Here is a 72,089-nt window from a genome sequence, read left to right on the forward strand (position 1 = left end):
CTTTGCCAGTTTAAGTGTTCATCTCGGGATGGGCAATAAATGCTGGCCTTGCCAGCGACGCCCAGATCCCATAAGCAAATGAAAAAAAATCTGTCCCCTAATTGCAGTTCACAAATGAATGAGGATTATTGCACCCCCCTTTCTAGTGGTTGGCCCTGCCACATTTCAGCCAACAGACTGAAAACAGCAAAACTGTGAGTAAAGCAGCAGGTTTTATTCCTCCCAATTACTAAGCCATAATTAACCACTGAATAGCACATCAACAGCAATTTCTAGATTGATATGGTCCCATTATAAACTCAGAACCACTGAATCTTACCTTCCCATTTCTTCCCCTCTGCACAGACCTGCCAACAGCAGAAAGGTGTTATTCTGAATAATCACAGATATATCGGCAGCACGGTGGCATAGTGGTTAGCACTGTTGCCTCACAGCGCCAGGGACCCGGGTTCGAATCCGGCCTCGGGTGACTGTCTGTGTGGAGTTTGCACATTCTCCCCGTGTTTGCGTTGGTTTCCTCCGGGTGCTCCGGTTTCCTCCCACAGTCCAAAGATGTGCGGGTTAGGTTGATTGGCTATGATAAATTGACCCTTAGTGTTCGGGAGATTAAATACGTGGGGTTACGGGGTCGGGGTTACGGGGATCGGGTGGGATATGTGTCGGTGCAGGCTCGATGGGCCGAAATGGCCTCTATCTGCACTGTGGGGTTTCTGTGATTCTGTGAAAGTTGAAGCAGATTTAATAGGCCTGAGATATATAGGCACACAAATTGTATATAATCTTTGGACTTGTATAATTCCCGACTTTGTAACTGATCTGAGTGTACATTGTGACTGAATTATTGGGTGGGTTGCAGTGTTTGTATACTCCTGTAATTTTGATCGACATTGGCTTTTCCAAGTGAGCATTGCATCTTGTGCTCCCATTGAAATTGCTTATGGTACTATCATGTACACCTGTTAGCTGTTAATATCCATTATTATACCGGTTGTTACTCCATTAATAGAATGTTGAGAAGAAAATCTGTAATATTTATAATATATCATGAAATAAAAATATGGAATTATCTCAAATGACCAATAATTAAAATGTAATCTGAAGGGCCAATATAGGTTCTGAAAGTTATTTTGAATACTTTGGTGACAAATGTCTGTGAGGATGTACATTATTTCTAAGGTAGAAAATTAGTCCACCTACAGCCATACTCTGCAACCTCATCTTTTATTCCGATGAGGTTCCTGTATTCATGATTTATCTGTCACAATTCTTTGTTGTATTTTGCAACCTCCTGTTCTATGTCATCGTCCACATTCTCTGTGTCACAATACTTCCACAGTTGTGGCACTTCACAGAACAAGTGCAAAGCTGACTATGTGCAAATGCAAAGTCAACAAAGAACACACCTCATGTCTTTACCACACTATCTTGAAATATTTGAATTAGCTGTTTTGTTATTCTGGAACTAAGCATTTATTTTGTGTACTAAGAATGAACTAATTGAACCTAATGTGCAGCTTGGTCGTGTTTTATAGAGCTGTGGGGCTTCAGCGTAAAAACAAGATAGAATGAAAGAACAGCCTTCCTGATGCCAAAGTTTCAGAAATTAGCAAATATTGTACAGCTGCCAATCTCAACACATGATGAGGAAGAATATTTTGGAAAAGGCTATTAACTACAAATTAATTTAATAGCTTGAGTGCTGCCTTTGAAAGATACAGTGAAGCAAGTGCTGTCAGCTGGGAAAGGAAGTTCAGTGAAACAGCTGTGCATTTTGGTTGCACTTCAGTCCCACGCTCTTGATCTACAGTCACCCGGTGCGGAGGGGAGCAGGCAGGTTGGAGGACCTCCTCGTGGGTCTGCTCCTGGGCCTGGCTAAGAAAGCCATCAATTGGTCCAGGCAGCGGGTGGTCGAGGGGGTCGTCCAGCCAGATTGCCTCCCTCTCTTCCGCGGCCATGTTCGCGCCCGGGTGGCCCTGGAGATGGAGCACGCGGTGTCCGCCGGTGCGCTCGAGCACTTCCGTGACCGGTGGGCGCCGCGGGGACTGGAGTGCATAATTGGATTGGACAACCAAATTTTAATTTGATTTGCTAAGTTTTATTTAAAGTTTTAGAGGTTTAATTATAGTTTATTTGTTTAATTTACTTGGTTCTTTTAAAAGAGAGAAACAGCTGTGCATTTTGGTTGCACTTCAGTCCCACGCTCTTGATCTACGGTCACCCGGTGCGGAGGGGAGCGGGCAGGTTGGAGGACCTCCTTGTGGGTCTGCTCCTGGGCCTGGCTAAGAAAGCCATCAATTGGTCCAGGCAGCGGGCGGTCGAGGGGGTCATCCAGCCAGATTGCCTCCCTCTCTTCCGCGGCCATGTTCGCACCCGGGTGGCCCTGGAGATGGAGCACGCGGTGTCCGCCGGCGCGCTCGAGCATTTCCGTGACCGGTGGGCGCCGCGGGGACTGGAGTGCATAATTGGATTGGACAACCAAATTTTAATTTGATTTGCTAAGGTTTATTTAAAGTTTTAGAGGTTTAATTACAGTTTATTTGTTTAATTTACTTGGTCCATTTAAAAGAGAGAAACAGCTGTGCATTATCTCCATTATGATGTCATTTTCACAGCATAATGATGTCTCTCACTGAAGTTTGTGTTATCTCTTTAAAAATATTCTCTTCAAAATTTTGAATCCTAAAAAAACTATTCTTCAAACACTGGCAGGTGGATAAAATATAATTGGTAGTTTTGAAGTTCTGTTAATATCTTAACTTCTACTTTGTGACATTTAGTAATAAAATGTAGATTTTTTAAAGCTATTTAGTAGGAAACATCTGGTTTTTTTTTGCCAAAGTTCTCTCTAACTCTCCCAAAAGTGTTAACTCAGGATATGGTTGGCCCAATGGTTCCCCTTGTTGCCATGCCTGAGTGAGCCTGGACAGCAAGTGTTTAATTCTGGGGAGAGGGCAGATAGAGCCTCATACAATGCCCTCTCCCTTGGCTCTTTGCAGCACTCTAGGTCCTGAGGTCAAATTCATCAGTACAGATCTTAGGAAACACCCCTCCCTATTTTAGTTACACACACACCACCATCTTGCCGTCCGGCAGAGGTGGAGGTCCCCAATGGAGGGCTCTCGACACAGGAGTCCTCCCTTTATCTATTGGGGACTTGGCCTGGAGGGTGTTGCATGGAGCAGTCCGTGCAATAAAGTTTTAAGTAGGTTCACGGACTCCCAGGCCGCCTGCCTTTTCTGTGGCCTGGAGGAGTCCGTATTTCATGTTTATATAGAGTGTGAGAGATTGCAGCCCCTCTTCCATTATTTGAAGGGCCAGCTCCTCGATTTCTGGCTGCACTTCAGTCCCACGCATCTGATCTTTGGTCACCCGGTGCTGAGGGGAGCGGGCAGGTTGGGGGACCTCCTCGTAGGACTGCTCCTGGGCCTTGCCAAAGTGGCCATCAACTGGTCCAGGCAGCGGGCAGTCGAGGGTGTCATTCAGCCCGACTGCCTCCTTCTCTTCCGCGGCAATGTTCACACCCGGGTGGCCCTGAAGATGGAGCACACGGTGTCCACCGGCACGCTCAAGGCCTTTCGCGACCGGTGGGCACCGCAGGGACTGGAGTGCATCATCATCCCCAGCCAACCAAATTTTTATTTAATTTGTTAAGTTTTATTAGTTACAGATTATTTGTTTTTGCACCCAAAACCAAAAGACCACACACACACGTATCTTCTCAGCTCAGGGTCGGACTATCCGACGGAACTGTGGAGCCGGCCCGCTGTTCCCCGTACGCTGTGTGGAGGCGGACGCGGGGTCAGAAGGCCCTGCGCAGTGCTCTCCGCGCTTGGGCCCAGGTGAGTTCCTCTCAGCCGCCGTTTCCTCCTTTCGGTTCGTGCCGGAAAAATCGGGCGGCCTGAGGGTCCTCGTGTGAAGGGCAGAGTCGGGTTAGTTGGAGGAGCGGCCGGTCAGACGGACGCCGTTGGCAGCGAGAAGGTCACTCTCGGCGGTCGAGTTTCGGGACATTTCTCCCGCCGCGCTCGCTACGTCGCCTCGGGCGGCGGATAGAAGGAGCCCGGGCCCTGCCTTCAAATCCACCCACCCATCCGGTCGGCGGGCCTGGCCTCTGGCCTGTCCAGTCAGGGTAATTGAGCTGGAAGGAGTCACATCGGTAGGAGTTTAACCTTGAAGAATGTGGAACATGGCCGTGAAGTTTGAATTTGATTTAAATTGTTCTTAATGTTACTGTGTTCAACCAGGGGTGTGTGGGTGGGGGAAGCACCTACGCAAAAAGTGAGGACCAACTGGCCAAAAACCGAGGAGGGTATTTAGAGGCAGCGGGTTTTTTTAAACCGGGAAACGACCCTGAGGAGGTTAGATCTTCGCAATTTAAACTTTTGTGGAAATACACACCGAGGATTCAAGTCTCCTCGAAACCAGCCACTTCAAAATTACAAGTAACCTTATGCAATGATCAAGTGAAACCGAAAGTTCAGTGTATAGAGATGTGCTTCATGTTTCCTCAAACGTCAGATTTATAATGAAAAATACAAATTACAATCATTTCACCATGACGCAGTATGTTCAGAATGTCTAAAAGTTCTTTTTGATTTGACCCTCTGTTTCACACAACCCATTCCTAATGATACTGGGCATTCATTGCACTGCAAGTGTGTTGACGTATTCGGGCTATAACTGAAAATGTGATGACTAATTTAATACTTTGTAGGCTACTCCTATTGCTACTAGGAATTGACTAACTCGGTGTTCAGCACAGCAGCAGGAAATGCATTTAACATAGAAACATAGAAGATAGGAGCAGGAGCATTCGGCCCCTCGAGCCTGCTCCGCCATTCAATGTGATCATGGCTGATCATCCAAATTCAGTAGCCTGTCCCTGCTTTCTCCCCATATCCCTTGATCCCCTTAGCCTTAACAAATATATCTAACTCCTTCTTGAATATATTTAATGAATTGGCCTCAACTGTCTTCTGTGGTAGAGAATTCCACAGGTTCACCACTCTCTGGGTGAAGAAATTCCTCCTCATGTCAGTCCTAAATGGCTTACCCCTTATCCTTAGACTGTGACCCCTGGTTCTGAACTCCTCCGCCATCGGGAACAGCCTTCCTGCATCTAGTTTGTCTAGTCCTGTTAGAATTTTATAAGTTTCAATCTCATTCTTCTAAACTCTAGCGAATATAAGCCTAATCGACCCAATTTATTTTCATTAAATAATTGTTTTTGTACTGATTGTTAATAGCATTTATGTAACACAATACAAAAAGGTAATTTCTTAATTTTGAGGAGACAGTCAGTTAAGTGAAGTCTATACGAGAACATACTTTGCACCTTTCTTTGCAAAAGGTAGCCTGTGTAATAGAGTCATAACGGCACAGGAGGAGGCCATTCGGCCCATCGAGTCCATGCTGGCTCTCTGCAGAGCAATCCAGTCAGTCCCATTCCCCCACTCTATCCCCGTAGCCCTACAAGTTTATTTCCCTCAAGTGCCTATCCAGTCTCCCCTTGAAAACATTGAGTGTCTCCGCTTCCACCACTTCCGTTGGCAGCGAATTCCAGGTCATCACCACTCACTGCGTTAAAAAAAAGTTTTTCCTCACATTCCCCCCTGTATCTCTTGCCCAAAACCTTAAATCTGTGTCCCCTAGTCCTTGGACCATCAACCAGTGGGAACAGCCTTTCCCCGTCTAGCCTATCCAAACCCGTCATAATCTTGTACACCTCTATCAAATCACCCCTCAACCTCCTTTGCTCTAATGAAAACAAATCCAGCTTCTCCAACCTGTCCTTGTAGCTAAGATCCCCCATCCCCGGGACCATTCTGGTAAACCTCCTCTGCACCTTCTCAAGGGCCTTCACATCCTTCCTAAAGTGTGGTGACCAGAACTGGACGCAATACTCCAGTTGTGGCCTAACCAGCACTTTATAAAGGTTCAGCATAACTTCTCTACTTTTGTATTCAATACCTCTATTTATGAAGCCCAAGATCCCATATGCTTTGTTAACCATTCTCTCAATATATCCTGCCACCTTCAGGGACTTATGCACATTAACTCCCAGGCACCTCTGTCCCTGCACACTCTTTAAAACTGTGCCATTAAGTGTATATTGCCTCTCCCTGTTCCTTCTGCCAAAATGCATCACCTCACACTTCTCTGTATTAAATTCCATCTGCCACTACTCTGCCCATTCTACTAGCCTTTCTATGTTCTTTTGCAGTTGATTGGTATCATTCTCACTGTTTGCCACACCCCCAAGTTTGGTGTTATCGGCAAATTTAGAAATTCTATTTTGCATTCCAATATCCAGGTCAAAAATACTGGCACCTGACCAAACAGGACAGGGAAATAGAGTAGAAGCAATCACGCCGCGCAAGCATGTCACATCTAATGTCTTGGAACGAGTTCTTTTCAGAAGCTGGTCCCCTTTTGTTACAAAATCAAAACATAATAGCACTGCTGATTCTTTTATGGGTTTTTAAAATGAAATTTGAGCAGCATTGTTTAAAGTGTAGTTACTGGTTGCGATCAATTTGTAATGAATTGATTCAGGTATTTTTAAGTTAATTCATTGTCTAGTTTCAAAGGTTTGTACCCATGAGATTGCACGATGTATTGTCATAGTGATGTGGAAGAGGAAAATAGAAACATTTTCTATTAAACTATCTAAATATAGAAACTTTTCTCTTACAATACTTATAATAGGAACTAGTCGAATAGATTATTGCACCCAATTGTATATTTAGCTGATGTGACAGTACTGTACTATGTTGTGCTCAAATTTAAAATTAAAATTTTTAATATACAATAAGCTTTAGAATCACTGGAAAAATGACGTCACCATGTACTGTACATGAAAGTTCAACAATTTTAATTTACCATTAAAAAGGAAGTAAAGCACATTTTTGTGTGAAGTTCTACTAAGAGTTAAGACAAAGATACTCTGGTTCCTTTGTGAGGCATAAAAAGTTTATGCCAGCAGCAAAATAGAGCCAGTGAAGTTAGTATTGTGTCAACTAACATTCCATAAACTTTAATCCTTTACACAAGTGAAATTGAGCTCAATCTGCAAAAGGGTATCTCCGTAACCTCTGGGTACTGCAGCCAGGAAACAATATGGGAGTCAACAAATGAAAAACTTTTTTTTTTTTTGCCTTTAGGTCTAGCAGTAAAGATGGTTTTAAAAGAAATCCCAACGGAATCTTTGGCTCGCCCTCTGTCACGCAATGAAATAGTTGGGTTAATTTTTCGTCTGACAATATTTGGTGCAGTAACATACTACACTATCAAATGGATGGTAGATGCCATTGATCCTACAAGAAAACAAAAAATGGAAGCACAGAAGCAGGTCGGTTTCTTGTTTTATAATTTATAATACATACATCAATATAATGGCATTTTGGAATATTTTAAGCCTTTCCTCTGCTCATTCTTTGAGTTGTTTAGAGACTGGAGCATGAGTCACGGTCAGCTGAGAGATATACTTAAAATATCTTCATAAATGAGATGAACTGGATACTCATCAGTTAGAAATCTTGTATCATTTGTAAATTGCCTATGGTGTTGCCTATGGCCAGTTGATATATAATGGCAACATAGGAGAGGTTTCAGATCCATCTAATGACCAGAAACTGCCACAATAAATTGGATGAGAAGTTGTTGACGTAGCAATTTAAAATGGTTAACATTGACGCAGAGTGATCAAAAGCACAATGACCGGAAGTATGTGCCCTGTGCAAGATTTTTAATAACCATATATAGTTTTTCCTATTCACCACGGGTCATGATTTATTTTGTTCATGCCATACTTCATCATTTTAATATTTTAACTAATGTAATTTTTTTTCTTATTCATTTTAGTGGTGACTATCGTAGGTAGAGTGCCCGTGAATAATCTCCATTAAGTTTATCTCTCCTATCTCTCTTGAGGCGACTAATAGTCATATTGAAAATTCCCCTAGTGTGGCCATTAAGTAGCTGGAATGATCTCTATTCTAAAACTAGATTGGCCAGCAAGGGAGAAACTTATTCGCTGTTAATTAGTTTCTGGCCTAGTGGCAACTGTTGGAGATGGCCCCACCCCATTCATGGCATTCGTCATCTTGGATGCAAGTATAATTGAAAGGCACGATGCAGTGTGTGGGTGCATGCTTACCGGTTCATTTAGCAGTTATGCAGCCAATTGATGTCACTGAATAAAACTCTGGCAAATATGAAGCAAAATTACAGATCCCTTATCTGAAAGTAAAACATGTTCCTCGGTATCAACTTACCAAGCGTGCAAGCGAGGAAATTGCTCTTAATGTCTTGAGTTATAAATGCAAGTTGTTGTTGAAGAAATGCTTATTCTACAAGTCAAAAAGAATGTTTAAGTGTCTGGATATTGTAGAAGTTACAGTCATAGCTATACGGAACTACATTTCCACGGTGTTCCAACCACAATTCCTTAGTGTGGTTGCAGTCAACTCATGAATGCATGGAGTATTGCTCTGCAACAATACAATATGGTAATCCAATATCATTGTGGTTTCCAAATGGGAATGCCAATGCAGTGTCACATCAGGAATATATATATCTATATGTTTGATCCATAACTGCTGCATTGGCCCCACTCAAGTATCAACCTCAAGAGGAAATGGTTGGGGTGGTGGATGTTTATGTGACAAATATGAAGCAATTCTGTCTTTCTTTCATCTGGTGGCTGCCCCTCTAAATTGGGCACCGTGTGTGAGATTTTAAAAAGAATCGTCTGGAATCACGGGCTGAGCGGCTGTATAAAGGCTCCAGAGACCCAGGTAAGGCCTCAGTGCGAGAATCGGCGGGAATTGCGGGCTGAGCGGCTGTATAAAGGCTCCGGAGACCTAGGTAAGGCCTCAGTGCGAGAATCGGCGGGCTGAGCGGCTGTATAAAGGCTCCGGAGACCCAGGTAAGGCCTCAGTGCGAGAATCGGCAGGAATTGCGGGCTGAGCGGCTGTATAAAGGCTCCCGAGACCCAGGTAAGGCCTCAGTGCGAGAATCGGCGGGAATTGCGGGCTGAGCAGCTGTATAAAGGCTCCCGAGACCCAGGTAAGGCCTCAGTGCGGGAATCGGTGGGAATCGCGGGCTGAGCGGCTGTATAAAGGCTCCAGAGACCCAGGTAAGGCGTACCAATCGCCAGTCTCGGACCTCAGAGGGAAGGAGAGAGGTAAAAAGTAATCCAAGTGTGACGCCACCAGAAAGCGGGTAAGTGATTGGTTGGTGAGTATTTCTCTCTTTTTTAAGCTTAAACTCTGTGGTTTATAGTTTCTAAGGTGCGATATTCATCATCTAGAATCGGGGCAGAGGGTATTTAAGAATAATATTAATAAATTTAATTAATTACATAGAATGGGAGATCAGATGATGTGTTGCTGCTGCAATATGTGGGAGCTGGTGGACACCATTGATGCTCACGGTGATCACATTTGCAGTAAGTGTTGGCTGCTCAAGGAATTCCGGCTCAGTGTTGAAGAGCTGGAGTCCGAGCTTCAAACACTGAGACACATCAGGGAGGGGGAGAGTTACCTGGACTCTGTGTATCAGGAGGTAGTCACACCAATTAGATTAATTAATTCAGATGTAGTCCGTGGCCAGGGTCAGGATGGTGTGACTAGAAGTGAGGCAGGTACGGGGATCCAGGAGGTAGTGTTGGAGGAGCCGCAGCCCTTGCTCTTGTCCAACAGGTTTGAGGCTCTTACTCCCTGTGAGGATGGGAATGGGGACTGCGGGGAGGATGAGCAACCCGGCCACAGCACCGTGGAGCGGGGGGCCATTCAAGTGGGGGGAGATAAAAGAAATGTTGTAGTGGTAGGGGATAGTATCGTTAGGGGGATAGATATAGTTCTTTGCAGCCGAGAGCGAGAGTCCCGAAGGCGGTGTTGCCTGACCGGTGCCAGGGTTAAGGACATCTCCTCTGGGCTGGAGAGAAACTTGGAGGGGGAGGATCCAGTTGTCGTGGTCCATGTTGGTACCAACGACATAGATAGGACAAGGAAGGAGGTTCTGCTGAGGGAGTTTGAGCAGCTAGGGGCCAAATTAAAAAGCAGAACCACAAGGGTAATAATCTCTGGATTACTACCTGAGCCACGTGCAAATTTGGCTAGGGTAAATAAAATTAGAGAGTTAAATGCGTGGCTCAAAGACTGGTGTGGGAGAAATGGGTTTTGCTTCCTGGGACACTGGCATCAGTACTGGGACAGGAGAGAGCTGTTCCGTTGGGACGGACTTCACTTGGCCAGTGCTGGGACTAGAGTCCTGGCGAATCGAATAACTCGGGCTGCAGAGAGGGCTTTAAACTAATTAGTGGGGGGGAGGTTTTAAGAGAGCAAAAAATAAAAATGACAGCGGAGAAGGCAATAGAGCAAGGTAGCAGTGGGGGAATTTAAAAACCAGAGCTTGTCAGGAAGGGACAGAATGTATAATGATAAAGGTAAAGTAGTAAAAGGGGTAAAAGCAGGAATAAATTGTCAGAAAACATATTTGAAATTTCTTTATCTGAATGCACGCAGCATTCGTAACAAAATTGATGAGTTGACGGTACAAATAACTACACATGGGTATGATCTGGTGGTCATTACGGAAACATGGCTGCAAGATAATCATGACTGGGAACTAAACATACAAGGGTATTTGACAATTAGGAAGGACAGACAGGAAGGAAAGGGAGGTGGGGTTGCTATGTTAATCAAGGATGGAATCACTGCAATAGTCAGAAATGATATTGGGTCAAAGGATCAGGATAGTGAAATAGTTTGGGTGGAGATAAGGAATAATAAGGGGAAAAAGTCACTAGTGGGCGTAGCCTATAGGCCTCCTAACAGTTGCAACTCTGTTGGTCGGAGTATAAATCAGGAAATAGTTGGGGCTTGTAATAAGGGAACAGCTATAATCATGGGGGATTTTAACTTTCATATTGATTGGACTAATCAAATTGGGCATGGCAGCCTTGAGGAAGAGTTCATAGAGTGTATTAGGGACGGGTTCCTTGAGCAGTATGTAACTGAACCAACCAGGGGGCAGGCAATCTTAGACCTGGTCCTGTGTAATGAGACAGGATTAATAAAAAATGTCCTAGTAAAGGATCCCCTTGGAATGAGTGACCATAATATGGTTGAATTCCAAATTCAGTTTGAGGATGAGAGAGTTGGATCTCAAGCCAGCGTACTGAGCTTAAATAAAGGAGACTATGAAGGTATGAGAGTAGAATTGACTAAAGTGGACTGGGAAAACAGATTAAAGTGTAAGACAGTACAAGAGCAGTGGTCTACATTCAAGGAGATATTTCACATCTTTCAAGATAAATATATTCCACTGAGGAAAAAGGGGAATAAAAGAAAGCTATCCGTGGCTTAGTAAAGTAATAAAGGATAGTATCTGACTGAAAACAAGGGCATATAAAGTAGCCAAATCTAGTGGGAGGATAGAAGATTGGGAAGCATTTAAAAGCCAGCAAACAATAACTAAAAGATTAATTAAGAAAGGGAAGATAGATTATGAAAGTAAACTAGCAAAAAATATAAAAACAGATAGCAAGAGTTTCTACAGCTATATAAAAAGAAAAAGGGTGGCTAAAGTGAACGTTGGTCCCTTAGAGGATGGGACCGGGGAACTAGTGGTGGGGAACATGGAGATGGCAAAGACGCTGAACAAATATTTTGTATCAGTCTTTACAGTAGAGGACACTAAAAATATCCCAACACTGGACAAACAGGGGGCAATGGGGGGGGGGGGGGAAGGTGCTAAACATGATTAAAATCACTAAGGAGATGGTACTCAGTAAAATAATGGGACTTAAGGCGGATAAATCCCCCGGACCTGATGGCTTACATCCTAGGGTCTTGAGAGAAGTGGCGGTAGGGATTGTGGATGCATTGGTGATTATTTTCCAGAACTCCCTGGACTCGGGAAAGGTCCCGGCAGATTGGAAAACAGCTAATGTAACACCCTTATTTAAGAAGGGAAGTAGACAAAAAGCTGGAAACTATAGACCAGTTAGCCTAACATCTGTGGTTGGCAAAATGTTGGAGTCCATTATTAAGGAAACAGTAACAGAGCATTTGGATAAACATAATTTAATAGGACAGAGTCAGCATGGTTTTATGAAGGGGAAGTCATGTTTGACAAATTTGCTCGAATTCTTTGAGGATGTAACATACAGGGTGGATAAAGGGGAACCAGTGGATGTAGTGTATTTGGACTTCCAAAAGGCATTTGACAAGGTTCCACACAAAAGATTACTGATCAAGATAAGAAATCACGGGATTGGGGGTAATATACTGGCATGGGTGGAAGATTGGCTATTTAACAGAAAACAAAGAGTTGGGATAAATGGTTCATTCTCGGGCTGGCAATCAGTAACTAGTGGTGTTCCGCAGGGGTCAGTGCTGGGACCCCAACTCTTTACAATCGATATTAATGATTTGGAGGAAGGGACCGAGTGCAACATATCCAAGTTTGCAGACGATACAAAGATGGGAGGGAAAGCAGTGAGTGAGGAGGACATAAAAAACCTGCAAAAGGACATAGACAGGCTAAGTGAGTGGGCAGAGATTTGGCAGATGCAATATAATGTTGGAAACTGTGAGGTTATGCACTTTGGCAGAAAAAATCAAAGAGCAAGTTATTATCTAAATGGAGAGAAACTGCAAAGTGCTACAGTACAGAGGGATCTGGGGGTCCTGGTGCATGAAACACAAAAAGTTAGTATGCAGGTGCAGCAGGTGATCAGGAAGGCCAATGGAATCTTGACTTTTATTGCGAGGGGGATGGAGTATAAAAACAGGGAAGTCTTGCTGCAGTTATACAGGGTATTGGTGAGGCCACACCTGGAATACTGCGTGCAGTTTTGGTTTCCATATTTAAGAAAATATATACTTGCTCTCGAGGCGGTTCAGAGAAGGTTCACTCGGTTGATTCCGGAGATGAGGGGGTTGACGTATGAGGAAAGGTTGAGTAGGTTGGGACTCTACTCATTGGAGTTCAGAAGAATGAGAGGCGATCTTATCGAAACATATAAGAATGTGAGGGGGCTTGATCGGGTGGATGCGGTAAGGATGTTTCCACTGATGGGTGAGACTAGAACTAGGGGGCATAATCTTAGAATAAGGGGCTGCCATTTCAAAACTGAGATGAGGAGAAACTTCTTCACTCAGAGGGTAGTAAATCTATGGAATTTGCTACCCCAGAGAACTGCGGAAGCTGCAACATTAATAAATTTAAAATGGCGATAGACAGTTTCTTAGCAGATAAGGGAATTAGGGGTTACGGGGAGAGGGCAGGGAAGTGGACGTGAGTCTAGATTCGGATCAGCCATGATCCTATTGAATGGCGGAGCAGGCCCGAGGGGCCGTATGGCCTACTCCTGCTCCTACTTCTTATGTTCTTATGTACACAGCTTCAACCTGTTTCGTAGCTTATGCAGTGAAGTTTGTTGTTATAGTCTCCCTGGGAACAGACATGCGATGATGTCTAACTCAATATTTTCAAATGTGCAGACTTTTTGATTGGTTCAGTTATGTATATGACTGGCTGTTTTTTTAAATTTTACAAGCAGTTATGAATTTCTAACAACCCTTAGCAACAGGTCAAGAGCTATTAAAAGAAATGAACAGACAACAGTCCTGAGGGTTGAATAGAACAAACTGAGATTTTCATAGAGAAGCAGGTAGATATTCGCTAGCTCTAGTAGTTTATCAGTAGATGAGAAGCAGGGGCAACTGTGTATATTACAGTTTGTTTATAGAGATTCAAGTTAGGATTTAGATTTGCGACCTTTTGTTATTTTGCTCATCAAGCCGATAGAGTTCCTACTGTATATAAAATGTTATTACATATGTATTTTTAATAAGTGTGCTTAATAGTTTAAAATTAGATTGAGAGCTGATATTTTCTATTACTTAGCAAGGACTGGAGATATATCTTATGGAGGCGTAACAATAATCCCAGTAGTTTAAAATAAATTGACAGAGCAAGATTTTCTGTTCATTGTTCTGGGCACATTACTGAACATTTATCATGAGAGTAAGGTCAGTGAATGTATGGAGTATTGCTCTGCAACAATACAATATGGTAATCCAATATCATTGTGGTTCCCAAATGGAAGACATAAGGAGTTGAGACTCATCTATGAAGGTGATCTAAGATTCAAGAGCCAAAACATCTGGAGTAAAGAATGGTAGAAAGAAAATGTAACCGTAATCTTCCACACTGCAAAACCTTCAAAGAGTTAATTAATCGTACTGGCCTGATAGTTCAGTGAGTGAATGCAGTCTCCCATATTGCACCTCGTGGCCCATCTCCATTAGCTGCCAGGATCCCAGTGCTATATCGCATTTACAGTGAACAGTAAGCTGCCGCTCCTTTCTGATGAGATTATTTGGCATCTTCATAATTTGCTCAACAAGATAACAAAATGAAGCTTGTTCTTTTCGGATTAATCTCTGCTTTGTAGTTTAGTCTGGAGACCATACTCATAGACTGTGGATAGATTAATAATAGAGATAAAAGTGGTCTTGCTGTTTGTACTTAAATATGAGTGATTAATTATAGTGATATATATTAATGATCTGGACGAGGGAATTGGATGTAATATCTCCAAATTTGCAGATGACACAAAGCTGGGTGGGAGGGTAAGCTGTGAGGAGGATGTCGAGAAACTCCAGTACGATTTGGACAGATTGGGTGATTGGGCAGAAACATGGCAAATGCACTATAATGTGGATAAATGTGAGGTTATCCACTTTGGTGGCAAAAACAGGAAGGCAGATTATTATTTGAATGGCAATAGATTGGGAGAAGGGGCAGTGCAAAGAGACCTGGGTGTTCTTGTGCACCAGTCGCTGAAGGTAAGCATGCAGGTGCAGCAGGCGGTTAAGAAGGCAAATGGTATGTTGGCCTTCGTAGCAAGAGGGTTCGAGTACAGGAACAAGGATGTCTTGCTACAGTTGTACAGGGCCTTGGTGAGACCGCACCTTGAGTATTGTGTGCAGTTTTGGTCGCCTTACCTGAGGAAGGACGTTCTTGCCATGGAAGGAGTGCAGCGAAGATTCACCAGGCTGATACCTGGGATGGCAGGAATGACGTATGAGGAGAGATTGGGTCGATTGGGCTTATACTCACTGGAGTTTTGAAGATTGAGAGGGGTTCTCATCGAAACCTATAAAATTCTGTCAGGTCTGGACAGACTAGATGCAGGAAGGATGTTTATGATGGCCGGGGAGTCTAGAACCAGGGGTCATAGTCTTAAGGATAAGGGGTAAGCCATTTAGGACAGAAATGAGGAGGAATTTCTTCACCCAGAGAGTGGTGAACCTGTGGAATTCTCTGCCACAGAGGGCGGTGGAGGCCAATTCATTAAATATATTCAAAAAGGAGTTGGATATATTTCTTAAGGCTAATGGGATCAAGGGATATGGGGAGAAGGCAGGGACAGGGTACTGAATTTGGATGATCAGCCATGATCTCATTGAATGGCGGAGCAGGCTCGAAGGGCCGAATGGCCTACTCCCACTCCTATCTTCTATGTTTCTATTATTCAAAGCATTTTGAATGCTGCTATAGGTGTATTACAATCTATAGTTGTTGACCCTGTTAAGTTGTTGTGTTTTGCGTTTCACGTACAGCACTTGGGCATCGTCTAATTGTTGAGCCCCTTAAATTCAGAATTCATCCTCATCCTTCTCCAGAGATGCAAATTTCAGCTCTCGCTTACTATATTGTGCAATCTGTCCCTATCATTTGGTACAGAGTGCAGGATATAGTAAACTAACAAGGTACATGTATATGGGGGGCAATTAGACTATCGTCAGTAATGAAGGAGTGCTGCACTGTCACCGGGATCTTTCAGATGAGATGTTAAACACCTGCTCGGATGGATGTAAACCATACCGTGGCACTGTTTGAAGAAAGGAAAAAAAGACTTGCATTTATATAGTGCCTTTCACGACCACCGGACGTCTCAAAGCGCATTACAGCCAATGAAGTACTTTTGAAGTGGAGTCACTGTTGTAATGTGGGAAGCACAGAGGAGCAGGGGACTTCTTCTGGTGTCCTGGCCAGCATTTATCCATCAGCCAACACCAAAACCAGATTAAATTGGTCATTTGTCTCATTGTTTGTTGTGGGACCTTGCTGTGTGCACATTGATTGCACATTTGTGTACATTCCAACGGTGACCAGACTTCAAAGAGTACTCCATTGTTTCTAAAGTGCTCTGGGATGTCCCAAGGATATAAAAGGCCCTGTGTAAATGCAATTTCTTTTATCTTTGCTGTGAACACATGCACAGCTATTTGTTAATATATAGTTTCTATTTTGCTCTTAACTCTTGAAGGATTGATACAGTTTAAAAGGAAGACCAGCTCCCTTCTCTGAGAGTGTGTCAAAAATACAATTAAATCGCTTTGAAATGCAGTAACTGGTGCAATGTTGGCAAATATTTTGCTGAGCACATTATTCCCAAAACAGCAATGAAATGAATGACAGTTAATTTTTATTTTTTTATGATGTTGGCTGAGGAATGTATGATAGACGGGATACTGGGAGAACTCGCTGCTCTTATACCATGGTATCGCTCATAACCACCTAAAGCATTGAAACAGTTAGACAGGGCATTGGTTTCACATCTAGGCCTAGAAATTGGGTTGGGGCGCAAAAGTCGCCTGAGCGCAGGAGTTAGCGCAGCGATCGGAGTAATACCGATCGCCAGAAATTCAGTTTCAGTGCCGCTCGAGGGACACGGGGCGAGGCTCGAGGCGCTCCGCGTCCCTCTTAGGGTGCTGAAACTGATTATCGCAGCGCAACGTGCCGCAGCGCCACACGCTGCGGCACGGCACGCTGCGGTACTGCAGGCCTTCCTCCCACTGTTAAGGGGGAGGTGCCTGCAACAGCGCGATCCCCGCTCGCGAGTGCCGGCAAATGAGCCCGGCACCAAGGAGAAGTGCCGGGCTCTCGGGAAACAGCCGGCAATGCCGCGGGGGGGGGGGGGGGGGGGGCGCGGTTAGGAGGCCGGGGCCGGAGGTGCTGGCAGGCGGCCGCTGAAAAAGCGGCCGCCCCGCACCTCCACCTTAACTTGCGCCGCTGCCAGCACAATAAGGCCCCGTGAACCGGGCGCGGGTAGCGAACGGCGCAACTGCGCCTATCGCGAACGGGGCGCTGCGCACACCGATGACGTCATCGGTGGCGGCGCAGCGCAAATGCCTAACGCCACCATTAGCGCCCCTACTGAATATCGCGGGAGACGCAGCCAGTGGTGCTACAGCCACTGACTGCCTCTTTAGGTGCTAACAGGAGGCGCTACTCACCCAATTTCTCCCCCCTTATCTGTAGAATGGGTTGAATAGCAATCCCTCAGTACTGCATTGGAGTGTTAAAGAAGAAAGAGCTTGCATTTAATGTAGCACCATTCATGACCAGAGGAAGTCTTGGCACTTCACACTCCAAAAAGTACTTCAGTGGCTGTAATCACTATTGTAATGCAAAGATATGTGGCAGGCAATTTGTGCATAGCAACGACCCACAAACAGCAATGAGATAAATGATCAGATAATCTGTTATAGTGATCTTGATTGAGGGATAAATTTTGCCTAGGATACTGGGGAGAACTCTCCTGCTCTTCTTCGAATAGTGCTATGGGATCTTTTACATCCACCTGAGAGGGCAGACGGGGCCTCGGTTTACTGTCTCACCCAGCAGACGGCACTTCCAACAGTGCAGCACTCCCTCAGTACTACACTGGAGTGTCAGCCTAGATTATGTGCCCAAGTCCTGTAGTGGGGCTTGAACCTGCACAATACTGACACAGAACTGAGAGTGCTGCCAACTGAGCTAAGCTAACTCAAAGTGAATATATTCAAATTCAAATTCAAATAGCTTTAGTGGCATGACAAGGTACATCTTATGTTGCCAAAGCATCGAAAAACATTCATGGTTGAACACATAAACACAGATCTATCCATACAGTGTATAAACAGATATATCCCTGAGTGTATAAATATACATTCATATAATTTGTATATACTCTTTTCTTGTATTTAGTGGTTGTCCCTCTGTTTATGGCAAGCTGTAACATAGTGTGCCACTAAGGTTACACAATTTCTCTCTTCCCCTAGTAGGTATGGGAGTTTTTGGTCGTCATTCAAATTTCTGAATTCCGGGCATATTTTTGTGAATTTTGGGTAGAAATTCTCCCTTATGCCCTGATATTTTCTACAAGCTGTGAGGAAGTGCATCTCTGTCTCCACCACTCCCTGACTGCAGTGAGAGCATATCCTGTCCTCTCTTGGTAGCCGGGTCTGCCTGTGTCTACCTTTTTCGATCGCCAGGCTATGTTCACTAAGTCTGTACATTGTCAAGGTTTTTCTCAGTTTGCTATCCTTTACCATGGTCAGGTAATCAGCCATGTTGTATTGTCTGTTTAGGGCCAAGTAGCAATATAACCCACCTGTTTTATATTTCCTTATTATCACACAGCTAGTTTACACCTCTGACAGTGAACTACTTTGAATAAGTGGATTATCCGTAGCCTTATCAGTACTGCTTTGACCTCTTGCACTGCTTTATCCCAGCAGTTTTATTAATGTTTGACAGCTAGTTCTGATTTGTAGTTCTGTGACTCCCTTAGCACTCACACTATTTAAAAAAAAATGCAGGATTGCAGAATAGTGCTTTTAATTATGCAGTGGCTTTTGCTTCCATATCAGTGCTGTTCGGTACATTTCAAATGTTTAACTGCGAAGGGCAGCCCTTCCTGTTTTGCTAAAATCTAACTGGAGTGGGAGTAATAATTCATTATTTTACCCCCTTTTGTCAACGGGTCTGCATGCACCACACACCACATTTCTGTCCATGGTTCAACGAGCTCACCACCTTTCTGGGACTTTCAAGGCTGATGAGCACAACCGTATCAAGTCATTCCTCCTCATAGTCTCCACTAATATTGTCCTGGAGCTGGCTGCTAGAAGCTGGCCAATGCAACGAATGCCATAGGCTATCGATTTGTTTATTTTAATTTGAAGGAGTAGGAGTCTCAAAGGTGGAAATTTAAACTAGTTCTGTTGGAGCTGTAAATTATGAAGAGAATTGCAGAACTGAACTATTGAACATAAGATTGATTGGGGACATGATCCAGGTTTTTAAAATACGGAGAAGGGATGGATAATCTAGATGCAGTCGAGTTATTTAATTTGGATTGTGAGTGCAAACTAGAGGTCATGAATACTAATTTTTTACTCGACTTCACATAAAAAGGAATATTTCCCACGGATAGTGAACATAGAAAATAGATACCCAGCTTAGTATATTTTTCCCCAGAAAATCACAAAATAGATTTATGATGAAGACGGATCCTCAGCTCATCAGATCTTACTAACACTACTATATTTCCATTATTACAATGTCCAGCTATTTCTGGTGTCCTGGCTCCAGCCACCCTCCCTGGCAAATTGTTCCATCTGTTGACCAGTCTCTGTTTTTAAAAGAAAAAACATTTTCTATGACTTGTCCTAAACTTGTACTTCACAACCCTGAACCCTCTTACTTCGCTGCCTTGGTATATCTGAAAGTATTATTTTCTGTGTCCTAAGTTTTTATATATTGTACTTATTTATACAAGGTTTCCTCTGAGGTATCTCGCTTCAAGTTGCTCTCATAGTTCACTCCTCTAATACTGGAGATCAGTCTCATTGTTCTCCTTAGCACTGTAATTCGGGCTTGGGTAGCTTCATATCTTATCAAATAGAAAAGTACACAGACTGCGGCCGAGGTCTAACTGGAGCACTGTATAGCTTCAGCGTGACTTTTGGAAGTTTGAATTCAATTAATTTGTCAATACAACTCAGCATTGTGTTTGCTTTGTTTATTGCTATTGTGACAGCTCGGAGATGTTCCAAGATATAAAGATTCAGTGTTTTAATATTTCTTTATGGGATTTTGTAGGTAGCTAGCATTGCAGGAACGTAAAAATGTGCTTACTCTGAGCGTAGGCTGGCTAATTGGAACACACGATTCCCTCGCTCATAGCAATGTAAAAATCCAATTTTGATTAACAGCTCTTTAACTAGAAGCTGCCTGATCTGGGTACAAGTTTAGCATGCTTTTCCCAGCTCACTAGTTCTTTTTTTTATGCTGCTCTGCTGGGGAGTGGGGGGAGGCAAACTGAGGACTCTGTTTGTCTTTCTCCCTTTAAAAGCATGTAATTTTAATGTTTTGAAAGAAACACTGGGCGATTAGGTGAGGTATTATCTCGTGAAATCTGTGTGTTTTGTATTTGCTCCTGTTTTAATGTTACTTAAGGGGGTATGCCCTCTTGTTCTGGATGCATTGTCTGTATTGAACTTCAGTAGCCACTGATCGATCCAGGTGCAAGCCTTGTCAAACTCTTTGCAAAATCTTAGCGTATTTACTGCCACCTCTTAAGTCCATGGTAACTCCTGGCTTGGTGTCATCGGCGAATTGAACTGCTTTGCACTGAGATTGCAATTCCAGGTCATTTGTCATTTGTTTATACTAGGAAGAGAAGTTCCAGCACAAATCCCACTACCCAGCACCACCCCCCCCCTCTTCCTGGGACAGGTTCAGAGGGCAAAAAATGCCTCTTGTTCGTAACCCAGTAAAATACACTGTTAGGAGGAGTTAAATGCTGGTAGTTTCTTGGACTGAGATAAAGTAATCTGCTGATGATGTCACATCTGTGGATAAAGGGAAATATTTCCCAAGTTTATTTCTCCATGCTTATGGCATTCAGTGGATTACTTATACATTTTAATTGGAAAAAAAATACATATATTTCTTTGTATTTTATTTTCCTGCTATTTTCTTTCAGCTGAACCTGCCTCTTCTAGGCTTTACCCTTCAGGGGAACAGAAGTCTCGGAAATGTAGGCTGTGGTCATCCATAGCCTCTGTCAAAGCCATTTCACGATTCGTCAATGAGAAGTGTATTTCTGTCAGGCAGGACTGGTCTTGCCAGTGTTTCCTTGTCATTTTATCTCACAAATGGAGCTGTGCAGGCACAATGAACCCTATCTGCGGCCCTGCCGACAACCTGCAGGACTTGCTTGATAAAGACAGGGGTGTTTGAGAATCAGTCAAAGCAGGCATTAAAAACTGCAGCTATTTAGTTGGGACTAGCGTTGAGCAATGTTCGGCCGCGCACCAATCGGGAGGTCCCGCGCAGGCTGCTCACCAGCTGCTGCTGCTAGAAGAAATACCGCACATAACGCCGCTGTAGCAAATTTAAAGGGCCCTCACAGGAAGAAAAATTAGAGGGAACATTGGTTACAAGGCTGCTGTGTATCCCCACCTTCCTTCATTCACTGCAGTATTTTACAGGCACCAGTTTCTCTCCCATACCATGCCCAAGTAGCCATTATTCATGTGTAAGCTTTGACGATGAGTGTCAGCAAGCTGTTTGACTACAGAGGGCATCACAGCTCAGCCCAGTTCTGCCCTCACCAAGTGTCTACACACATTAATTCCACAAAGGATTGCTGTAGCAGGGTTCAGCAAGAGGGAGGGGGGGAAATCTGGCTGATTTTCCCCCTCCCTAACTTGGCCCACTGAGGCCAATTTTAGTGTCCCTAACACTATTCTAGCTGAGGTCAGCGACCTCTGCACAGCTTGGTGACTGAACTTGTAACCTTGCTGGTCTGTATGATTCAGATACTCACTGAGCCACAGGGGGAGCTTGTAATACTTATTTTGAATGAAGTGGACTTGATGACACAGCGTTCCTGTATTTTATTTCTCTTTCAGCACCGATGGTAGTTTTGTATGACCCTTTTATACTTTCAGATGAATTAAAACCAGAGTTTAAACAACACAGTGCTCTTCACGAGAAGCTCATTTTATCGAAGTTTTGGAGAAAGCAAGATTACTTTAAAGGGCCTATTCATAGAGTCTAAATATTACTACTTTTTAAAATTTTTGTCAAACCTAATCCTAATGTGCAAACTTTCGAACAGTGCCATCATGTCTTGTAGTGATTTGCATATTAGGGTTGTACATTCTTCACCGACTTGTCATTCAGTGGCAAGTACATGGTAGAGAGCATTTCACATATTCCCCTGTATGCTCGAGCCACATTTGGCAATATCGGGATGAGAATATGACCCTCCAGTCTCTTGTGTTACATCTGTTCTCCTGTGGTGTTTGTGTTTTCGGTGTAAGTCACACTCTATAACTTCTTAGTGGGTTTAAAGGAAAATGTAAACATTTAGAAAAACATGGAGACCTAGTTTGACATTTTACTAGTAGTAGAATCATTTTAGCAATTAAAACTGTTAAGAGTTGTGCTACCAAGATCATGTTTGGAATTCCTATAACTGTAAGAGATGCTATGGAAGTTGAGTCACTTTGTACTTTTGCTCTAAGCACTGTGGACATTTTACGACATTAAAGGTGCTATATGAATGCATGTTGTTGTTGAACTGACTAATGTATATTCCGTGAGACTGGTTCAGGTAAGTGGCTTTCTGTTCAATTACATTTTTTAACCTTTCATCAAATTTATTTGTTATATTTTGATGTTAACTTGTGTTCAGTGAGAAGTATATAATATGCATTTTGAAGTAAAATGTAATGAATACATTTTTCTACAGAACTGAACATTCAGTGAACAGTTCCTGATACTGAATGCAGTTGGAATGTAAGAGAGTAAATTAGGATTGAAGTGCAGCTATGGGACTGTCCTTGCTTTCTGTTTATATTTTAGATTCATTATTAATTAACTTGCAGGCAGAAAGACTAATGAAACAGATTGGCGTAAAAAATGTCAAGCTTTCAGAATATGAGATGAGCATTGCAGCCCATTTAGTGGACCCCCTGAGTATGCAGGTAAGGCATGTTTTAATTGTATTTGGTGGTTCTTGCTGTCTTGGAAAGTAAAATGTGAATAGAGTTGAACTACTAATCCTTACATTAGCCATAGAAACATAGAAGATAGGAGCAGCAGTAGGCCATTCAATGCGATCATGGCTGATCATCCAAATTCAGTACCCAGTCCCTGCTTTCTCCCCATACCCCTTGATCCCTTTAGCCTTAAGAAATATATCCAACTCCTTCTTGAATATATTTAATGAATTGGCCTCTACTGCCTTCTGTGGTAGAGAATTCCACAGGTTCACCACTCTCTGGGTGAAGAAATTCCTCCTCATTTCTGTCCTAAATGCCCTACCCCTTATCCTTAGACTGTGACCCCTGGTTCTGGACTTGCCAACCATCGGGAACATCCTTCCTGCATCTAGTCTGTCCAGTCCTGTCAGAATTTTATAAGTTTCAATGAGACCCCCTCTCATTCTTCTAAACTCCAGCGAGTACAAGCCCAATCGACCCAATCTCTCCTCATACGTCATTCCTGCCATCCCAGGTATCAGCCTGGTGAATCATCGCTGAACTCCTTCCATGGCAAGAACATCCTTCCTCAGATAAGGCGACCAAAACTGCACACAATACTCAAGATGTGGTCTCACCAAGGCCCTGTACAACTGCAGCAAGACATCCTTGTTCCTGTACTCAAACCCTCTCGCTACGAAGGCCAACATACCATTTGCCTTCTTAACCGCCAGCTGCACCTGCATGCTTACCTTCAGCGACTGGTGCACAAGGACACCCAGGTCTCGTTGCACTTCCCCTTCTCCCAATCTATTGCCATTCAGATAATCTGCCTTCCTGTTTTTGCCACCAAAGTGGATAACCTCACATTTATCCACGTTATATTGCATCTGCCATGCTTTTGCCCAATCACCCAACCTGCCCAAATCATCCTAGAGTTTCTCGGCATCCTCCTCACAGCACACATGCCCACCCAACTTTGTGTCGTCTGCAAATTTGGAGATATTACATCTAGTTCCCTTGTCTAGATCATTTATATATATAAAAGAGCTCTTCTGTCTGTCCCGATGTCTGTCCGTGTTCTATACGTTTGAAAGTTACAGAACGTACCGACGCGCGCGTCGCCTCAAAAGAAAGCTTGCGATTCCGGACCGGTCATAGGCGTATTTACGTTTCGGCCGGACAAAAACCGCGCCCGCGGTATCCGAAAAACGTTCAGCGTTCCGCTCATTAGCATCTCATTAGCGACCGTGTGACGTCGAGGTCGACCAATCGGACGGGCGCGTGCCATCCTACAGTTGAGTGTCGAGTGACTCGACGATTGACCAATCCTACGCTTCGGTGACCTGACCGGTCGACCAATCGGTGCGTGTGTGGGCGGGCCTTATCCTTCTGAACCGAGGTGAGTGGCCGCCATCTTCATTTTTCACAATTTTTTCCCCCCACACTTTCTGTGTGTTAGGGAACTAAGGTAAATATTTTAATGATGTGTTAGGGAATTAAATAACAATTTAATAGTGGGGGGGGGGAGAGCCTCGGGAAATCGCCGGGGGGGGGTGGGGGGAGAGCCTCGGGAAATCGCGGGGGGGGGGGGGGGAGAGCCTCGGGAAATCGCGGGGGGGGGGGAGAGCCTCGGGAAATCGCGGGGGGGGGGGGAGAGCCTCGGGAAATCGGGGGGGGGGGGGGAGAGCCTCGGGAAATCGCGGGGGGGGGGGGAGAGCCTCGGGAAATCGCGGGGGGGGGGGGGAGAGCCTCGGGAAATCGCGGGGGGGGGGGAGAGCCTCGGGAAATCGCGGGGGGGGGGGAGAGCCTCGGGAAATCGCGGGGGGGGGGGAGAGCCTCGGGAAATCGCGGGGGGGGGGGGGGGGAGAGCCTCGGGAAATCGCGGGGGGGGGGGAGAGCCTCGGGAAATCGCGGGGGGGGGCGGGAGAGCCTCGGGAAATCGCGGGGGGGGGGGGAGAGCCTCGGGAAATCGCCGGGGGGGGGGGGGAGAGCCTCGGGAAATCGCGGGGGGGGCGGGAGAGCCTCGGGAAATCGCGGGGGGGGGGGGGTGGAGAGCCTCGGGAAATCGCCGGGGGGGGGGGGGGGGGAAGAGCTGATGAGTTTAAAAAAAAAGAGGCCGCCAGTTGCGCGGCCGCCTTGACGACGGCACGCATTCGCACGGCCCCCGTTACCCCGGCAACGGGGCACGCCGGCGGTCTTGAAACCACGCATGCGCATGGCCCGTCACGCCAGTTCCGCAGCCGCCTTGACGCCGGCATGCATGCGCACGGCCCCCGTGACGCCAGCACACAGCCTCGGGAGATCGCGGGGGGGGCGAGCCTCGGGAAATCGCGGGGGAGGAGAGCCTCGGGAAATCGCGGGGGGGGGGAGAGCCTCGGGAAATCGCGGGGGGGGGCCGAGCCTCGGGAAATCGCGGGAGGGGAGGGGGTGGGGGAGGGTAGGGGTGGGGGAGGGAGACAGGGGAGGGGAGGGAGAGGAGGGGAGGGAGGGATAGGACAGGGAGAGGACATGACAGGGAGAGGGAGACCAAGCGCCCCAAAATTGCCCTCGCAACGCGGGGCTCCCCAGCTAGTTAATATATATTGTGAATAGCTGGGGTCCAAGGACCGATCCCTGTGGTACCCCACTAGTCACTGCCTGCCACTCGGAAAAAGACCTGTTTATTCCAACTCTTTGCTTCCTGTCTGCCAACCAGTTCTTTATCCAAGTCAATACCTTGCCCCCAATCCCATGTGCCTTAACTTTACACACTAATCTCTTATGCGGGACCTTATCAAAAGCCTTCTGAAAGTCCAAATACACCACATCCACTGGTTCCCCCTTATCTATTTTACCAGTTACATCCTCATAAAATTCCAGTAGATTAGTCAAGCACGATTTACCCTTTGTAAATCCATGTTGAATTTGTCCGATCCTGTCACTGTTTTCCAAGTGCTCTGCTATTACATCTTTTATAATGGACTCTAGCATTTTCCCCACTACCGATGTCGGGCTTACCAGTCTGTAATTCCCCGTTTTCTCTCTACCACCTTTTTTGAATAGTGGGGTAACATTAGCTACCCTCCAATCCATGGGTACTGTTCCAGATTCCATCAAATGTTGGAAGATGACCAGCAATGCATCTACTATTTCTAGGGCCACTTCCTTAAGTACCCTAGGATGTAGATTATCAGGCCCTGGGGATTTATCGGCCTTCAATCCCACCAATTTCCGTAACCCCATTTCCCTACAAATACTGATTTCTTTCAGTTCCTCCCTTTCATCAGACCCTATGTTCCCCGACATCTCTGAGAGGTTATACGTGTCCTCCTTTGTGAAGACAGAACCAAAATATGTATTTAATTGGTCAGCCATTTCTTTGTTCCCCATTATAAATTCCCCTGATTCTGACTGCAAGGGACCTACGCTTGACTTCACCAATCTTTTTCTCTTCATATATGTATAAAAGCTTTTACAGTCAGTTTTTATGTTCCCTTCAAGCTTACTCTCATATTCTATTTTCCCCTTCTTAATTAATCCCTTTGTCCTCCTGTGTTGAATCCTAAACTGCTCCCAATCCTCAGGTTTACTGCTTTTTCTGGCCAATTTATATGTCCTCTCCTTGGATCTTATGCTATCCCTAATTTCCCTTGTTAGCCACGGTTGAGTCACCTTTTTTGTTTTATTTTTATGGCGAACTGGCATGAACAAATTCTGTAGTTCATCCATGCAGTCTTTGAATGTTTGCCATTGCCTATCCACCGTCAACCCTTTGAGTGACATTCCCCAATCAATCCTACCCAACTTGCGCCTCAGACCATCGTAGTTTCCTTTATTTAAATTCAGGACCCTAGTCTCTGAGTCAACTACTTCATTCTCCATCTTAGTGAAGAACTCAATCATATTATGATTGCTCCGACCCAAGGGGCCTCGTACAACAAGATTGCTAATTAATCCTTTCTCGTTACATAATACCCAGTCTAAGATGGCCTGATCCCTGGTTGGTTCCTCGACATATTGGTCCAGGAAACCATCCCGTAAACACTCCAGGAATTCCTCCTGCACAGTATTGTTACTAATTTGGTTAGCCCAATCTATATGTAGATTAAAGTCACCCATGATGACTGCTGTGCCCTTATTGCACGTTTCTCTAATTTCCCTTTTAATGCCATCCCCAACCTCCGCATTACTGTTTGGAGGTCTATATACCACTCCCACTAACGTTTTCTGCCCCTTGGTATTTCTCAGTTCTACCCATACAGATTCCACATCATCAGAGCTAATATCCTTCCTTACAATTGTGTTAATCTCTTCTTTAACCAGCAATGCTACCCCACCTCCCTTTCCTTTTTGCCTATCTTTCCTGAATATTGAATACCCCTGGATGTTGAGTTCCCAGCCTTGGCCACCCTGGAGCCATGTTTCCGTAATCCCAATCAAATTTATTTGTTTACCTCTATTTGCGCAGCTAATTCATCCACCTTATTACGAATGCTCCTCGCATTAAGACACAAAGCCTTCAGGCTTGTTTTTTTAACGCTCTTAGACCTATTAGAATTATTATTTACTGTGGCCATGTTTGATTTAAACTGTTGATTTCTCTGACTGCCACTTTTATTTTTCTCCTTCCTATCTTTTGCTTTTATCCTTGTTTCCCTTTCCTCTGTCCCCCTGCTCAGGTTCCCAACCCCCTGCCATTTTAGTTTAAACCCTCCCCCAGAGCACTAGCAAACACTCCCCCTAGGACATCGGTCCCGGCTCTGCCCAGGTGCAAACCGTTCGGTTTGAACTGGTCCCACCTCCCCCAGAACCGGTTCCAGTGTCCCAGGAATTTGAATCCCTCCCCCTCGCACCATTCCTCTCGCCACGTATTCATCTGAAATATCCTTCTACTTCTACTCTGACTAGCACGTGGCACTGGTAGCAATCCTGAGATTACTACCTTTGAGGTCCTATTTTTTAATTTACCTCCTAACTCCCTATATTCAGCTTTTAGGACCTCATCCCGTTTTTACCTATATACACCACGACAACTGGCTGTTCACCCTCCCCTTCCAAAATGTTCTGCAGCCGCTCTGAGACATCCTTGACCCTTGCACCAGGGAGGCAACACACCATCCTGGAGTCTCGTTTGCGGCCGCAGAAACGCCTATCTATTCCCCTTGCAATAGAATCCCCTATTACTGTAGCTCTACCCCTCTTTTTCCTCCCGTCCTGTGCAGCATAGCCACCCCTGGTGCCAGGAAGTTGGCTGCTGCTGCCTTCCTCTGATAAGTCATCCCCCCCAACAGTACTCAAAGTGGTGTATCTGTTTGAGAGGGGGATGTCCACAGGGGACCCTTGCACTACCTGCCTGCGCCTAGTACTCTGTCTGTTGGTCACCCATTCCCTTTCTGCCTGTCCAACCTTTGCCTGCGGTGTGACCAACTGCTTACACATGTTATCCATGACTTCCTCAGCATCGCGAATGGTCCAGTATGTATCCAATCGCATCTCCAGCGCCGCAATGCGGTCTGCCAGTAGCTGCAGCTGGACACACTTCCTGCACACATAGCTGTCAGGGACACAGGAAGTGTCTCTGAGTTCCCACATAGCGCAGGAGGAGCATACCATGGGGCCGGGCTTTCCTGTCATGAATTACCTTTTAATTAATTGAAATTAAATTAACTCAAATCAATCCCACCAAATACACTACAGTTAAATGGTATATTTAAGGGCCTTGGTTTATCAACAGTCCCCGCTACACCACAGAGACTTTGGAAACTATAAACCACAGAGTTAAAGTTTAAAAAGAGAGAAATACTCACCAACCAATCACTTACCTGCTTTCTGGTGACGTCACACTTCGATTACTTTTTACTTCTCTCCCTCCCTCTGAGTTCGGAGATTAGTAAACCTACCTGGTCTCTGGCGCTCTTTTAAACCCGCCGCCGCTCAGCCGATTCTCCCGCAGGTCCACCGCTCTCGCCGCTCTGAAGCCTACCTGGTCTCTGGTGCTCTTTTAAACCCGCCACCGCTCAGCCGATTCTTCCGCAGGTCCGCCGCTCTCGCCGCTCTGAGGCCTACCTGGTCTCTGGCGCTCTTTTAAACCCGCCGCCGCTCAGCCGATTTTCCCGCAGGTCCGCCGCTCGCATGTTGCAATTGGAATGTAGTGGAAATCTCTTTAGAGGCAACTAGCTTAATATAAAATTCCATTTTCCTTTTTAGCTAGCAATTTAAATTTAGTTATCCCCTATCATTGAAGGACCAAGCCGGCATGTTTTTTGTCTTGCTCCACCTGGTACTATTTGGCCAGTGTTGGATGGTTGCTATACTGGGAATCATCGACATGACACCTGTGCTCTGTTCAGTAGAGAGTAATGAGCTTTTTCCCTGAATTGAAGTATAATTCAAATTTGGAAATGACTGTCATTCTTCAGTAATACCTTCTTGATATCCTACCAAACTGCATGTTCTATTTCATTCAACCAGCAGCTAACCTGATCCCAGGCCCCTGTTAATAGGGTTCTGGAACTGGCCAGTAGAAGGTGCAGAAGAGCAGCCTGGGGCAACTCGTCCCTTTTTAAATCTCCTCTCTATCCATGTAGAAAGTGCTGGTCTTTGCCTCACTTAACAGCACATCTAGGATTAGGAGCTTGCCCTTTAAAGAGTCACAAGTGTGATCTTGTATCTTTGTGGTGCAGTGGGTTGGAGCTCCTATAAGTTGCTATGTCCATACTTCTAACAAAAAAAGTAATGTGTTTTCAACTTGGTTTGTTTCAAGTTTGTCTTGCGTTACGGTAGCTGGCAATATGTGTGACTGAGGGCAACAAGTCCACTTTTAATTTCTTTCTGACTCTGATTAAATATAAGGTCAATGGTAATCCTCCTTTAAACAGACAAATCCTGCACTTCAATACGTACTCCTTATCTGAAGCAAATAGAAACTTTTAGCACGTGTGCGTATGTTAAAACTTGCACGGATAATTCCACACAAACTGACTTATAATGAAAAAAGCAACTGCAAATGAAAAATTACTGGCAGAATTTAAAACAAAACTGTAGTGGGTGGCTTAAGCTGGTGTTTTATTTTCAATAAAATTAACGTTTTTGCAGTCTAATTTTCAATGTTGAGCTTTTTAATATATGTGTTTAAAAAAAAATCAGTGTGAATAATTGATTCCGCATGCGAGTTTAAAATGTGATGGGTGGCAAAGTATGTTGCTTTTAAATTTACCAACTTTTGAATCAAGACTATTGAATCCGTTCATAGTTGGGAGAAAAGATATATAAATAAAATTCACAAACCCTCTGCTTCTAAATTTTCCATGTACAGTATTCTACCTGCTTTCAGTTCTACCTTTCAGTGCAGTCTGTGGAGAAAAAGGGAAAAAATTGTGAAAGGATAAACTGTATAAATAAAATTTGTGGCTTTAACAACATTGTTCTTCAAAATTTAGAATATGAGCACATGGCCTTAAAGTTGAGAGTTTGCTCCGTTGCAATTGCTGAATTATTCTCACTTTTGGAGAGCATAAACTTGGTTCTCATTTAAATGTGGTCTTTAAAACTGCTGTCTTGTGCATACAGTGAAATAAAAATGAGTCCCTGCAGTAAATTCCAGTGCTTTCTCTCATCTCAGTTCCTGCCTGTAGATACCAAATAAAGAACCCTGGGAATCAAGCTTAGCTATCATCAAAGAAATTCTGAAATCGAGGTCTGAGCCAGGATCATTTTAATCACTCGCCCAATAGCTAATGTACTTAAATTTATTTACCGCCTGTTAGACAAATTATGATTTATTTAACTGCTTGTGGTTTGTTAAAAGCAGCTCATGGTTTCTAAAGTTCTATTTAATAGATCTGCCAACATAATTATTCTCCGATTCAGCGGCAGGATTCTGTTTTCTTGAGTTGCCACAAGTCTGTGCACGCACAGCATGTAGACAGTGCATCAGTGTTACTCCTTCCTCATTTGCTGTGTGTGATGTATTTCGCATTCCACTAAGAACCAGTTAGGGGCAGTAGTAATTCTGCAGATGAGGTGCTATAAACCATAATTTGAACTGAATTTAGTGTGGAGGTCAGCCCCCCAACCCCCCCCCCCCTCCCCCCCTCAACATGATGCATGTTAAGCTGTCTTCAATAAATAATGTATATGAAAGTAAAAATTATACCTAATGTGGCTTCAGTTTCAGGTAATGTTTTAAAAAAAATATCAAATAAGATACTGCTCCACCATCTTGCGCAAGAAATTGTGTTTTTTTTTTAAATTGTGCCGTGTAATGTCAAAAATATTCTAACTTCCCAATGCAGTCATACAGCAGAAATTGCATTAAATCGTGCTACTGATGCATATTTGGTTTTATAAAACACCACCTTCAGCCAGAAAGTTGGAGGCCCATCAGTGTCGGCAATAAAATTGGTCTCTGCCATCTTAATTTTCTTCTATTCTTTTTTAAACATGCCCATCCAGAATATATTAAAATCCTTGAGTTGATAATGCTATAAAGCCCCAAGGACATTAAAATCAAAGGGTATCACTGTAAAAGGAACAGCTGCTGGTTGTTTCTACCTTTAGAAGTCACACATGAGAATCACTACAGGAGATTCACTTGTAGATTACTAAATATTATTGAATATCTGAGATTTTTTAAGGCATTTAAGTACTATAATTAGCATTTGAAAAAATGATCTAACATTTTTCAATAGTTTATTGATGCTTATTTGTACTGCTCTGATTGGATAGGTTTGAAGTACAGCCTATGATCATTACCAAAACGAAATGGATTTTTAATAAATGGCCAAACAGGAAAATAAAGCTGCCACTGGATCATTTTATTGCACTGAACATTATTTCATTGAAACTGCAGTAATCTAACATTTCCAATGGTAGTTCAGATACAATGCTTTCATCTGCTTTCAATAGGTTACCTGGGATGATGTTGCTGGCTTGGACGATGTCATTGCAGAGCTCAAAGACACCGTGATACTGCCGATTCAAAAAAGGCACCTATTTGAAGGTTCCAGGCTGCTGCAGCCTCCAAAAGGTATACGGGCAGGGTCGGGGGGTTACAACATATACATTAATTGGGGCGAGCACGTAGCTTGCATTTGTAATAGTACTTGAGAGGCTATACAACTAAGGATCTTCAACTTGTATTTTGAGCGAGTGGCCAATCGGCAGGCTTGGTGATGGCAGGCACTACAACTGTATGCAGGAAGTCTGCGACTCTGGTCGTTCAGTGTTGGGTGATTGAGGTTACAGTGTTATTTGGTAACTCGTTTAACCGACACCTAATAACCGGCAAAATTCTCACTCCGAAAACTACAGTATACAGTCGTTTATAAGTTTTGTTTTACTGTTAAGTAATTAAAGAGTTATGGATTACCCTCAACTGGCATTACTGTACTTAATCAAGCATCTTCCACCATCCATTTAACACAACATTCTGTAGGTGAGTACCCAATTATACTGCACATTTCTTGATTTTTTTTATTTTTGTTTGTTAAAAATAGCCTCGGTAGATATACCTCTCCGTTATCCGGAATTTTTTATCAACCGGCACCATCCCGGTCCCGTCGGTGCCGGATACCAAAGAGTTTCCTTATCCAGGATGATGGAGTAGTCCTATGTAGAGTTTGCGCTGCTAACCTTAGACGAAGAGGGGACCTCTTAATAGCTGGGCTAGCTAATTGTAGCTCGTAGGCTGTCCTTTACACTTTGGTTGTGGAGGGGAAGAAAACCACACAGAATTTGATATAGGCTTAATGGAATATCAGAATTCTTGTTGACAGACGATACAAAAAGGCCAGAACAGACAACTCAGCTGCTAGCATGAGAGCTGGATTGCTATTCATATCAGCATTACTGCACTGAGTGAGAGGTATGATATCTGAAAGATGGCACAGGCTTATACCTTCTGGTGCGTGCTGTTGATGTAAAGTTTGCAGCAACGTTACTGTGAACATGCAAAAAGGCATCAAAGAATGCCTGACACCTGTGAGATGAGCACTGAAACAAAAGTGCTATGCCACCTATTAGTGTCTACACACCAACAGTAAGAAATGAAGATGAGCTGAAGAAGCAGTTTTATGATGTCACTGCAACACCATCAGCAGACAAACGAATCATCGAGGGAGATTTCAGTGCGCGGGCTGACAGGGCTGCTTGAGTGACACCACTGAGCCCAATGATGTTGGGAAAGCTAATAATGATGGCCGCCGCCTTGTGAGAAAATACATTGAGAATGAGCTGGTGGTCATCAGCGGAGTCTTGTGCCAACCAGACAAGCATAGCCCATCCTGGATGCATCCATGCTCCATAAACCGGTATTTGATCAATTATATCTTTGGCTGGCAGTCTGACCAGAAGAATATAAAAATTGCACGTGGAGCAGAACGCTGGACTAATGGTTGTATGAAACGCTTAAGTCTATTGGCAATCCAACCACATTGTTGCAAAATTGCCTCGAAGCCCATTAGATGCTTAAATGTGAAGTGGCTTAAGGACCCGAGCAGGAGCTATGCAGAACCTTCAGTGCAGAGCTTCCTTCTGGTGTAGCATCTACAGATGATATCAGTAGCAAGTGAGGTACACTGCAGATACAGTGTGCAGCGCTAAAGGAAGTACATGGCCTCAAATGTAACAATACTGTTTCTCGAGCGTAAATGGTGCGGCTCTTGTGATTTCAGCCTTGCCATTAATGTAGCCATGGCACAATCACTGAGGGATTGTTGAAAGGACCGACCAACGTTACAGATGAAGCCATGATTGTCACATAGTGGCCACAACATAATTACTTGGATGAAATCTCCTCAATAGCCAAGGTTAATGAAGATCATTAAAGCTCCAGGACAGAATGGGATTCCTGCAAAGATTTGCATGGGTGAAGCTTATTGACTCTTCAAAACCATCTGGACAGTTGGCATCATCCCACAGGACTTAGAACCAGAAGCAGAAAGGAGAGAGGAGCAACTGCTGCAAATATCGTGGATTTTTTCTTCTTTTGATAGCAGGATTACATCTCAATTGCCTGCTTGAAAATGCTATTGAATCAGTCTTCCTCGAGACCCATTGTAGCCTTCGATAAATTGCAATGCTATTTGTCATGTTTTTCTTCGCTTGGCGCATTGAAGAGCAACGCGTGGAATTACATAAATCTTTTCTGTTCTGGTGAAAGGTTTTGATACTGTCAGCCGAACGGGTCTGTGGAAAGTGTTTAGTCCACATTCTATTTCAATTCCATGGTGGAATGTTTGTTGGAGTCGGTGTTGATTGAGTGCAAGCTGAGTTTTTTGCCATCACCAGTGCAGTGAAACAAAAGTGTGTGCTTGCACCTAACTCTTCAAAATTGTGGTTGATAATGCAACAGGAGGCTTAGATGTGGGTGTTCACATATGTTTGCACACATCTAGGAGATTCTTCAATCTGTGTAAATGCTTTCATCCAGCAGAAGCCACTTACAGAATTACTAATCACACAAGTAAAATCCATTGATCTTCGTTCAGGCGTCCTGTCTGGATTTTGCATTGGTGTTTTTGAAAATGCCTAGTCATTTTCTGTGTAAACTGAGGTTTTTAACCCATTGTGCTGTTACCAATAAAGCAATTCAAATCCATAATCTAATATGGACAAAAATCCATTTTTGTTACAGTAATACTGAACTAAGTGATGTCACCCAGTTCACTTACCTTGATGATGTGTTGTAAAATGCTGCACCAATATAGACAGTGTGTATATAAAAAAAGCCAGCTCTGTGCTTGGAAGACTGAAAAGCATGTTTGGAATCAGCATGGGATCTAATGCACAACAGAACTGTTCCTTCTGTAAGGATATGAATTCTTGCGTGTTGCCTGTCTCATTCAGTAGCTTGATTAGGTCCACCTCCAATACTTGAGGTTCTTCATGTGCATCAAGTGGAAGGCCAAAATTGCCAAGTGCAAGGTCCTCGAGTGCTAGTTCCACTGGCATTGAGGCCATTGTTGATGGTAGTACAGCTGCGTTAGTCAGGGCATGCCATCTGCATGGCAGATTACAGAATTATAATAAGGATCCCATGCAGCAAGCTGGAATGTAAGGGCAAGTGGAAGCTGGGTGGGCAACAAAAGAGCTAAAGGGACCCACAAAAACAGCCTGAAGCTGCACAATGTCACTGCCAGGAATGGGGAAAGTCTCCTGTCCGATCATACAAGCTGGTGAGCAGCGATACGTGGCAGTGTTGGCCAGGGCAAGCACCCGCTCACAGATTCCCTGAAGGGGAAATGACTGGAAATACAAACAGCAGCAGGCTGTTTGGCTCTGTGAAAGGTGTGGGAAAGCTGGTAGGCATCTCAACTATTGGCCTTAATAGTCATCAAAACTGATTCTCTTTCCAACAACAACTTACATTTATATAGCGCGTTTAACATAGTAAAACATCCCAAGGCACTTCACAGGAGTGTTATCACTGAGTCCATGAGATATTAGGACAGGTGGTTAAAAGGGTAGGTTTTAAGGAGCGTCCTAAAGTAGGAGAGAGGTTTGGGGAGGGAATTCCAGAGCTTGGGGCCTCGGCAGATGAAGGCACGGCTGCCACTGGTGGAGTGATTAAAATCGGGGATGCGCAACAGGCTAGAATTGGAGGGTAAACTTTGGGTACAAAGGACCAGCACTACACCTTCCAGTTGTATTTCTACCAACAAGATATATTTATGATCGGATTATATGAAGAGGGGTGGGAGGAGGCTCAAGTGGGGCATAAACGCCATCATAGACCAGTTGGGCTGAATAGCCTGTTTCTGTGCTGTAAAGTCTATATAATTTAGTAAGATTGAATAAAATATGTTGAATAGTGGCACCATCTACACTCTTGAGAAGCGGTATTATGCAGTGTAATCCACTTGCTCCTGACATCTGTAGGTGCTACAACAGAAGGAAGTTCTGCAGTGAAGGTTCTGCACGGCTCATGCTTGGGTCCTTAAGCTATTTCACATTTAAGCACCTAATGGCCTTCAAGACAATTCTTCACAGCCGTTGGGTTGCCAACAATAGCTTAAAGCATATCATACAATGATCAGTCCAGCATTCTGCTCCACACAAAATTACACGTGTTCCCAATGATGAGGTGATTATTCCTCTTATTTCATGTGCACACTTCTAACTTGCTACCTCAGAAATTTACTTTGGGGGATGGGGAGAGGATGAATTGAAACTGACTTTTCTTTGGTTCCTAGTGAAATGATGAAATCCTTGTTTAAGTAACGTTCAAAAATGCCATTTTTGTGTTTCCCATTCAGGAGTACTTCTGTATGGACCTCCAGGCTGTGGAAAAACTCTTATTGCCAAGGCTACTGCTAAAGAAGCAGGTTGCCGGTTCATTAATCTACAGCCTTCCACCTTGACAGATAAATGGTACGGAGAATCCCAAAAACTGGCTGCAGCTGTTTTCTCATTGGCTGTAAAACTGCAACCTGCCATCATCTTTATAGATGAGATTGGTAAGCATCTGTAATTTAGGTTATTAGCATTTTGTTCAAGGTCTCTAACAAAGATTGTAATTGCTAATATAGATTTGTAATACGTACAATTTTTCTATTTTTCCAGCAGAATAAACACTTATTGAACTATCAGTCCTTTGTATACCTTCAAGTCTCATGTCATTCTTATTTATATTACCCTACATCATTCATGAATTTTACTCTGCAGCTGGCTGCTTGATCCCACACTCCCGATTAGGAGCAGTTGGTCTGATTGTCGCTACTGCAGTGTTATGACCCAGCCTCTGATCTGCAGTCCCTTTTGAGTTGGGCAGGATTGGTAAATGTATCCTGTGTCTTGCTTAAAGGAAGAGAAAACAACTAAACGTGCAGAATAATGACATTCGGTAAAAATAATAATAGTGTAAATGAGGTTGGAATTGTAACAAAATTCTCTTTCAGATGCTGACTCTTGACCCAGAAATTGACAGCCTCAGTGGTGTCCATCCTTCAATCCTAAGCTACTTGACCTTCTTGACTTTGATGTTGAGCCATGAAAGTCTCTGTGTTCCTCTTGATTTTTCTCATCCATTTTTCTTATCAGCAACTCACAGCAGCTGGTCTGATCCTCCAAAATGGGGGAAGTTAAGTACTTGAGGGAGAAAGGCTATGATGGGGTGAGATGTAGTGAGGTGGGAGGAGGCTTGTGTGGGGCATAAATACTGGCATAGACCTGTTGGGCCAAATGGCCTGTTTCTGTGTTGTAACCTCTATGCAGTTCAATGTAATATCTGCAGTATCTTGTCTGTCTCTGCACCAAGGATTTCAGCAGCGCTTTTTTTTGTCCCACAAGTTGAGCATTGGTTATTCGGTATATGCTGCCCCCAGTTTATGTAGAACCTCTTGCAATTAATCAACATTACAAATTCTTCCAATCTTGTACATACCACTGCATGTAGAGTCCAGGCTTGGCACCCGTATTGAAGCTACCAAACAATCATAGCATTTGATCATCTTGATGTGTATTGTCAGGCTACCGTACGGGTTGGTCCAGCAGTTTTTCATGTTGGTAAATGAATGTTGCACTGTTGTTGCTTGTCTCTTGCTCACACAGTAGTTCTGATTGATTTTTGCTGCTGAGGTAGAGAACTGGCCAAAATTTTCAGTCTGAGGAGTGCTATCAACCACTCTGAAAGTTTTCAGCTTTCTGCCTCCACGTTGGTATTATTTGCTGATTTTGTTTTTGTTTTTTGTTTTCTCTGTATTGACTTTTAGCCCATATTCCAAGCTCTTGTTGCTTAGTCATTGTACTATCCATTTTAAACTTTCTACTGACTACGTCTTTAGGACACGAGATGTTATTCAGCAGCTTTCCATTCACCTTAACATCATTGTTGTCTATCAGTACCTCACACGAGGAGTTATGAATTGATCCTGTGCAGGAATGGAGAAAGCACACAACTTTATCTTGATCTTTATCTTGTTCGCAGTGTACACTCTGGATAATTTGGCTCTATCGTATCAAGCTCAATAGAATTAGAGATGTGATCAGTTGATAACGCTGTACTTCATCAAATGCCATTTTGTAATCGGTGAAGCATAGATAGAGGTCATACTGCGCTTCTACGGCTCGCGCTTGCATTGTTTGCAAACAGAAGATGTCTGGTGCTCTTTCCTTTGTAGAACCGATTTTGTCTTCAATGATTTCTGTATTAATCAAGGATCGCATTCAAGCAAATGTTAATTTCATGACTCAACTCTCACTATTCAGTGATTGCTGCACCCTGTTGGTATTGCAACAAAAGCAAAAGATCATGGGGGGTCGTGCACTATATCATACGTAAGATTATAGTTAGATTTAGCTTCGCCATCTTACATCACCAATGTGGGTTGCAACATTTCAGCACAGATGTTATTGTTTCAGTTTGAGCTTCTTCCCAATATTTTTCCTTGTGTTCACAACTGCACGGCAGTTTGTGGAGAGCTGAAAGCTGGATCCTTGCATGTGTTGTGTATGGGTTCGGGTGCCTAGGTTTAACATAACTTTTCTAATTGAGATATATTACTCACTGGAGAATATGTGCGATGCCCACCACTTTCTTCCATAATAAAATACCATCAGGCAATTGTGTACAAGCTAAAACTACTTAGTCAGTTTTATTTACAGGATAAATACACAGGAATCAAAAGCCACAGCAAGATGTGTCAAAAGATTATTGCTTAAAATAAAAAATCATGGGATTGGGGGTAATATTCTGGCATGGATAGAGGATTGGCTATCTAACAGAAGGCAGAGAGTTGGGATAAATGGTTCATTCTCAGACTGGCAATCAGTAACTAGTGGTGTTCCGCAGGGGTCAGTGCTGGGTCCCCAACTCTTTACAATCTATATTAACGATTTGGAGGAGGGAACGATTTGGAGGAGGGGACCGAGTGTAACATATCAAAGTTTGCAGATGATACTAAGATGGGAGGGAAAGTAGTGAGTGAGGAGGACATAAAAAACCTGCAAGGGGACATAGACAGGCTAAGTAAGTGGGCAGAGATTTGGCAGATGGAATACAATACTGGAAAGTGTGAGGTTATGCACTTTGGCAGGAAAAATCGTAGAGCAAGTTATTATCTTAATGGCAAGAAACTGGAAAGTACTGAAGTACAAAGGGATCTGGGGGTCCTGGTGCACGAAACTCAAAAGGTTAGTATGCAGGTGCAGCAAGTGATTAAGAAGGCCAATGGAATGTTGGCTTTCATTGCTAGGGGGATAGAATATAAAAATAGGGAGGTATTGCTTCAGTTGTACAAGGTATTGGTGAGGCCGCACCTGGAATACTGCGTACAGTTTTGGTGTCCATACTTAAGAAAGGACATACTTGCTCTCGAGTCAGTACAAAGAAGGTTCACTCGGTTAATCCCGGGGATGAGGGGATGGACATATGAGGAGAGGTTGAGTAGATTGGGACTCTACTCATTGGAGTTCAGAAGAATGAGAGGCGATCTTATTGAAACATATAAGATTGTGAAGGGGGTGGATGCGGGGAAGATGTTCCCGATGATGGGTGAAACTAGAACTAGGGGGCATAGTCTTAGAATAAGGGGCTGCTCTTTCAAAACTGAGATGAGGAGGAACTACTTCACTCAGAGGGTGGTAGGTCCATGGAATATGCTGCCCCAAAAAGCTGTAGAAGCTACATCATTACCTAAATTTAAAACAGAAATAGACAGTTTCCTAGAAGTAAAGGGAATTAAGGGTTACGGGGAGCGGGCAGGAATTTGGACATGAGTCTAGGTTCGGATCGGTCATGGCCCTGTGGGTAGCGGAGCAGGCCCAGGGGCCGTGTAGCCTGATCCTGCTCCTATTTCGTGTGTCTAATTCTGTTAGATTCAGGAGATGGTTCTGTGATAGTGGATTGGCGGTTAGGATCAGATCAGCCATGATCTTACTGAATGGCGGAGCAGGCTCGAGGGGCTGATTGGCCTACTCCTCCTATTTCTTATGTTCTTATGTAAGATACTCAACAGCAAAATACTGGAAACATTTAAACTAGAATAAATTCACAAGGGCTTAATATGCTCTTTTTGGTATGTTGTTTCTTGGAGTCTGATAAGCAACAGGCCTTTTGAATGAAATAGCTCTGTCTTGGTGGTTATTTAAGATGAGATGTACGTGGATGAAGCAGGTTACTTTCTGAACAAGGGAATTTGCTATTTTCCCATAGACATGGCATCTATTGTCTTCCATTTTGAATCTTGATCAGCGATGACAGCTTCTATTTTAACTCTTGCTACTTTAAAAGCTGTATTGAATGAAGAAAGTCCCCTATTTACCTTTATTCGTTATCCCCTCCCATTGCTTTACCTTTTTTCATGTTTCTTATGGTAAACCAGACCTCTGTGTATCCTGGGGCTTGCTTCTGGCAACCTCAAATGTGTATTCGCACTATCATCACATGCAATCTTCAACTTCATATGATGTGGTGCCATTTTTGTCATTGTCATGTATTGCCAATTTTTGAACTGTTGATCTCTTTTGATTTAACTTTGTCATATTTTGCTATTACGTTTTTTCTGGTTGTACGGTGTTCTTCAAAGAAGCATTCATCCATTTCTCCTTTTCACCCCATACTTTTTGTTCATCTCTGAGTCACCTTAATCTTGTTCAGACCTAATGTGAGAGGATTAATTAGCAATCTTGTTGTGCAAGGCCTCTTGGGGAGGAGCGATCATAATATGATAGAATTCTTCACTAAGATGGAGAGTGAAGTAGCTGATTCAGAGACTTGGGTACTGAATTTAAATAAAGGAAACTACGATGGTATGAGACGCGAGTTGGCTAGGATGAATTGGGGTATGGCAAACATTTAAAGATCGCATGGATGAACTGCAGAATTTGTTCATCCCTGTTCGGCATAAAAATAAAACAAAAAAGGTGACTCAACATTGGCTAACAAGGGAAATTAGGGATAGCATAAGATCCAAGGGAGAGGACAAATAAATTGGCCAGAAAAAGCAGCAAACCTGAGGATTGGGAACAATTTAGGATTCAGCAAAGGAGGACAAAGGGATTAATTAAGAGGGGGAAAATAGAGTATGAGAGTAATCTGCAGGGAACATAAAAACTGACTGTAAAAGCTTCTATAGATATGCGAAGAGAAAAAGATTGGTAAAGTCAAGCGTAGGTCCCTTGCAGTCAGAATCAAGGGAATTTATAATGGGGAACAAAGACATGGCAGACCAATTAAATACATACGTTGGTTCTGTCTTCACAAAGGAGGACACAAATAAACTTCCAGAGATGTCGGGAACATAGGGCCTAATGAGAGGGAAGAACTGAATGAAATCAGTATTTGTAGGGAAATAGTGTTAGGGAAATTGATGGGATTGAAGGCCGATAAATCCCCAGGGCCTGACAATCTACATCCTAAGGTACATAAGGAAGTGGCCCTAGCAATAGTAGATGCATTGGTGGTCATCTTCCAAAATTCTATAGACTCTGGAACAGTTCCCATGGATTGGAGGGTAGCTAATGTAACCCCACTATTTAAAAAAGGTGGTATAGAAAAAACGGGGAATTATAGACCAGTAGGCCTGACATCGGTAGTAGGGAAAATGCTAGAGTCCATTATAAAAGATGTAATAGCAGAGCACTTGGAAAACAGTGACAGGATCGGACAAAGTCAACATGGGTTTACAGAAGGTAAATCGTGCTTGACTAATCTACTGCAATTTTTTGAGGATGTAACTGGTAGAATAGATAAGGGAGAACCAGTGGATGTGGTGTATTTGGACTATCAGAAGGCTTTCGATAAGGTTCCGTGTAAGAGACTAGCATGCAAAGTTAAAGCACATGGGATTGGGGGTAAGGTACTGACTTGGATAGAAAACTGGTTGGCAGACAGGAAGCAAAGAGTTGGAATAAACGGGTCTTTTTCCGAGTGGAAGGCAGTGACTAGTGGGGTACCGCAGGGATCGGTGCTAGGACCCCAGTTATTCACAATATATATTAATGATCGAGACGAGGGAACTAGATGTAATATCTCCAAGTTTGCTGACGACACAAAGCTGGGTGGGCGTGTATGCTGTGAGGAGGATGCAGAGAAACTCCAGTACGATTTGGACAGGTTGGGCGATTGGGCAGATGCATGGCAGATGCAGTATAATGTGGATAAATGCGAGGTTATCCACTTTGGTGGCAAAAACAGGAAGGCAGATTATTATCTGAACGGCAATAGATTGGGAGAAGGGAAAGTGCAACGAGACCTGGGTGTCCTTGTGCACCAATCGCTGAAGGGTAAGCATGCAGGTGCAGCAGGCGGTTAAGAAGGCAAATGGTATGCTGGCCTTCATAGCGAGAGGATTCGAGTACAGGAGCAAAGATGTCCTGCTGCAGTTATACAGGGCCTTGGTGAGACCACACCTTAAGTATTGTGTGCAGTTTTGGTCGCCTTATCTGAGGAAGGATGTTCTTGCCATGGAGGGAGTGCCGCGAAGATTCACCAGACTGATACCTGTGATTTCAGGAATGACGTATGAAGAGAGATTGGGTCGATTAGGCTTAGATTTGCTAGAGTTTAGAAGAATGAGAGGGGATCTCATTGAAACTTAAAAAATTCTAACAGGACTAAACAGACTAGATGCAGGAAGGCTGTTCCCGATGGCGGGGGAGTCCAGAACCAGGGGTCACAGTCTAAGGATAAGGGGTAAGCCATTTAGGACAGAAATGAGGAGGAATTTCTTCACCCGGAGAGTGGTGAACCTGTGGAATTCTCTACCACAGAAGACAGTTGAGGCCAATTCATTAAATATATTCAAGAAGGAGTTAGATATATTTGTTAAGGCTAAGGGGATCAAGGGATATGGGGAGAAAGCAGGGACAGGCTACTGAATTTGGATGATCAGCCATGGTCGCATTGAATGGCAGAGCAGGCTCGAGGGGCCGAATGGCCTACTCCTGCTCCTATCTTCTATGTTTCACTGGTTCACAGCCAAATGATGTATCAAAAATACATGCAGTGGATGAATAAAGTTTCTGGTTCGAGATTGATCTTTATTATTACATATACATGGGATTCGACGTCCCTGTCTTAGTGTCCCCAAAGTGTTTCAGAAGTCTGACTGAATGGTGAGGCTCCTGCATGCTGTATCACTGTGTTCCAGGAACGTCTTGAGGAATTTGTCCTGATAAAGACTGGTGCTACATTTTTTTAGACTGAACTAATGTCTATAACATGTGAATCTAGTTAGATCTAGTTGGTATACAAATATACAGTATTAGTTTACAACTTTGTACAGCAGTCTTTTCTAACAAACCAATAAGATGGCTGCTGCCAGGGTCCAGAGGTGCATCTGTTGGCATCTCCAGGAAATTGTGCTCTGGGTTGGATTTGATTGTGATCTCAGTAAGACTGAAACTGGAGGAAGGACCAGAAAATATGTATGATAAAAATAGTTTCTTTACCTAGTACTTTTTTTCACCTTGAGCAGAAAGAATTGAGACTAAAGGAGAAATTGGTATAATTTTGCTGGTGCAGACTTCAAAGTTAAAGAGGTAACAAGGGTTTGATGCATAAATTTTGAATACATATTTATTTTTTCTGAGGATGTTTTGTATTTGTCCCTCAGATTCTTTTTTGCGCAATCGGTCCAGCTCGGATCATGAAGCTACAGCGATGATGAAAGCTCAGTTCATGAGTCTCTGGGATGGTCTTGATACAGACTTCAACTGCCAGGTGACTGCAGTATTTGATTTTAATGTTAATAACCTGCAACTTTTTGTCACCTCCAATTCACTCCTGTGCTCCATCCTACACACACTCCCAACTTCAAAAGTCTGCTGTATGCATCCTATCTCGCACTAAGCCCTGCTCCCCTATCAATCCTGTCCTTGCCTGCCTCCATTGGCTCCCCATTCCTCAATGCATTGAACTTAAGATCCTCATCCTTGTTTACCAATCCTCCCATGGTCTTGCCACATCTTTTGCAACCCCACTAGCAGTTCCATTATTGGTTAGTCTTTAGCCCATCAGGGCTCAACACTCTGGAAATCTCTCCTAAACACCCCTCTCCACTTTTGAAAAGCCTCCTCCAAAAATACTTCTGAATATGCTTCTGACCATCTCCCTTAGTTCTTCTGTGTAGCTTCCATTTTCCACCTCTGACACACCTTGGAACATTTATTAACACATTGCACTTATGTAATTTCTTTATGATGAAGTACAACTGCAGCACGTGGATTATTATACCCTTAAGCTTAATGACATGTAATTGTTTAGAATTGTCACAGTTGAAATCTGTTTTTACTAACGTTCATTGTTTGGCACTACTCAGCAATAAAAGAGGTATTGCCCCCTGCTGTACAAGTCACAGGCTGTAGACTGCACATAATGAGTGTGAATGTTTCTCTTATTTAATCCATGAGTATAATAACCCAAGTGCTTCTGCTATCCTCTGATCAATAATTTACTAGCAATCATTACTTGTTTTTTTGTGATCATCTTAAAAGTAACTTTTACTGTATCAGTAATGTTCTAATGCTCCACAATTTAGAATTATGTGGTGAGAGAGCTTATGGAAGATTTATGCAGTTTTTTTTTTGACATTGACAGTTAGAATCTCTCCTCACCTGAAGTTGTTGACTCCTTGCTACAGTTCTAAGGGCACCACTTGCTGTCCAGTGGCTCACTTAAGTGGTCATTATTCATATGTGAGCCTTCAGGGTGAGTGTGGGGATATTTGACCATGGGGCAGTCACAGCCAAGCTCTACGCTGACTTCACCTGGCATCAACAGTTGCATGCTTGCAGCAGGAGTTGCTGAATAACCATCAGAGCAAAAAACTTGGCTCATTTTCCTCCTCTCCCCTTTCTAACTTTGGGTTCTGAGGCCAATTGTAGCACTTGTACTGCTGTCTCCGATCAGCTAACTGAGCACAGACCATGGTTTAAATCTGGGATATTCGGGTCTGGTCGACTGAGCTACTTACTGGGTAAACTCGCTGAGCAATCTGGGAGCCCCACACAGGCATCCTTTTCACTTGAGTGATGTAAATACCATGATTAGGTGAACTGTTACTTTTCAAAAGCAAGAGTGCTGTTGACCATCCATCGACTGTTATTTCAACTTGTCACTAATGCAACATACTTCTGTACTTGATTTCCCAGTTAAAGCTGTAAATTTACACACGATTATTTCTAGGAGTGATAATGTGTGACTAAATTAATTTGTCTTTTTGTTTGCTGTGTTATTGTACAATCTATAAAGGTAGTATTAAGCTGATAATTTGCTTTAGATTACAAAGTAAGTTAAAATTTTAAATCCTGAATATGAAGTCATTTATTAATGACATTCTCCTAACGAGCAGGAGCTCTATTTCCATTGAAAACTTGTATTTTGGAGGTGTGGTAGGAAAAGAGAACTCTATGTATAGTAACCATTAAATCTGTGCTCCATGTTGTATCGATGCCTATTATCCATGTTTTATTAGGTAATCGTGATGGGTGCCACGAACAGACCACAAGATCTGGACACTGCCATTTTACGAAGGATGCCAACAAGATTTCATATAAATCAGCCTGTAAGTACCGATACAGGTATAATGTCGTAGGATTAATGTTGATGTTTAATATTTCTGTGATTATAGCCACAAGGTTCATTCAGAGTTTAGAAGTTTCAGCATGGATTTTAAAGTTAGTGATGAGCGAACAGTGAAATTTTGGAGTGTTTTGTCTGAAAATTTGAAAAATGGAAGATCTCTGTAATGCAACATGATATAATTGGAAAAAATATGCTTGCATTTATATACCTTATTCCATAGCAAATTACTTTTGGAGTGCATTGGCTGATGTGTAGGTAAACTAGAAGAACACAGTATCATCTAGAACTTGAGAGGGAACTGATAAACAAATTGGTTTCACTGTTTTTATATTCTTCCTATTAAATAAATGAATGAAACCTGCAAGCCTTTGCTGAGAACCTTTCTGTAAGCAAAAGGCTGCATGCATCGAGAGGACACTGATCTTAAATCCAGTCCAGATAGGTTTCGCTTCCTTTTACTTAATTTATTTGTATTGAGACTTGGATCCAGAGTCCTAGCTCAGTGCTCAAGTAGATTTAGGGGAGCTACCTTGCTTATATGCTTGCTGGCCAGCTCCACAGATACGGTTTTGTTTCTTTTTGACTGCTACTGGTTTATAACTGTCATGTATTTGAATTGGCACTTATGTGAGAACTAATTCTGAGGTAGATCCGGTTTGCCATGGCATGAATTTGGAATGCAAGGTCAGACTTTGTTAGACATTAGGGCAAATCTAATTTTACTTTTAAAAAAAAAAAAAAAATGGTTGGTAAGTGTCCTAAATTTGGGCATTTTCAATCCAATTTGTGGTGGATAAAAGCCCACATTACAAAACTGGCTGTGTATATCTACAAGATGCACTGCAGCAACACGCCAAGGCATCTTCGGCAGCACCTCCCAAACCCACGACCTCTACCGCCTAGAAGGACAAGGGCAGCAGGCACATGGGAACACCACCACCTCCAAGTTCCCCTCCAAGTCACACACCATCCTGACTTGGAAGTTTATCGCCGTTGGTTCATCGTCACAGGGTCAAAATCCTGGAACTCCCTCCCTAACAGCACTGGGAGCATCTTCAGCACACAAACTTTTTTAAAAAATTGTTCTTATGGGATGTGGGCGTCGCTGGCAAGGCCAGTATTTATTGCCCATCCCTAATTGCCCTTGAGAAGGTGGTGGTGAGCCATCTTCTTGAACCGCTGCAGTCCATGTGGTGAAGGTACTCCCACAGTGCTGTTAGGGAGGCAGTTATAAATAAAGGTTTTAAAGAAAACGGCTGCATGTTTGTGGTTAGCGGCAAGACCTGGTCTCTGTATAGAAGCAGACATGTAGGGTGCAGCTAACCTCGGTCTTGGTCAATCACAGTGGGCCATTCTTAGAGAAACACTGAACCCTGATAGCTGCACTAAACCATGATCCCTTCCCCAAAGGATCTCCCAGACAATCTGAATGCTGCTGTGATTTGGAATAGTGGATTGTTTCTAAGATCTTGTGCAATAAATGGATTATGTGACCGTAAATAATCCTGTAAACTCTGCATTACCAATGCAAGTTGCTTAGATGTTGATGAGAAATGATAAATAAGCATAAGTTGCAACTGCTGTTTTTTTTTAGGTGTTGTCATATCTTAATTATTAAAAGGTACAATCAAAAAGAAATGTTAAAACTATAATTGCGAATTGGAGTTGAGATTGTTTTTGGTCACTTACTGTCAAGGGTGGACCTGTTGCACAGGCGAGGCACGTGAGCAAATAAAAAAAACTTTTTCTTCAAAGCTTTGGAATTTTCATCAAACAAAACTGTGCCTGGCCCTAGGTAATAAATTCAACAATGCCTCCACGTCCCTCCACTACCAAGAAAAATCTTCTTCCGGAAACGTTTACACCAATAATAAATAGCACATGCTTTGCATTTTCACTGTGTACTGAAAGGTAACATTTGCTGAGGACACCAAATATGGAGTGAGGGGTTTATGACAGATTATGATGAGATTTGTGAAAGACTCTAGGAGGACATAGGTAGACTAACAGGATGGGCAGATAGCTGGCCGATGCAGTTCGATGTAGAAAAATGTGAAGGAATACCTTTTGGTAGTAAGAAAAGGGAAAGGATATCAACCTTAAATAGTAAGAATATAAACAGAGTAAAGGAGCAAGGGACCTTGCAGTACAGATACACAGATCATTAAAGGTGGCAATGCAAGTAGATAAGGCCATAAAAAGGCGAAGATTAGTTTTGTATTTAGCAATCTAAAATATGAAAGTGAGGCAATGTTGAACTTGTACAAGATATAAGTGATATAGTGATAAGCCAATAAGGTAGGTTGAGGTAAGTTGAACAAAATAGCCTTTTCCTGTTCCCGGGTAATGTTAAACAGTAACGGTATTCTTTACGTTGTGGTACTGTTCCCATACCGAAGAAGTACTGAATTTTGTCTTTGTTTCACAGAATATCAAGCAACGGGAATTAATCCTGGATTTAATTCTACTAAATGAAAAGGTACGTGGCTTATAGTAAAATAATTAAAATTGACTCAATGTTTTTAGTTGGATTGCCAAAAGTTTTCCAAACTTGGATTGGGGTTTAGCTTCTTTAATCATGTACCAGATTAATTTTGATCATTTATGCCTTCTAAGGCCACTTGTGACATTGATGGTTTAGAAATGTATTATTTCTTTATTACCATTCCAGGTTGTTCCTTAGAAAACAGACTTGAGAGGACTTGAATTAAAACTGTAGGACCAGTACCTGACAAAAATGCAAACCAATGGCTAGTCACTGTTCCAGAAGCTTCACAATTGTTGTACCTTTATTAACATGGATGCACATTGCTGGTATTTAATAAATAGCTTGAAAAAGCTTTTGGATTCATTGAACACCATGAGTCTGTGTTGGATGGTGCCCATTGTCACTGATTTGTGTCCTAGTCTACTAGTTCTGGTGTAGGCTGTGGGAGCTCCGAACTGAGTCTTCAATAGGAATGCACTCTGCATTTTATCTATTTGGTTCAGCTGAAGTTGAGAACCTAGTGTTGGGAAACTATGGGTAAGAACCCACTCTTGTGTGATGTATTTTTCCAGCATTGCATTGTCCAACAAATACACCTTTCCAGAATTGGTTCACCCCATAATTTCCCAGTAATACTTGATGTCTCCAAATTCCTTCTTACTGACTTCCCATCCTCCACTCCATTAGCTTCAACTTGTCCAAAAGTCATTACCATATCCCCATCCCACAATAAAACCTGCTTGCAGTTCACCTCTGACCTCTTGGACATTGGCTCCCTGTCTCTCAACACATTCAATTTAAAATCCTCATACTTGTCCTCAAATCCTTTGACCTCTTCCAGCCTTGTATTGCCTTTCACTCCTCAGACTCTGCCCTTTTGTGGATCCCTAATGGCTCAAGACCATTGTATTCTATCTTGTTTGACATTCCTCAGTGATGATTCTATTTACCACAAACAAATATTGCCCTTCTGTTCGTCCTCAGGGTATTTCATGTTGTCGTCATGGTTTAAGTTGCACACATGCGCGCGCACACTCGCACTCTCCTGGGATTCTGTTTGCGTATCTTATCAACTGACTACTTATTTCTTTGTGACAGTTGTGCAAGTTGACTCTCTTCCTCCCTCCCCGTGAGGAAGCATCTTGCATCGACCTGGTTTCTCTCCTTAACATCCCCAACTTTGGTTGAAAGCTCACTTTGGAATGGTGGCACAAACGGGCATTCTGTCACTGCGTAGGGGGGTGCGGCATGCCAATGCATCTGCAACCAGACTGCCTCTGACTTCCGGTTTTTAAAAAGGCATTAATTCAAATCAAGTCTAAAGTATATGCTGTTTGTTGTTTAACAGGTGGACAATTACGTGAACTTGAATGAAGTTGCCAAGGAAACTCATGGCTTTTCAGGGAGTGACCTGAAAGAACTCTGTAGAGACGCTGCCATGTTTTGTGTCCGAGATTATGTAAATAGTTCTGATGATGAGGAAAGGTTTGTATAAATCAGACCTTTTTAAGGTGCAGTTTTTACCGTGTTGCATCTAATTGGATCTAAATTCAGTTAAACAGCCAAAGAATTTCATTCACCCAGTGCATGATGGATGTTGAGTGGTCTGTATATGGTGATGGGAACTCAGATTACCAGCATTTTTGTTTTGAGCTAATGTACACATCCTGTCGGACATGCCTTAAGCACCATTAGCATCAGGAGCATGAACATGACCACAGTATTGAATCGTCAGATTATACAAAGCAAATAAAACAGGTCTTTCAGGCAGTGAATCGGGACTCTGTTTATTATTTTTAAATATTTTTAATTGACAGTCATTTAAACCTTCAAGTAGTGAATGTTCTTTGAAGCTCTTGTACTATGCAATTTCACTAACTTAGAATACCAGTTAATGATTTCTGGCAAAATTCTAAAGTTAATATTGAGTCCAGGATTCCTGCAACTACAAATTTTTTTGTGCTCCGTGTTCAATAAATTATATTTCCTTTTATTAATGCTGGCAGCATTGAGAGGTTAATTAGTGCTCATTTAAAAATGATTCTTGACGAGCGACAATAGGTTTTAGCAGCTTCTGTATTTGTGAAGTACTTTGGGACATTCTGATGCAGCTCTTTTATCTCTTTTTGCTTTTCTCTTTGTTTTTCTTTTTTCGTTTTTCTTGCTTTCTTTGTTTCTTTTGCTTTCTTTCTCTCTCCCTCTCACTTAATCTTTCTCTTTCTATCTATCTTTCTCTGATACTCAGACTGCCATCTTTACTGGCTTGGCTTCTGTCAGTTTGTTGGATCACAGAGTGGAGCAATTTGCAGCAGGAAAATTGGGCATTTCACCATATCACTCCAGTTTCACTCAATTTTGTGATACCTCACGGTCCGCAGCCAGTTGCTGAGGATGGTCATGATTTTTGCACCTTTTGGCTGTGCTGCTCCTCAAGCTTAGGGTTAGGGGCTGATGGGCTAGGTTTGAAGTGAGTGAGTGAGCAGTGTTTGAAACACTGCCTCAAGGCAGTTTAAAGTGACATTGAGTTCCTCCATGAAAGCCACCTATTGGATTTTGTTATTTATATGTTTATTTGTTAACAGAGTTGTATGCCTTTAATTTAGTATTACTATAGTCTGCCACCAATGGTGTGCAAGACATGAATCTGTAATTTGAAAATTGTTTTTAAAACAAAATAGAAGTAGAGAAATGCCACTGCAACTGGTGCAATCCCACCCACAGATAACCTGATTCTGTTTTGCCCCTCATTCTGTTAGTGTGAAGTGCATTTAAACCCAGGTACACAAAGTGTTAACTTGGGTGGGCCCCCAGTCCTCCACTACCCCTTTAGTGATTGGTTGAAATTGTTTATTGTGCATATAGTTTGCAAACAATAGCTATCCACTATCGGAGATTAGTTTAACTGCAACAAGTGAATTATGCTAGAAAATAAGCAGGTGTAGAACTTTGTTCCAGTAAACACAGTTTTTAGTAATGTAAGGTTGGCCTCATGCCATTTCTTATCAAGACCTTGCTCATAATCTATTCCATTTAATCTGATCAATACAGACTAAGCAAATGCTCCTTCATTTAATATCTTCACATTAACTGCTAACGCCCTGCTTGTGTCTGCTTTAATAGTGCTAAGGACAAGATTCGACCCATCAAACAACAGGACCTTCAAAGGGCAATAGAAAAGATGCGAAGGTCTAAAGAAGCTACTGTTTCAAATGGCTTGATGCACCTCAGTGTAGACTGAGGGTAAACTTACCTGTCCAGTTACCAGGAAGGACAAATTGAGCTGCATTTTTGCTTGGTGACTTGGCTGGATGATGGCTGTTCCTCTGCTGATTGGGGGAGCTATGGGGAAAGGTGGGGGGGGGGGATTTTTTTTTTCAATTTGTATTTCTGTGAATTTAATATCACCCATCAAATAAATAAACTGAACCCAACAATTCACGGGTCCATATTCCCAGAAAACTTTATGCCGAACTATTTGTTTAATTCCTATTCACTGGGACTTGTGCAGATACATGTACTAGGATTTTCTGTATGTTGGTTCAGATTGTGAATGTATTAGTATCATTGTTTAAGATTTAATACTGAAAGAATACTACTTGAATGATACAAACACTGTGGGGAAAACTCAAGTGGACTTTTAAGACCCAATGAAAGTACTATACTGATTGGATTGCACAACAATCTGCATCATTTAATAATGAATTAGAGAGTATTTAAGAGCTCCTGAAAATTGAATAAATATGAAGAAACTATTCAAAGCAGTTTCTGACATTTGGTTGAACCATAGTCATGTTTGTTTTATTTAATTACAAACTAGGCTGGTTATGCTTTTTAAATGTATTTTTTATGTTATGGTTCAGTGTAAATACATGTCTAAAGTCTGTCAGGTATTGTAAGTTTTATCTGTTCATTATTTGGTTTGATAAATGGAGGGGACCTATAAGAAGGTGTTCAGTATACTGACTAGCTATGTTCACTATTACTTTTAAAGAATATCTTTAAAAGCTTTGCACACAGCATCATTTTGAGCTCTTGCATGTAAGCACTATTTCAGAACTGAAAACCTTTTACAAGAGGGTATGTGGTGCAGTTTTATATAGTTATGACGAAAGGCTAACAATTGGAAGTGTTTTTTTATTGCAGCAGAAAAGGGCAAGGGGGAAACTAATAGAGTTTTTCAAAACCATAAACTAATGAAGGATTCAGTCCACTGGTTGGCTAATTGGTGACGAGAGGAACACAGGTTCACAATTATCGGAATGAAGGGGGATGTTTATTGAGAACGTTTTTTAATATGAGAGTTATTAGAACATAGAATGCTTTGCCACAAATGACTATTTAGGCAGACAATGTAACAACATTAATATGTATTTGGAAAAAATTTAAAAGTGTATAGAAGGGCTGGAAAATGCGTTTATAGTAGATAGCACCACTTGAAGACCTTGCACCAGCACAAGAGTGCTGTGATTTCAATGATTCAAAGTCCGCCATCAGCACATTACTCGATTGGATCAGTGTTTAATTGAAATTTTATTTGTCAGCAGAAAAACTTTGACACCCCAGAAATTAAAAAAATACAATTTAGCATGCTAATATTTGAAATTTGTCCCCCAGTAACAGTTAATCCTGGTGCTGGGCAAATCCTCACATATGGAATCATCCAGTTTCCTAAATTTTCACATTTCAATCCCGATGGAAGAGATCAAATGACATTTTTGGTTTAAATAAACTTTTTGTTTTTATTATAAAATGTAATTACGTTGTTGGTCATTTCAAATGTGGCCTATTGGTCTCTAGAAGAAATAACTGGTTTTGTGTATATACAGGTTAAAATATATATAGAATAGAGGTAGCCGGGAATGAATTCCAAGGCCGTAATGAAATTTAAGTGTTCATATGGAGTCCTAAACTTCAAGAACAGAATGTGACACAAAAAAGTAGGAATTTCTGTCTTCTGTGATCTTAATGGAATAAGATAAATCCATATTAAAAATGGCACCAGCCAACTGTATCTCTGGTACATCTGTATGAAATGTCTTTTGTTCTGTGGTAAAGTTAGTCTGTGGATGGCCAATACATGTGACTGGCTGGAGGGATTTGGCCCATGTCAGCTTATTCAATGTGAATATCTGTCCTAAATATTTTTGGTGGTGATTCATATACCTGTGTAGCTGCTCAAAGCACAGCCCAATGTCTTGTTTACTCATGGAACCCTCTGCAGGATTACGTTATATAAATTCATTTTGGTGTTGGTAGTCTAAAAAATGTATTTCCTCTTTTGTCTCACTTTTTTTTAAAGTCTGGCTGGGAGGATGTGAGCACGACCGAAAGGAGACATTGTTTCTAGGCTATTCTCCCATTGGTTGGCTAAAGTGCTAAAATTGTTGATCGTTTTGATTGCCTGATTGTGGCAAAGAAAAAGTTTGAAATTCAGAGGAAAATAATCCAGTTTTCTAGTGGCCTTCATGTTTTTATTTTCTGCATCTCTATTTGTAAAGGTGACTCCATAAAATATGTATATACCCCATCATAGACTGTGTGTTTAGAAGAACTTACTGTCAGGAGCTGTTAAAACTATGGACACTGTCTTTAAATAGTCAACTCAGTTTGCATATAGTGTAAATTGGATTATATTGTATGGTATCTTACTGATCTTTCTGCTTCTGTATAGTGTGTTATCTGTAAATAAATCTGAACAGTAGTTTTAGCCTGTACACCATGGTCTAGCAGTGTAGTATTTCCTGCTCTGTAAGGTGACAGGAGAACATGGTTGATATCTCTCAGCAGCAGTTTAATCACAATTCAGAGTTAATTGTTAGACCTGAGTTTATACAAAACAGAAAATAAAGACGCCAGTTGTGGCTTATGGGAGATTCGGTCTGCTTATTGAAACTGTTATTGGACTGTAAACATGAGCAAAAGTATGTGTAAACGGTGGAAGGGAAAGGTAATACAGGGAATACAACAAATTGCAGTCAGTACATGTTTACAAATGAATCCTGCAACCTAGAGAACATATCCATTCTTGTCAATGTCCGTTTTGGACCATAGGTAGAAAATTACTCAATAGGAGATTCTGTCTGTAAGTCATCAGAAGACCTAAAAATAGGTTGTATTGCATCAATAGGAAAATGATGCAATTAGAAATTGCCCTGGGCTTTCCTTCAGCATTTTCCCAACATGTTTCTAATGCACTGAAAAATGTGAAAATGTATCTTGATTTTTGTCACCACTTTGTGAATTTGAACCCTGCAGTAGGAATTTGCTGGAGAAACAGCAGGGTTATACCCACTGGCAAATCATCTGTGGCATTGCTCACAGTCAGTGGAAGAATGTACAATAAGGATGTTATACCATGTAACCCTATGTATTACACAGTAGAGCTAACCTGTGCCATTGTTCTTGGAGAAAAATAAAACAAATTGTCTTCTGCAATTGTCTCGATCTTTCCTGCTCTAATTCACCTGTGCCGCTGTCTTTTTCACTCTTTTCCTTTCATTGTGTCTATTTATTTGTCTATGATTCTCCCTCTCACTGCGTAACTCCTTCACCATCTGTTCTGTCTTCTATATTTATTCCATTCTTTTTGTGGCGCTCATGTTCCTTTACCCAAGTACCCTATTTTTGTGTCTTGCCCTTTTTAAAGCTTAGGATATTGAACGAGAGTGAGTAAAATGTATGATAAATCAGGCAATGAGAGAGAAAATTGAGAATGGGATCTCAAGCTGGCAGAAAATAGGAAGTGAATGGGTGGGAGGCAGTGGGATGAGCCTAGGAGAAAGTGTTGTCCTGAAGTAGCTGTGGGGAATGGGGTCTGGAAGACTTGAGATCTACAGCTTGGAAGAACTCACTAGGGCTGGGCTTTTGCGAATGGGGAACATGGGAGAAATAAAGGGCGTGGTGTGGGGTCTGTCAGTACTCCATGGATGGGAAGGTACCGGGTGCACTATAGGGTACTGAGGTTACGAACCCTCAGGTGCAGGCTAAGGTATGGGGACACTGATGGGATCTGGGGTTTGCTGGTATTTTGGAAGGAGAGTCCTTCAGTTTTGCAGCACTGCGGATGACTAATGGCGGTTTGATGGATGAGGTGATAGTGAGGGGGTTTGATGGTGTTGGGTGAGGCGATGGGGGTTTGATGGTGTTGGGCGAGGTGATGGGGGTTTAATGGCATTGGGCCAGGTGATGGGGGTTTGATGGCATTGGGCCAGGTGATGGGGGTTTGATGGCATTGGAGGTTTTCATAGAAATCGTAGAAATGTACAGCACAGAAGGAGACCGTTTGACCCATTGTGCCTGTGCCGGCTCTTTGAAAAAACAGTCATGCTTAGTCCCACATCCCCGCTTTTTGTCCATAACCTTGTAAGTTCCTCAATGATGAGTGGTTGTCCTTTGTTGACTTGTTCCTTTGCAGAAGATAAAAATACATTTGTTATTCCCCCTATTAATACAAATTTGGATCTATTGGAGAAATGTAATTATTACCCTACAAGACTCGTGGCTGCCTGCCAAAAGATGATCTAAAATAGTGCTTTACTATCTAGAGGTCCAAGGTATGTTTCCAGCCGACTGTCACCTAAATCTGCCAACACTTGCATTTCTGAACAGTTCCATCAGTTGTGTAATAATAGGTGATTAATAATAGTTGTGAAGCCCCATGAGGAAGTGGTGGTGAGGTATATTTTATAAACTATTTGCACAGGGAGAAGCAATCTAACAAACTCCATTCTGTTGGTTGGTTATGCCAGTGCTGGAGATAACGAAAGTACAGCCCTTTCGTCCTGGTGAAGGAGTGAGGTAAACTGGAATGAATCTGCAAAGGAAACAAAGTGGATGCTATATATCAACAATTTAAAAAAAGTAAGAACTTAGATCTATATAGCGCCTTTCACATCCTCAGGATGTCCCAAAGTGTTTCACAGCCAATGAAGTACTTTTGAAGTGTAGTCACTGTTGTAATGTAGGAAATGAGGCAGCCAATTTGTGCACAGCAAGGTCCCATAAACAGCAATGCAATTATGACCAGATAATATGTTTTTTTTAAACTGATGTTGTTTAAGGGATAAATATTGGACAGGACACTGGGAAGCACGCCCCTGTTCTTCAAAATAGGAGCGTGGGATCTTTTACATCCACCTGAGAGGGCAGATAGGGCCTTGGTTTAACGTCTCATCCAAAATACAGCACCTCCGACAGTGCAGCACTCCCTCAGCACTGGAGTGTCAGCCTAGATTTTGAGCTCATGGCTCTGAAATTGGATTGTAACCCATGACCTTCTGACTCAGGTGAGAATGCTACCACTGAGCCAACCACAGGTAACACTCTTAAGGACAGCCAGGTAGCTATAGTGACAGACCATTGGCCCCCCATTCCAGTCACCTCTAATAATTTACCAGTTTACCAATCCAACATTGACTTTGAAGAGTTTAAAACAGCCATAGTAGTACATAGAATTTTACAGCACAGGAACAGGCAATTCAGCCCAACTGGGCCATGCTTATAATAACAGAAAATGCTGGAAATACTCAACAGGTCAGGCAGCATCTGTGGCGAGAGAAACAGAGTTAACGTTTCAGGTCGAGGACTCTTCGTCAGAATTTTTATGGTGTTGGGCTAGGTGATGGGGGTTTGATGGTGTTGGGCGAGGTAATGGGGGTTTGATGGTGTTGGGCCAGATGATGGCGGTTTGATGGTGTTGGTTGAGGTGATGGGGGTTTGATGGTGTTGGGTGAGGTGATGGGGGTTTGATGGGTTTAAGAAAGTAAGAAATAGGAGCAGGAGTAGGCCATTCGGCCCCTCATGCCTGCCCTGCCATTCAATAAGATCATGGCTGATCTTTTACCTCATCTCCACTTTCCTGCTCTATCCCCATATCCCTCGATTCCCTTAATATCCAAAAATCTATCGATCTCTGTCTTGAATATACTTATCGACTGAACCTCCACAGCCCTCTGGGGTAGAGAATTCCAAACATTTGCAACCCTCTGAGTGAAGAAAATTCTCCACATTATTATTTTATTTTATTTTATTAAATTATTTTGAGACAGTGACCCCTGGTTCTGGACTCCACAGCCAGGGGGAAACATCCTTCCCGCATCTACTTGTCAAGCCCTGTAAAAATGTTGTGTGTTTCGATGAGATCACCTCTTATTCTTCTAAACTCTAGACTCTATGGCGTTGGGCCAGGTGAAGGGGGTTTGTTGGTGTTGGGCCAGGTGAGGGCGGTTTGATGGTGTTGGGCCAGGTGAGAGGGGTTTGTTGGTGTTGGGCCAGGTGAGAGGGGATTGATGGCGATGGGCCAGGTGAGAGGGGTTTGATGGTGTTGGGCCAGGTGAGAGGGGTTTGATGGTGTTGGGCCAGGTGAGGGGGGTTTGATGGTGTTGGGCCAGGTGAGGGGGGTTTGATGGTGTTGGGCCAGGTGAGGGGGGTTTGATGGCGATGGGCCAGGTGAGGGGGGTTTGATGGTGTTGGGCCAGGTGAGGGGGGTTTGATGGTGTTGGGCCAGGTGAGAGGGGTTTGATGGTGTTGGGCCAGGTGAGGGGGGTTTGATGGTGTTGGGCCAGGTGAGAGGGGTTTGATGGCGATCGGCCAGGTGAGGGGGGTTTGTTGGCGTTGGGCCAGGTGAGGGGGGTTTGTTGGCGTTGGGCCAGGTGAGGGGGGTTTGATGGTGTTGGGCCAGGCGAGAGGGGTTTGATGGTGTTGGGCCAGGTGAGGGGGGTTTGATGGTGTTGGGCCAGGTGAGGGGGGTTTGATGGTGTTGGGCCAGGTGAGGGGGGTTTGATGGCGATGGGCCAGGTGAGGGGGGTTTGATGGTGTTGGGCCAGGTGAGGGGGGTTTGATGGTGTTGGGCCAGGTGAGGGGGGTTTGATGGTGTTGGGCCAGGTGAGGGGGGTTTGATGGTGTTGGGCCAGGTGAGGGGGGTTTGATGGTGTTGGGCCAGGTGAGAGGGGTTTGATGGTGTTGGGCCAGGTGAGGGGGGTTTGATGGTGTTGGGCCAGGTGAGGGGGGTTTGATGGTGTTGGGCCAGGTGAGGGGGGTTTGATGGCGATGGGCCAGGTGAGGGGGGTTTGATGGTGTTGGGCCAGGTGAGGGGGGTTTGATGGTGTTGGGCCAGGTGAGAGGGGTTTGATGGTGTTGGGCCAGGTGAGGGGGGTTTGATGGTGTTGGGCCAGGTGAGGGGGGTTTGATGGCGATGGGCCAGGTGAGGGGGGTTTGATGGTGTTGGGCCAGGTGAGGGGGGTTTGATGGTGTTGGGCCAGGTGAGAGGGGTTTGATGGTGTTGGGCCAGGTGAGGGGGGTTTGATGGTGTTGGGCCAGGTGAGGGGGGTTTGATGGCGATGGGCCAGGTGAGAGGGGTTTGATGGCGTTGGGCCAGGTGAGAGGGGTTTGATGGCGTTGGGCCAGGTGAGGGGGGTTTGATGGTGTTGGGCCAGGTGAGGGGGGTTTGATGGTGCTGGGCCAGGTGAGAGGGGTTTGATGGCGTTGGGCCAGGTGAGGGGGGTTTGTTGGTGTTGGGCCAGGTGAGGGGGGTTTGTTGGCGTTGGGCCAGGTGAGGGGGGTTTGATGGTGTTGGGCCAGGCGAGAGGGGTTTGATGGTGTTGGGCCAGGTGAGGGGGGTTTGATGGTGTTGGGCCAGGTGAGGGGGGTTTGATGGTGTTGGGCCAGGTGAGGGGGGTTTGATGGTGTTGGGCCAGGTGAGGGGGGTTTGATGGTGTTGGGCCAGGTGAGGGGGGTTTGATGGCGATGGGCCAGGTGAGAGGGGTTTGATGGTGTTGGGCCAGGTGAGAGGGGTTTGATGGTGTTGGGCCAGGTGAGAGGGGTTTGATGGTGTTGGGCCAGGTGAGGGGGGTTTGTTGGTGTTGGGCCAGGTGAGAGGGGTTTGATGGTGATGGGCCAGGTGAGGGGGGTTTGATGGTGTTGGAACAGGTGAGAGGGGTTTGATGGTGTTGGGCCAGGTGAGAGGGGTTTGATGGTGTTGGGCCAGGTGAGAGGGGTTTGATGGCGTTCAGCCAGGTGAGAGGGGTTTGTTGGCGTTGGGCCAGGTGAGAGGGGTTTGATGGCGATGGGCCAGGTGAGGGGTTTGATGGTGTTGGGCCAGGTGAGGGGGGTTTGATGGCGTTGGGCCAGGTGAGGGGGGTTTGATGGCGTTGGGCCAGGTGAGGGGGGTTTGATGGCGTTGGGCCAGGTGCGAGGGGTTTGTTGGCGTTGGGCCAGGTGAGGGGGGTTTGATGGTGTTGGGCCAGGTGAGGGGGGTTTAATGGTGTTGGGCCAGGCGAGAGGGGTTTGATGGCGTTGGGCCAGGTGAGAGGGGTTTGATGGCGATGGGCCAGGTGAGAGGGGTTTGATGGCGATGGGCCAGGTGAGGGGGGTTTGTTGGTGTTGGGCCAGGTGAGAGGGGTTTGATGGCGATCGGCCAGGCGAGGGGGGTTTGTTGGCGTTGGGCCAGGTGAGGGGGGTTTGTTGGCGTTGGGCCAGGTGAAGGGGGTTTGTTGGCGTTGGGCCAGGTGAGGGGGGTTTGTTGGCGTTGGGCCAGGTGAGGGGTGTTTGATGGTGTTGGGCCAGCTGAGAGGGGTTTGATGGTGTTGGGCCAGGTGAGGGGGGTTTGATGGTGTTGGGCCAGGTGAGGGGGGTTTGATGGTGTTGGGCCAGGTGAGGGGGGTTTGATGGCAATGGGCCAGGTGAGGGGGGTTTGATGGTGTTGGGCCAGGTGAGAGGGGTTTGATGGTGTTGGGCCAGGTGAGAGGGGTTTGATGGTGTTGGGCCAGGTGAGGGGGGTTTGATGGCGATGGGCCAGGTGAGAGGGGTTTGATGGCGTTGGGCCAGGTGAGAGGGGTTTGATGGCGTTGGGCCAGGTGAGAGGGGTTTGATGGCGTTGGGCCAGGTGAGAGGGGTTTGATGGTGTTGGGCCAGGTGAGGGGGGTTTGATGGCGATGGGCCAGGTGAGAGGGGTTTGATGGCGTTGGGCCAGGTGAGAGGGGTTTGATGGCGTTGGGCCAGGTGAGAGGGGTTTGATGGTGTTGGGCCAGGTGAGAGGGGTTTGATGGCGATGGGCCAGGTGAGAGGGGTTTGATGGTGTTGGGCCAGGTGAGGGGGGTTTGATGGCGATGGGCCAGGTGAGAGGGGTTTGATGGTGTTGGGCCAGGTGAGAGGGGTTTGATGGCGATGGGCCAGGTGAGAGGGGTTTGATGGCGATGGGCCAGGTGAGAGGGGTTTGATGGCGATGGGCCAGGTGAGGGGGGTTTGATGGTGTTGGGCCAGGTGAGAGGGGTTTGATGGCGTTGGGCCAGGTGAGGGGGGTTTGATGGTGTTGGGCCAGGTGAGAGGGGTTTGATGGCGATGGGCCAGGTGAGGGGGGTTTGTTGGTGTTGGGCCAGCTGAGGGGGGTTTGATGGTGTTGGGCCAGGTGAGAGGGGTTTGATGGCGTTGGGCCAGGTGAGGGGGGTTTGTTGGCGTTGGGCCAGGTGAGGGGGGTTTGTTGACGTTGGGCCAGGTGAGAGGGGTTTGATGGTGTTGGGCCAGGTGAGGGGGGTTTGATGGCGTTGGGCCAGGTGAGAGGGGTTTGATGGCGTTGGGCCAGGTGAGAGGGGTTTGATGGCGTTGGGCCAGGTGAGGGGGGTTTGTTGGCGTTGTGCCAGGTGATGGGGGGTTTGTTGGCGTTGGGCCAGGTGAGGGGGGTTTGTTGGCGTTGGGCCAGGTGAGGGGGGTTTGTTGGCGTTGGGCCAGGTGAGGGGGTTTGTTGGCGTTGGGCCAGGTGAGGGGGGTTTGTTGGCGTTGGGCCAGGTGAGGGGGGTTTGTTGGTGTTGAGCCAGGTGAGGGGGTTTAATGGTAGGGTTTGATGGTGATGGGGGGTTTGATGGTGATGGGGGGTTTGATGGTGTTGGGGGGTTTGATGGTGTTGGGGGGTTTGATGGTGTTGGGGGGTTTGATGGTGTTGGGTTTGATGGTGTTGGGGGGTTTGATGGTGTTGGGGGGTTTGATGGTGTTGGGGGGTTTGATGGTGTTGGGGCTTTGATGGTGTTGGGGCTTTGATGGTGATGGGGGGTTGATGGTAATGGGGGGTTTGATGGTGATGGGGTTTGATGGTGTTGGGGGGTTTGATGGTGTTGGGGGGTTTGATGGTGTTGGGTTTGATGGTGTTGGGGGGTTTGATGGTGTTGGGGGGTTTGATGGTGTTGGGGGGTTTGATGGTGTTGGGGGGTTTGATGGTGTTGGGGCTTTGATGGTGTTGGGGCTTTGATGGTGATGGGGGGGTTGATGGTAATGGGGGGTTTGATGGTGATGGTGGGTTTGATGGTGATGGGGTTTGATGGTGATGGGGTTTGATGGTGATGGGGGGTTTGATGGTGATGGGGGGGCTGATGGTGATGGGGGGTTTGATGGTGATGGGGTTTGATGGTGATGGGGGGTTTGATGGTGATGGGGTTTGATGGTGATGGGGTTTGATGGTGATGGGGTTTGATGGTGATGGGGATTTGATGGTGTTGGGCAAGGTGCTGGTGATGGGGGTTTGATGGTGTTGGGGAGTTTGATGGTGATGGGGTTTGATGGTGTTGGGGGTTTGATGGTGATGGGGGTTTGATGGTGATGGGGGTTTGATGGTGTTGGGGGTTTGATGGTGATGGGGGTTTGATGGTGTTGGGGGTTTGATGGTGATGGGGGTTTGATGGTGTTGGGGGTTTGATGGTGATGGGGGTTTGATGGTGGGGGTTTGATGGTGATGGGGGTTTGATGGTGATGGGGGTTGATGGTGATGGGGGTTTGATGGTGATGGGGGTTTGATGGTGATGGGGTTTGATGGTGATGGGGTTTGATGGTGATGGGGTTTGATGGTGATGGGGGTTTGATGGTGATGGGGGTTTGATTGGTGTTGGGCACGGTGCTGGTGATGGGGTTTGATGGTGATGGGGGGGTGATGGGGGTTTGATGGTGATGGGGGTTTGATGGTGATGGGGTTTGATGGTGATGGGGGTTGATGGTGATGAGGTTTGATGGTGATGGGGGGTTGATGGTGATGGGGGTTTGATGGTGTTGGGCAAGGTGCTGGTGATGGGGTTTGATGGTGTTGGGGGAGGTGCTGGTGATGGTGTTTGATGGTGTTGGGGGAGGTGCTGGTGATGGGGTTTGATGGTGTTGGGGGAGGTGCTGGTGATGGTGTTTGATGGTGTTGGGCACGGTGCTGGTGATGGTGTTTGATGGTGTTGGGGGAGGTGCTGGTGATGGTGTTTGATGGTATTGGGGGAGGTGCTGGTGATGGGGTTTGATGGTGATGGGGGAGGTTCTGATGACGGGGTTTGATGGTGATGGGGGAGCTGCTGGTGATGGGGCTTGATGGTGTTGGGGAGGTGCTGGTGATGGGGCTTGATGGTGTTGGGGGAGGTGTTGGTGATGGGGGTTTCGCGATGCTGGAATTAACAGCAGTTCAGCCAGGGGAAGACAAAGTGCAGCTACCCAGTACCTGAGAAAGTTTCTGTGGCCATCGCAGGAGGGCACAGTGTTTGCGGTTGCCCAGTCTTCATCGAACTTCTTAATCCATTCGGATTATCACATTTATGGAAACGCAACATCCCTTTTCTTTGAGGTAAAGTGGTTACAATGATGGATTTTTACGGCGCTGCTCTGAATTATCAAAACGCTGAGGCATTTTGGTCCCGGGGCAGAATAAAAACTCCCTTTGGGGATTTTCAAAACAGATTCTCGTTGTGAAATTGATACTGAGCCCAGAATGAAACCTCTGCAGGTCAGATGGGGATCCGACCTCAGAACTCGGAGCGAACATCCCCGAAAGATGAAACCGAGTCCACTCTGCCCCATCGTCCAGCAGGCTGGCCTGGGTGTCTCTGGGCTGTTGCTGGTCTATTTTGGGACTTGAAACTAACCAGTCGATACAGGGGGCCGTGGGTGAGGAAGTGAAAATGATAACAACACGGGGTTGTTTGAAATGCCTTGAATAATGTGTCTGGGAACAGTTGTGTGAATGTTAAACTGCATGAGAAACGACTCCACTTATTTGGTTTTGAATATATTTTTGTGCTCATTAAAAAGCTGAGATTTGTCAGTGCAAGAGATCATTTTTCTACTGTTTCCACCCAGTGTCAGTATCAACCCTGCCACACAAGGTTACAGAAGCAGACAGATTGCAGGTGAATCCTCCCTCTGCTCTGCCGAATGAATATTTAAACACAACGGGGCTGTTCCATTTCCTACACTGGAGAATCTCCAGGCTTCTGAGTCAAGTTACCAGTTGACGTGAAGCTGGGTAGGTTTTATCCCAGTGCACTTATGCCTCCGTAAAACCGTGTTGCAACTGCCCAAACTCCGCTCGCTCTCTCTCGATCCTTTTATCCCTCAGAGGGAAGGACATCAATTCAATGCACCAAAGATAAAGGCATCTTGTCCTAACCCTCTGCATTAACCAGTCCCAGTACTGGTTTTACTTTCAATCTGTTTTTTTTGTTTAGTTTCATATGGATTCCAGTTGCCTTTTTTTAAGGGAAATTCTCACAAAACACTATTATGCATTTGTGTATTTTTATTACACTATCATCGTGTTTCACTTCCGTTCCCATTTTTCTCCTGCTGAGGGCCAATGGAAATATCTGCATCTCCACAGTTGTTGGCCAATAAGAACATAAGAAATAGGAGCAGGAGTAGGCCATTCGGCCCTTCGAGCCTGCTCTGCCATTCAATAAGGTCATGGCTGATCTTCTACCTCAACTCCACTTTCCTGCACTATCCCTATACCCCTTGATTCCTTTAATATTCAAAAATTTATCGATCTCTATCTTGAATATACTCAATGACTGAGCCTCCACAGCCCTCTGGGGTATTCCAAAGATTCACCACCCTCTGAGTGAAGAAATTTCTCCTCATCTCAGTCCTAAATGGCCGACCCCTTCTTCTGAGACTGTGATCCCTGGTTCTAGACTACCCAGCCAAGGGAAACATCCTCCCTGCATCTACCCTGTCAAGCCCTGTAAGAATTTTGTATGTTTCAATAAGATCACCTTTCATTCTTCTAAACTCGAGAATATAGGCCTAGTCTACTCAATCTGTCCTCATAGGACAATCCTCCCACCCAGGAACCAGTCTGATGAACCTTTATTGCACTTCCTCTATGCCAAGTATATCCTTCCCTAGGTATGAAGACCAAAACTGTACACAATACTCCAGGTGTTTTCTCACCCATGCCCTATATAATTGCAGTAAGACGTCTTTACTCTTTTATTCAAATCCTCTTGTAATAAAGGCCAACATACCATTTGCTTTCCTAATTGCTTGCTGTGCCTGCATGTTAACTTTGTGATTTGTGTACAAGGACACCCAGGTCCCTCTGAACACCAACATTTCCTAATCTCTCACCATTTTAAAAAATGTTCTGTTTTTCTATTTTTCCTACCAAAGTGGATAACTTCACATTACTGCACATTATATTCCAATGCTGTGTCATGACTATCCATCAGGTGGCGCACTGTAACTGGGGTCAGCTGGATAATGCAGCATCGGGTTTGTCTAACCTAGCATGGAATGGCCTTCGAATTACATGGCATTGCAGTTAGCAGCTTAGGAAGGAACTGGTGTCACTGTCACAGCTGGATTTTCAGGAGCCCTGGGACTCAAATTTCTGGTTGTGACTCACTTTTTACAAGCGAGTATATACCCATCCATACAAAAATGGTATTGCGATTTTGAAAGTTAATGTCACCAAATTCTCTCATCAGTGGTCCCAGATGCTCCTTAAAAAGAAAACATTCAGAAATACTTTACTGCATTAATTCCATTATTCCCAAGAATTTAGGGTGATTCAGACTCATTCTAGCTCTCTGATGTATAAACAATATGATCATGTGTGAAAGATTAAAAATGGGTCACATACATCATCTATTATTGGGCTCGTAGGACAGACACAGTCAAGCTTCAGTGGTTTGAAGGACACTTGCTTTTCCTGTTCAAAGGGAAATGATTTAATTTATGGCTGGCTGACTGAAACTATATCTACTGGGGGATTTCAGGGCTTTGGCTTGCAAGGGATCCTGCTTGACATGGTAGCTCAGATGGGACAAGCCTGAATTGCATGTCATCTCAAGACTTGGTTTTTACTGGTGCATCTGACCAAAAATAAAATGAGGTGATACTTTTAAATCTTTATGCTGAGTTGTTGCTCCTTAAAATCTACCCCTTTCCACACAAAAGGTGCAGTTGGCAGCATCGCTTCTCCATAGACTAACTTGGGCTTAGATTCAAGAGAGGACAAGTAGCAGTTCACAGTGATTTAATTCATTTTTGGTGCAACATGATTTGTGCTAGTCCCCAGTTAAACCATCTGTTCACTGAAGCACATAAAATGTGAAGATTTATTTGGCCCAGATTTTCCTGTCAAAATAACGGTGAGGCTAATGGCGCTCGCCGTTATTTATGCGCAAATGGTACAGCAACTTCAGGCGAGTTGCAGATGTGCGGTTAAACGCAAAAAATCAAAAGTTGTTGTCCGAGGTGCGCCGCTCCACCATTAGCATCGCGAAAATGGCATCTCGCTGTCTGCCTCATTATTGAAATACATTGAGTGGCATGAAGTTGCTGTATTTGCACGGTAGATGCAAACTAGACTCACCACAAAGTTAAGTCTCGTCCATTCCAGTCTAAGCACCCTTTTAACAATGTGATTACTGCCAAGCAATCTCTGTGCCACTGAAAATTAACTCTTATAAGTGTGGAGTCCCATTCATTAATTGTTGATGGATGCTTTAAAAATGTAAAATTTAAAATGTCATTTTTTATTAACTTTCCCTTTCTGTCTATCTCTCTTAATCCATTCTTTCTTTCCCTCTCTTTATTTCTCTTTCTGTACCTGATTTGACACTGAATTCACCCTCTCTAACTTACACTTCCTTCTCAGGCCTTGCGCTGTTAATTTCACAATCCTTCAATCTGATTGGTTAAAGAGATACACAGTTGCTTGCTCTGTTCACTCGGGGCCCAGATGCCCAGATTCCCTCGCTGCGATTTTATCAGCTCGCACTTTCAGCAACTTACCACGCAAAAAATGTAAATACCTAACCGTGCAAGGGCAAGGCTAACTAATAGCAGACGCCGTTAGATGCCCTGTTACAGCAAAGTCTGGTCCATTGAAACTAGATTGAAGAGGAGAGGCAAAATGAGTAGGAGAGTGGGACTAATTGGATAGCTCTTTCGAAGAGTTGGCAGAGGTACGATGGGCCAAATAGTCTCCTTCTGTGCTGTATGATTCTATGATTCTACAAATAGACATAAGGCCTTTTCCTTTCCAACACTGCAACAATCAGGGAAATTGATAACTGCGTTTGCTTTGAGTTTGTCATCTTTGGTAAATATTTTGAATTAACAGGAAAATGCAGCAGGGTGTTTTATTTTAACTTTATTGAATTGGCACAGGGTCTACACATTTTTCAGGTAGTAATAAATTCAATATTTATTAATATTTATTACAAGATGCAGACAACATGTGGCAAATACTATGTTTTTTATAAAGACTAGTTGACTAAATATACACCCATAAATATACAAAGAAAACAGCAAACATAACACATGAACTTGAAAAGTAAATAGCAAAGCTACAACTTTAAACAGTGCCTGTAATAGAACTGGGTAAAATTGGAATTGAAGATTTGAGGGAATGTTTTCTGGTGTTATTACCTGAAGCATATCCATTCTGTACCGCTGGATTGATGCCATCAATCAAACATAATTGAGTTGGAAAATTGTTCTTGGCTACAGCCCAGGGAATGATTGTTTGGCACATCCATGGGCAGCAAAGCATAAGATTCAAGTCATAGGCCTAGAAATTCAGTTGGTTGCGCCAACCGTTAGTGCCTTAGGAGGAGTAGATGTCGGGCGCTAGGCGGCTAGCGCCCGGGCGCAGCGCGAACTGCGCCTCGCCCCAACTTCACTAGAGATTTAGCGGCGGCGCAAAGTCTTTGCGCGCGCTCAGCTGCGCGCGCAGATCATGATGTCATTTCCTCATGCAACGCCCTTTGTGCGCCCCCAACCGCAACTTCAGTGGCGCCGCCCCATTGTGCGCCTGGCGCCCCTAGCGACTGTTACAGTGGAATGGTGCTCAGCCGATGCGGGGCGCGGGGGGCGCAAATTAAAGGGTACTCCTCCTGCACTATAAAAGGCTGCCATTTCGCAGCACTCCTTCTTGAGAAACGGATCTTTGGAGAGAAACCAAGGTAGATAGCTTTCTGCTTTGGCCCAACACTCGGACAGGTACTTCTGGCTTCAGGCCACAGCTTTCCACTAGTCTTTGCCTTCATTGACATCTCATTGTTTGCCAGCATCTTATGGGGGCTGCAATGGGTGTCAACGCTGGCTTTCTCAATTACATCCAAAGGGCTCACAGACGCCGTGAGAGAGTGGCAGCCCTGGCTAGACGGAGAGGGGGCAACAGGCGTCGGCAAAGGAGGCCTTACCCACCCAGGCTATACCGCCAGCAGTTCTCCTATCTCAACATGTCTGAGGAGCAGTGTGTTCGGAGGCTGCGATTCAGAAGGGACGTGGTCACAGAGATCTGCCAGCTGCTTGGCGGTGATCTGCAGCCACAGCTGAGGAGCAGGACGTCTCTGTCGGTGGCAGTGAAGGTGATGGCGGCTCTCAACTTCTATGCCACCGGCTCCTTCCAATCCACTGCTGGGGACATTGCCAACATCTCCCAGTTCGCCGTGCATTGCTGCATCCGCCAGGTGACCAATGCCCTTTTCAAAAGGAGACGTCAGTTCATCTCCTTCTCCATGGCCCTTGCCAAGCAGCAACAGCGTGCAATGGGCTTTGCAGCATTCGCGGGCTTCCCCATGGTGCAGGGCGCCATTGACTGCACGCATGTGGCTTTGCGGGCACCTCTGGAGAATGCCGAGGATTACCGCAACCGGAAGGGCTACCATTCGCTGAACGTTCAGCTGGTGTGTGACCACAGGCAGCTCATCCTAGCTGTCAATGCCCGCTTTCCAGGCAGCAGCCACGATGCCTTCATCCTGCGACAGACTTCTGTGGCAGACATGTTCCAGGCACAGCCTCACCCACGAGGATGGCTTATCGGGGACAAAGGCTATCCTTTGTGTACCTGGCTGATGACCCCGCTCCGTGCGCCCAGCACCCCTGCTGAAGAGGGATACAACGAGAGCCATCAAGCGACCAGGAACATCATCGAACAAACAATCGGCGTCCTGAAGCAACGGTTCCGCTGTCTGGATCGTTCCGGTGGAGCCCTACAATATTCGCCAGAGTGAGTCTCCCATTTCGTGGTCGTTTGCTGCATGCTGCACAACCTGGCTATCCGCAGGACTCAGCCACTGCCACCAGAGATTGGAGGACCACCTCAGGAGGAGGAGGAGGAGGAGGACCAGCACAGGAGGGAGGCACAAAGTGCAAGGGCCGCCCGTCGCCGGCTTATTGAACGTCGGTTCTAGGCCCCCTCTCAGGGAATGGCTTGTGCCAATGTCAGCAGATGAATGTAGCCGCTCCACAAGCCCTCAGCCGAGCAGGGCAACCAGGACTTAACCAAAAAACCATGCACACTGCAATTTAACCACAATAATTTATTGAAAACCTCTGCCCTTCCCACATTACATGCTCATGTGGGGAAGGCCCCTCCAAAAACACAAAACTACCAGTCTCGGCCTTACAAAAAGAAAGAAAGACACCAGTCTCGGCCTTACACAAAAACAACTGCACCAGTGTCGGCCTTACAACAAGCACCAGGCATTTGTGCATACCTCTACTTTTTGCCCTGCGAGGGCGATGCCTTGCGCATCCTTGCCTGGCCCCTGCCCGCCCTGCTGCTCCTCAATGGGAGCCCAGTGGCTGCAGCAAGGCTGGATGAAGGCTGCTGAGGGGCAGATGGCGAGACGGCAGATGCCCTTGGGGGTCGGCCAGCACCAGCTCTGGCCTTGGAGTGGCCGGCTGCTGACTGCTCCAACTCTGGCTGGGCGGCAGCAGTCTGTCCAGCAGCTCATGGCAGCTGCAATGGCGGAGTGGCAGTGTCGGCTGCAGGAATGGTGGCAACCTGGCAGATCGCAGGTGCTCGCTGGCCGCCTGAGACATTGGCACTCGCACGGGCCAGCACTGCAGCATACGCAGCAAACAGCTGAAGAACAGACTGCTGGGCTGCTGCTGTGCGGCGAGTGCCCTGGCGATGCCTGGCTGATCCAGCGAGGGTGGCAGCAGTTAGTGCCCGTGTGGCCCTGGTCTGTGTCCGCATGACACCAGCCAGTGAATGGACGGCATGACTGAGCACTTGGCTAGAAGCCGACTGTGCTGCCGCGAAGTCCTGCAGACTCCTGGCCTGTGCTGTACTGAATTGTTCCAGACTCCTGGCCTGTGCTGCACTGAATTGTTGCAGACTCCTGGCCTCTGCTGCTCCGAATTGCTGCACACTCCTTGACAGAGACTCTATGGAGTCAGGCATCCTTGCCACTGCAGCCATGAGCTCAGTGTGCCTGCGCTCAGCCTGGACGGCCATTTCCTCTAGGAGGCACACCTCCTCTGCGCTCACCGTCGCAGGACTGGAGGCCGCACTCACCCTCTGGGGAGAAGTCCGCCGAGCTTCCCCACCCCTCCCGCGTTGCTGCAGGCCGCTGGGCCCCGGAGCTTCACTCTCCTCCGACCCTTCCCCCCGGCTCCCCTCCAGGGAAGACGTGTCCCCTACATCGCCATGGGCTGGCGCGGCTGAGGGTGGCACTGATGGGCCGGCTTCCTCTTCCTCCTCCTTGTCTTCCGAAGGGCTGACAGTGGCAGCTTGAGGGCCCGCCTCCTCACCTGGCGATTCACCATCTGAAAGCAAGAAGGCACAAGAGTAGCTTTAGAGTGAGGACAGGGCGGCAGCGAGGGAGGCATGAGTGGTGCCATTCACCGCATTGGTCGGACAGTGGCAAAGGATGCTGATCTGATGCGCAAGTGGAACGAGAGAGGTCCAAAAGGTGATGCCCTTACCATTGGTGCCCAGAACAGGGTCGGCATCTCCACTGGCAACGGGGCCAATCAGCTGGCCTGCCATAATGCGCTCCACATGCTGGTCGAGGTCGGAGAGCTCTTTGAGGTCAGGACGACCTCCCCCGGTCTCAGTTCGGTTGCGCCGGTTGTGCGCCACCTTGGCCTGCAAGAGAAAGGATGGCCTCTAAGTACAGTGTGAAGCCCTGACCTTGTCTGCACTGCCTCCCATGGTCAAATAGCTTGTACAGTGTGTAGCCCTGATCTTGTCTGCAATGCCTCCCATGGTCGAAGAGCTTGTACAGTGTGTAGCCCTGATCTTGTCTGCAATGCCTCCCATGGTCGAAGAGCTTGTACAGTGTGTAGCCCTGAGCTTGTCTGCAATGCCTCCCATGGTCGAAGAGCTTGGAAAGTGTGTAAAGTGCTGAATGTGCAAGTGATTTTCATGCCAGTCCCATAGCTGCTGGATGAGGGCTGGCCATTAGGGCTTTCAGGTCCCTTTGCCCATAAAGTGAGGTGCACATGCAAGGATGAGGAGGACACTGGAAAGGGTACTCACCCTGACAACCCGAGTGAGGTCGTTGAACTTCTTCCGGCATTGCACAGGAGTCCTGGCAACCACGCTGTTGGAAGACACCCTGTTGGAGACCTCCCTCCAGGCTTTCCGGTAGGCGCTGGGCAGCGGCCTCTTGCCACCTTCTGGAAACAGAACATGGCGCCTGCGCTCCACTCCGCCAACCAGCAGCCTCAGGTCACCGTCGCTGAAGCGCTGCGCTCTCTCCCTGGCCTTCTCCATAGCCCTGGGCGTTGTGCAGGTGAAGCTGAAGTGGTCAGGCCTAGGTTGAGGGCTGCAGTGTGCAGGGCGTGGCAGGCAAACAAATCCACCCTCCCCCTTTAAGAGCTGACCGGCGCCAGAGTGTCTGCCGTCAATCAAGAACTCGCCGCACCTGCGCTGCGCCCGGCCTCGGGGGTCTCGCTCAGCACCGCCGGCTTAGCGCCTAAAGATAGTCGTGCATCGCCTGTTTTAGCGCAGCAGCAACCTCTTGGGGCGATGCGACTGAATATCGGCGAAGGGGGCGCGACTTTGCGCCAGGCGCAAACTTTAGCGGCCGCCCGACTTTACCGCCCCAAAAGTGGCTATACTGAATTTCTAGGCCATAGAGTCATAACGGCACAGAAGGAGGCCATTCAGCCCATCAAGTCCGTGCTGGCTCTCTGTAGAGCAATCCAGTCAGTCCCATTCCCCCGCTCTATCCCCGTAGCCCTGCAAGTTTATTTCCCTCAAGTGCCTATCCAGTCTCCCCTTGAAAACATTGAGTGTCTCCGCTTCCACCACTTCTGTCAGCAGCGAATTCCAGGTCATCACCACTCACTATGTAAAAAAGTTTTTCCTCACGTCCCCCCTGTATCTCTTGCCCAAAGCCTTAAATCTGTGTCCTCTAGTCCTCGTAGAATCAACTAGTGGAAAAGCCTTTCTCCATGTAGCCTATCCAAACCCGTCATAATCTTGCACACCTCTATCAAATCACCCCTCAACCTCCTTTGCTCTAATGAAAACAAATCCAGCTTCTCCAACCTGTCCTTGTAGCTAAGATCCCCCATCCACAGAACCATTCTGGTAAATCTTCTCTGCACCTTCTCAAGTGCCTTCACATCCTTCCTAAAGTGTGGTGACCAGAACTGGACGCAATACTCCAGTTGTGGCCTAACCAGCGCTTTATAAAGGTTCAGCATAACTTTTGTAATCAATACCTCTATTTATGAAGCCCAAGATCCCATATGCTTTGTTAACCATTCTCTCAATATGTCCTGCCACCTTCAGGGACCTATGCACATTAACTCCCAGGTCCCTCTGTTCCTGCACACTCTTTAAAACTCTGTTGATGCAAAAACAAATGGTGACATAGGAACAGGTTAGTGATCTGTGTACATGGACCCCTAGACGCTGCAACTTTCTTTGGTGTCAGCACAAGGGCCCATTTCCCACAGTTCAGGCTTGCAACAGCACTAAAATTATGAATTAGCGCCCATTCTCAATCATTAATAATTTTATTTCTAAATGAGTAGACACAAGTCTATGCCTGTGATTGCTCGCACAAGAAGAGGTTCTTCTACTAACTGAGCCACAAAGGGAAGCATAGTAGAGATGAGGTGGTGAGCGAGCATTGGAGGGGCAGCCAGCACAGGTGAATATTGGCAAAGCAACGAGCAGAGGCGAGTTGGTGAGTTTTTGGAAAGGCATTAGAAAGGTGTGGGAAGCTGGCCAGAAGTGAGCAGTGTGTGGAAGCGAGGT

The 72,089-nt window shown here is 44.9% G+C and overlaps 1 protein-coding gene across 3 annotated transcripts; it reads left to right on the forward strand.

Annotated features, from left to right (window-relative positions):
* Window positions 1–3,757: 3,757 nt before the first annotated feature.
* On the forward strand, window positions 3,758–54,274 carry atad1b (ATPase family AAA domain containing 1b). Of its 3 annotated transcripts, none has more exons than XM_085994871.1 (10): window positions 3,758–3,839; window positions 7,161–7,348; window positions 22,749–22,847; window positions 31,734–31,854; window positions 36,083–36,283; window positions 43,382–43,488; window positions 45,242–45,331; window positions 47,780–47,830; window positions 49,188–49,324; window positions 50,960–54,274. In XM_085994871.1, exons 2-10 carry the CDS (start codon window positions 7,175–7,177, stop codon window positions 51,075–51,077), a joined length of 1,098 nt encoding a protein of 365 aa, XP_085850997.1. In that variant the 5' UTR covers window positions 3,758–3,839; window positions 7,161–7,174; the 3' UTR covers window positions 51,078–54,274. The 3 variants fall into 3 exon arrangements, with proteins under 3 accessions (XP_085850997.1, XP_085850996.1, XP_085850999.1); XM_085994870.1 differs by lacking the exon at window positions 3,758–3,839 and adding an exon at window positions 3,846–4,153; XM_085994873.1 differs by lacking the exons at window positions 3,758–3,839; window positions 22,749–22,847 and adding an exon at window positions 3,846–4,153.
* Window positions 54,275–72,089: the final 17,815 nt, after the last annotated feature.

The sequence above is a fragment of the Somniosus microcephalus genome, chromosome 8, assembly GCF_052327205.1.
Source record: "Somniosus microcephalus isolate GS21.2 chromosome 8, FLI_Smic_1.0, whole genome shotgun sequence".
Lineage (NCBI taxonomy): Eukaryota > Metazoa > Chordata > Chondrichthyes > Squaliformes > Somniosidae > Somniosus > Somniosus microcephalus.

Excerpts from the sequence above, each read along its gene's own strand:
- atad1b (XM_085994871.1), top strand. The coding sequence starts at position 7,175 with ATGGTTTTAAAAGAAATCCCAACGGAATCTTTGGCTCGCCCTCTGTCA. Across the intron at positions 36,284-43,381 it reads CATCTTTATAGATGAGATTG|ATTCTTTTTTGCGCAATCGG; the intron begins GTAAGCATCTGT and ends TTTGTCCCTCAG. Across the intron at positions 43,489-45,241 it reads ATACAGACTTCAACTGCCAG|GTAATCGTGATGGGTGCCAC; the intron begins GTGACTGCAGTA and ends ATGTTTTATTAG.